The sequence below is a fragment of the Lolium rigidum genome, chromosome 2, assembly GCF_022539505.1.
Source record: "Lolium rigidum isolate FL_2022 chromosome 2, APGP_CSIRO_Lrig_0.1, whole genome shotgun sequence".
NCBI classification, from domain to species: Eukaryota; Viridiplantae; Streptophyta; class Magnoliopsida; order Poales; family Poaceae; genus Lolium; species Lolium rigidum.
In genome coordinates this window covers 89,475,173-89,547,261 of record NC_061509.1, presented here as the reverse complement: position 1 = coordinate 89,547,261, position 72,089 = coordinate 89,475,173, and the positions used below count along the sequence as shown (strand labels likewise).

The 72,089-nt window shown below is 44.8% G+C and overlaps 2 protein-coding genes across 2 annotated transcripts; both read right to left on the bottom strand.

The window, feature by feature from the left end:
• Positions 1-24,042: 24,042 nt before the first annotated feature.
• On the bottom strand, positions 24,043-46,441 carry LOC124689952 (probable L-type lectin-domain containing receptor kinase S.5). Its single transcript, XM_047223402.1, has 3 exons — positions 46,436-46,441; positions 45,077-46,296; positions 24,043-24,054 (listed from the first exon to the last, which is right to left on the bottom strand). Exons 2-3 carry the CDS (start codon positions 45,830-45,832, stop codon positions 24,043-24,045), a joined length of 768 nt encoding a protein of 255 aa, XP_047079358.1. The 5' UTR covers positions 45,833-46,296; positions 46,436-46,441.
• A 10,362-nt stretch (positions 46,442-56,803) lies between these two features.
• On the bottom strand, positions 56,804-61,254 carry LOC124692067 (protein NDL1-like). Its single transcript, XM_047225363.1, has 11 exons — positions 61,119-61,254; positions 58,816-58,915; positions 58,618-58,715; positions 58,412-58,500; positions 58,248-58,308; positions 58,081-58,167; positions 57,918-57,995; positions 57,777-57,833; positions 57,628-57,683; positions 57,404-57,539; positions 56,804-57,319 (listed from the first exon to the last, which is right to left on the bottom strand). Exons 1-11 carry the CDS (start codon positions 61,179-61,181, stop codon positions 57,098-57,100), a joined length of 1,047 nt encoding a protein of 348 aa, XP_047081319.1. The 5' UTR covers positions 61,182-61,254; the 3' UTR covers positions 56,804-57,097.
• Positions 61,255-72,089: the final 10,835 nt, after the last annotated feature.

Sequence of the window (72,089 nt, the reverse complement as noted above, 5' to 3'; positions counted from 1 at the left end):
TGGCAAGAAACAAGACTATTGAACTTAGCATCCAGAATAACACCAAAGTGATGTGTGCATGTAGAGTTTTAAATCGTTGTGTAACAGTAGTGAATCTCTAGTGTTATGCAGATGAATGAATCTATGAATCTATTTTTATCCAGATAATTAGCTATTTATCAGTACTGTAATCTCATTGTCATTTTCTATTATTTTACTTGTTCAAACATGTTATCAATACAATCATCCCATTAGATATGACACACAACAGGCATATATAAACCTAGTTCACAACCACCGCCTCCACACATGAAAAGTGCCGCGGATAAGATATTCGAACCATAAACAATAACACTACGTTGGCGTAGATAACTTGACTGCAATGGTGCACACCAGCAAACAGTTTTGTTGTGCATTAGCATGAAAAGCAACATTCTTCCACTTAACCATCAAATACTAAAAAAAAGCCCAACGTACTTTCTCACGCCCGCGGCAACCAAACACATTGACCTCCCACTTTTCATTGGTTATGATATTGAGAAGAAGCACATCTCCGTCAGATATCTTGTATTCTTCAGCAAAACGCTCCCAGCCAGCCCCACTGCAAACTATGTCATCACCTTCCCTGTCTATATCAATTCCCCACAACCCGCCGTCCTGGCTACCAATCTTCACCCTGCGTGGGAAGGAGCCAGTCAGGTAGCGACGGACGCACTCTGGAATCCTCATTGCATCCCGCGCGTCACCCTTAACAGTGTGAAGGAACCTGTTGAACAGGCGCTCGCCAATAAGAAGGCCAACCTTGGGTGGCCTACCCAAAGTTCTCGGCTTCTCTTCCACATCGAACCTGTCAGCGCCTCCTATATGTTTGGATTTGCGTTGACCTGGTGGAATCTTACTCATGCCGCGCTCTACTTGGCTACAGCTCGCATTTTTTTGCCCCTGCATAGGCAGGATCGATATCACGCCAATTAGCATCGAATGATTTGCGAGCCAAAATAAATTAAAACACAACAGCTTCTTTGTTATGTAAGTCCTTTTACAATTTAAGTTTATTTTTCATAGTCGTACTTCAACTCACCCACCGCCTGTTAGTACTTCGATAAAGAATTTTTTTGTTAATATAAACTAGTATTTGATACGAGTTCACCAGAACTACTCTAACCATACAGCTTAACTGCTATGTAGATTATAGTTCATTACCCTACTTAAATTGCATTTTATCAACCCTAAAATAAATAATGGAATCATACAGTACCCCCCCCCAACTCTATATGTCATGCAATAAGAATTCATGGTCAAAATAAATACTATATAATTACTTGTTATACTAATCACACTAGCATAAGTTTATTTTAAAATTAACTCCGGTAACATATTTTTCTGATTCAGAGTTAAACATCATTTTTTAAAAGCTGACATATCGAGTAATTTCGTGGATCAATTAGAATAATTAGATCCAGATCCTACAAGGACAGGCTTTGAAAATATAAAAATGGGGACGGGGGAAGAATGATACTGCAGACCGCACCTCTTTCCTAACTCCCCTCATGCTCATTGAGATCTCCAGCAGGGGCTCCTTGCCTCGCCGACGCTTAGTGGCCTGAGATCCTCCGTCCATCTGGCTGCTGGATCTGTTCTTTGCTCGCTCCGTTGGTACCCCTTTTTCCTGTAGGAATCGGTAAGAGCAAATCGATGAACTAGATCGGGATCCTACCATGACAGGATCTGAAAATATAAAAGGTGTGATACTGCAGAGCGGACCTCTTTGCCAGCCTTGCTCATGCTTCTTGAGATATCCCCAAGGCACTCCTTCCCGCGGCCCGGATTCGTCGAAGGAGATGCCCCCTCCACCCGGCTGCTGGATTTGTTTGTGTTGGCTCCCTATTAGTAGGAATGGGTAAGTGTCCAAGCGTTTTATGCGGTAGGGACTGGTTTGTTGATGCATAAAATTATTATTTGTAGAAATACCAAACGTTTATTTTTTTTCCACAGCCGTTTGCATGCGCATGCAAGTAGAAGGTGTTGCATATAACTTTTCTTGGATTCAAACTTTTACTCCAAAGTAAAATTATACTAAATTATAACAAAATTTTATATCTAAAATTTTAAAATAGTGGAATATACCGGTATAACTAACCGATTTAAAAGGTCAACAATTTTGTATTTTTTGTGTCTTCCTGGCCTAGACCAAGATATGGACATAGTCAAAGGCACAAAGAAAGGTCAAGCGACGAAGTCCATCGCCAAGAGATTCAGAAATAAAAAATATATCAACACAATATTAGAGATATGGAACTAGCAATCGATTTTTTTTGGCGATAGACGTCACTTCTTACGACACCGACAAGTAAGCAGCAAAAAACAAATTCCAATACAACTTCAAACACCAATGCCTCACTAGCGTTTACTATTCCACCTTTTTTTGTTACTTTGTATCCGCAATAGAGTGAGCAACCTATTACATGACCCCCTCTCCAGTCCTAATTTGCAATTCGCCGGTGCAAATTCAGAAGTCGGGTGTTAGCGGGGGGCTGACCTTCCATGGTGTAACCCTTGTTCCGCACTCCAATATCATTCCACTGATCATCCTGCTGATTTTTTAAATGCGTATTTTTGGGGCTGGATTTCTTTGATTTGTATTTTATGGCTGTCATAGGGTTACTCGTACGCCCCAGGTGCCATCCTTTCGGTGGTCACTTTATTTTTAAATTGTTTGGGAGATCTTTCCGAAATCGTCAAATACTTGGAAAAAAACTATGATGGATCTTTTATTTTTCGTAGCGCGCAAACTTGAGCTGGAAGAAACAGTTCAATTTTTCCACATACGTTTCGTTGGATCAACTATATTAGGTTGCGAGCAAATTTGAGTAGATAGTTTTACAGTAAATACCCTTCTTATAATTGTGCGCACCGGGCGCCGCCCTACCGGCGGTCACTTTCAACTAATAATGTTGTAGAGGTTAGTTCCCGAACCAATGATACCTCAATGAAACACTTCATCTTTGTACATAAATTTGATTGGATTGGTTACACTCGGCAGCGCGCATTTTTTAGTAGCTAGTTTTGATAGTAAATTCCTAGTTTTTTGTCCTAGTTCAATTCATAAAAACGAATAACACCAATGCGAAAATTGTGGTCTTCACACAAGAGGTTAAAAATAGCTAATGCAAGTAGAAATAATAAGTGAAGATATGTAAAAAAATTTGCACTAATCTGAAAACCAACAAAATACCATATTTTTTGCGTGATAAAATTTATCTGCATCAACGCTAGGAATTGTAAATCTATAGGAAAATTGCTTGCAATGTTCGAAACAGATCGATTGTAGTACGAAATGTAATACTAACATTCCTACCACAAGTTTGCCAAACCCAACCTGCCCCGATCTGCAACTACAACACGTAAAAAACTACGTGACAGGTCTAACAGCTTGGGTGGACTGTACATACTATGACGAGTGCAAATAAAAATACACTTCTATATACAGTCCAAAACATTCCTGTATGCGAGTAGAAATCCACTGTGTAATACACATTCCTTAGCAACTCCACGTTATAACAAGACCTATATTTATAGTACTGATCCACCGGACAGCAAACACAACAATCATACTCCTTAAAACATAGACAACCACATACTCATAGCATGGCAAACATGATAGATAGAGGAGCTGTAGTAGACCACTTCGACAGTGGATTCGCTTTACGAGTTCTTGGAATTGAGCCAACTGAATCTCTTTTTAACATCGCCGACACCCTGTTCTCTGGAATAGACCCAAGCCGCACTATGTTCTATCTCCAACGGGGTCCATGCGGTGCAGTTTTGCGGTGGTAGAAGACGATGAACTAATGAAGAAGCTGGATCGGAGGAGGATCATGGTTAGGCATGGGAATCGCAATGTCAAGCTAGGGTTAGTAAGGGTACCTATTAGAGAAATAGGATGTAGAACAGGTCCATGCATTTTTAGACGTCTTAACTAGATTTATGTATTATTAGTTCTACGCCATCCATGTCAATTTATTATCTGTTGCTTATCATCCACTCCCTCTTACTTCATATCTATTGTGACTTTTTAATCAAAGACACTATAATTTTCACTTTTTTCAGTACATCTAGATTCGCAACAACAGAACGGATCATATTTTTTTAACCTCGTCCACTTTACAAATAACTATTATCTTTATCATCACGACAAATTAAAATGTTTTTTTTTGTGTGTTCATTTTCTAGTATATATAGATCATTTTTCTGCATTTTTTAAATTGTTGTTTTTCTCTAAAACTATTAGTGATCTTTATCTTTCCACCAAAAAGTTGTTTGGTGTGTATTAAATCATCCTTCACACTATAACTTGTTCAACACAACAGGTTACAATAACAACCTTTATATAACGAACATTACACAAATTGAACCACCATCTAGGAAAACAACACAACTAATATAAACTCACTAACTAGCCCTACAATACATACTACTGAAAATAATAACTAATAGACCAATACTTTTTCATCAAGATGCCATCATTTGTCCTCGATAACTGCCCACCAGAAATCTAGATCGTTCCGTTCGTAGAGCCAACACGAAACACCGCAAGTTCTGGAAATACGAGTGTTGCATTGTCGTCGACAAACACAACAACAACAGCACCAAGCACGATAGTGTTCATCGCGCATAGCCAGCATATAATTGCACACCAGTAGGGCAGTGCCCTGTGAACACTTATGGCAATGTAGATTATAGAAGCAGCAACAATGAGACAGAACCTCCGGAAGACCAACCATTTCTGATAGGGGCTAACTCCATGCTTCGTAAGTTTGTCCAGAAGAACAACAAGGTTGGATGCACATATCAGCGACCAAACACATAGAAGCAGTTCTACCGGGTCATCCCGATTGTCGTACATCCGAATCATGTGCGAGCTCAACATCAGGTAGGTTACGATGAAACGAAAAGGATCTGAAAACATAAATAAAGTATTATTGCAGTAATTGGACATGTAATTATCAATAAAATAAAGCTTAAAACCAATACTAAATCTCACCCATGTGTCCAAAAAGGAATCCGACTGGAGCGTACAATATCCACTAAAAAAATGTTGAAATGTTTCTTGTGCACTTATCTTTAGGTGTCACATTTTAGCTCTTATATAGGTAGCGGTCGTGCTTTGCCCGCAGATTCAATAATGTAAACCGAAGTGCCATACACTCTAAATTACACTTTTTAATACAGTACACAGTACACACATGGTTAACCAATACAATGCAACGGAAAAGGTCATGCAGTCTAAATTGCACTTCTTCTTACGGTATGTTATACCAACCTAAATACATCAACCAACTCATATAGCCAAGCAACATCAGCCATTCAATGCAGGTACAGTCACTGTAGTAATGGAACGAGCAAAAGGAGATGGGGAAGCTAGGGCGCGCAACCAAGTGATAGGAAAGCTTCCAATAACAACGTTGACAAAGTTTGATTCCGACCGGGTATGTGGAATAAATATATCAATGATTCCCTTTTTAATACCATATACATGGTGCAAGTTCCCCCCGATGCTCGTTATTACCAAAGTTAAGCTGACAACAAACCACTACAAAATTCAGGGGGGACAATACAAGCCAGATGGAGCGAGAAGAATCCAAATTAACCAGCCAAGCAAATCATGGAACTATAAGCACAGAAAAAACGCTGATGCCTCTCAATATCAAACAGATAAATGACGCATGTTTATTAGGGAACCGAAGAGGCTTCGTCGTAAACAACACTTACATGCCATCGAGTAAGTTCATCGAATTATTACACAACTTTTTAAATCTTCTAAAGCAAATCCATATCTATTTTTTCTAGGGCAACCAACAACAATTTTTTTTGTCTAGTATCATTTTAGTGAACGTATAGTCTTAAACTTATACATCTAAAAAAAAATATGCAGGTGAAGGTTATAGGGAAAGTTAGAATAAGGACTATAGAAGAATTTAGAGCAACATTCGATATCGAAGATTGCACCGGTGTAATAAAGGGGTCAATTTGGTTGGCAAGCGGATCAAGGAATTTCTCATCATCATTGTGAGTTGAAAACATCAACCAATAAAACAATACATTTTTTGAATTACTTGTTCTTAACGTTTTTACCTCGATTGGATGAATTTTTTTGGTACTAACCACTTTTAAAATCAACCAATGAACCACAGCGATGGAGCTTATGCCACTGCAGTTGGTCGTGTTATAATTGATGGAAAGACGCCAGAAATAAATTGCTACATATGCAGGCCGGTTACAAACTTCAACGATATAACACACCATCACCTAAGTGTAATCGCAGTGCACATCGACCTACTTGCAAAGCAGGTAATGACTTAATTTGGCAAGGATTTTGGTCTATTACCACCGTTCTTTAACTTTTATGTATTCTTATTATTTGTAAACTTCTATGTTCCATTAAAGACAACTATTGATCGTTGTATTTTTGTACATTGCACAGGAAAAAAATCTATCGCAAAATTCGGCGGAGTCGTGGAACGAATGCACCAGGTCAAACACAGAGTCGGATGACAAAGAGGTGTCATGCAAAACTCCGAACTCCTTATCAAATATGAACACAGTGCATAAGGCATTTGGGATAGAAGGAAATACAGTAAATATACAGGTCGAGGAACATACAACTCCACTTGCTATTTTTATAGTAATAAGTTTATAGACGCCATATCATTTTCTATACAAGATATATCATATTAATCTTTTGGGAGACAAACAACTCCACTTGCTACCTTTTTAGTAATAAGTTTATACAACTCATTTTATTTTTCAGCCAACTCAAGAAGAACCCAATGAATCTATTGAAAAATCGGCAACATCGCAGTGCATAATGGACATCTTGCGGAAAGAACTCCCTAGGTAGTATATTATTTGTTATATCAAATGAAATTTTTCAATTTTTGTAAAATATTATGAAATCTTCAATTCTATATTCACTTGCTATCCATTTCCATATTCTTGATCAAAGCTATAGTGTACTATATTCCTTTTTAAATATAACGATCGAGTAATTGCAAACATGTTTTCATCCTTGCTTATACAGTAAAGGACCCGAAGGAGTCCACATTGACCTTATTTGTCAAGGAACAGGCATCACAAAGGATGACTTACGGTGTGTATAATATTTAAAAGATTTAATGTTGTCATTTTTTTTATTTCTTACTGTTATATAATTGTTACTAACAATATGAAATTGCAGGCCATTCATCGAAGCTCTTATTAAGGCTGGTGAACTGTACACAACTCGTTGATGTTAACCATTTCATGGAGACATGATTTAATTTATGTAAACTTTGTAATAATCGAAAAAAATTGTTCTCCTGAATTCATACCGATAAGAGCCCCGTTTTTATTTGGTTAAATGTCAAGTTTTTTGGCTCCACGGGCAGCATATGCGTTGGCTAGAACAAAACACCCCGAATCATTAAATACCGGTGGATGGGACAAAAGAGATATATACATTTATTAACAAGTATAGAAACGTCTGCCATCAAACATCACCGAAGAGAAAAAATAGTTAATAAGACACCTTGGCTGACATAATAGCTAACCATTCCAACATCAAATAATCAATTACACGACAAGGCTGCCAGGATTGACATGTACCCTCTTACCCCCCTCTACCCGACCGGACATCTCATTTAATCCATGTTGGAGACAGCGAATTCAATGCAGCCGCCCTGCCCACCAGCATGGTAAGTCCATGTTTTTATTTGTCGAAGATAAATAATAAAGTTACTATGCTCCACTTTTATACAATCGGTACAGATTTTAAATTCTTCCCCTTTCCGGTTTCTCTATAGCTTCTTATTAATTTTTTAAAAGAAACAACACAACACACTGTTTTAACAAACGACGCCACATGATAAAAAAAATTAGATTTTTTCCACTGTCTGACCCTTTTTGCAATACAACTTGTAATTTTCAGGCTGGTTAATATAAAGTGATGGATCTGGATAATTAAGATTTTATATTTCAAATATAACCGATCGGGGGAAGTGAAACTGATAATTCTACGGGGACTGCTGAGCGTCCCCCGGGGGTTTTTTTTTGCTAATCCCCCCGGGTGGATAGCCTTTGGATTAGCTCGTTTGGACGGTTCAGATCGTGACACGTGTCACAGCATACATCAGTCCCACTTTTGCTACCATAATGTACCAGAGTAGCAAAAAACTGTTCGTTTGTAGCAAAAATCAACCAAATTGTGGCAAAACAAGGTTCACCCAAAATACACACATATCTCGCCGGAGACCTCGCCGGAGACGATGTAGCGAAAATGTTGTACTATTGTAGCAAAAAAATTCTGGTATTGTAGCAACACAGACCTCACCGGAAAGCTCAAAAATAAAACTCGCCGGAGATGTAACCCCGGAACTCGCCAGAGGCGTCGCCGGGAACCTCACCTGGAGACATGGTAGCAAAAAAAATATGCTAAAGTAGCGAAAAAACACAAAAAAAAGTAGGAGCTTAATGTTGCTAGTGTAGCAAAACCCTTCACCGGAGACCTCGCCGGAGAAATTCGCGGAGTAGTTCGTCAGAAACATCAGAGCAACAATATTATACCAAATGTAGTGGCGCGGCCGGCCGTGTGTAGCAGTGCCGGCGAACTTGCGTAGCAGCGCGACGGCCGTGTGTAGCAGCGCTGGCGGCATTTTGTAGCGTAGTGGCCGGCCATGTGTAGCAGCGGCCGACGAAATCGTATAGCGGCGGCCGGCCGTGTGTAGCAGCGTCGGGACCTTTTGTAGCGGCACGGCCAGCCGTGTGTAGCAGCGCCGACGATCTTTTGTAGCATACTAGCGCCACCATCCTCCATCGTAGCACCAGATGCGACACCACTCGAAATTTTTGGTTTGCAGGCCGCGTCCCCCTTGGTGAATGGCGAGGAATCGGGGCAGCTGCAGTCGAGGACACTGTGGAGGAGAGGGGACGGACTGACCGCAGCGCGCCGGCGAGGAATACGGTGGTGCCGGCTAGTAGTGGGTGATAGAGAGTGGCGCGCGGCTGGATGCTCCCGTAGCGCAACGGCGGCGAAAGCTAGGGCGCTCTTTAGCATGGCAGCGGGTCGATGGAGAGCAGCGGCGGAGCGGTCGAACTCGCCCATGGCTGCACAACGAGCGACAGCGGCCACACCTCCATGGATCCATGAGCCAAGTAATACCAAAGAAAAAATCATAGATTAACATTTATAGATTAATGATTGAGTACAAGTCACAAAAAAAAGGAATTATAATTTCATTCATATTTGCTTTTTTATTTTGTTCCATTCAAATTATAACTCATCTAAAAATTAGCTTAATTACCCGGTTCTACCATTCAGAGCTTAATAGTAAACAAACCTCGATTTTAGTGAAAGTATCCAATTGTTCTTGTTGGCTCGCTATGATTGAAAATAAAACTGTATACAGTATGTTTTACTGAAAGAGCAAGCATAGATACAGCAATGCACAAACCCAACACATCACCCCGTACCACCTATAGATCGTACGGGACTGTGAGGAGCTGGAGCATCTGCCGGTAGATACGAAACACAACTGTAAAACCTTTGTCATTTTAGATAGTACATGTCTCAGTTCTACAATCCAAGTACACATTCAAAGCGGCGCGGCTGTTGGGGTTGAGCCTAACACTCACCCCCTCTGAAACGCTCGTCTACACATGATACTGTTTTCAAAAATCAGCTATAATCTGGGCTGTTAATTAAGCAATGGAACTGTAATACAAAATTCAGTTTCATGCTTCAGTCTGTTTCTTCTCCGAAGCATAAGATCAGCAGAGAACAATGCCAGCTGATTTGTTGATATCGATAAGACCAAACTGAAACCGTTAGAAGACAAACTGAATATTCCCCTTTTCTATCACAATCCGAATCAAAGGTGGGTCACCACTTCTTCTAATGGCTAACAATGAACTGATGTAGGATATACAGTTTACCAAAGTAAGGGGATAGAAACACATTTGTGGGACCCCCGTATCTCAAACTAAGCTTCCCCATCCACCGTTTAGCCGTAGCTCGGCCTACAAAATAACATGTGCCAGCAGCAGCACATAACAGGCAGGTCGCTCCTCTCCTCGTCCAAAATAACAAGCTCAGCCTACTCTCTGCCATGGAGGACATCCAGGCGACCACCATGAATGCGACGGTATCTGTTCTTAACTCTACCACACGAGTATCTTCTCTCTATCCAACCACACCAATCCATCTGCATTGCTTTGAAGGGTTCAATCATCTTCTCACCTACACACTGCCTGTCTGCTTGCAGTTGGAGGAGCTGCCATTAATGGCGGACGGTACGGAGGCCGAGCTGCAGCTCTTTGACACAGACTTTGCCGCAACTCCACAGGGAGGCGACGACTTGCGGACGGTATGTACTTAACTGGACAGTTGGTTACCTAAGCAAACATCTCATCATCTCTCCACACTTGTTCATATATCCAGTTGCATAGGAAATCTTCATATTGAAACTGTAGAGGTGCCAATCCATTTTGATAGTATGTACTTTCTCAACACTTCGGCAACATTTGCTTTCAAAAACACACACGATGCAGTAAACTAGCTGGCTTAAAAAAATGTATTATGTCAGAACTAATAATGCTAGCTCCCTTTTTAAAACAATGTAATTTTCTAATTACCGTTTTTTCGATTTGCATTTCTTAACAGGCCATCTTCATGGACATTAGTTCATCCTCCCGGAATAGGTTTCATCCACAACCCACCTTCGACGTGACACCAGAGGTCAATGCGAGGGATGGAATTGCCTTGCCTGAACAAGTAAAGCAAATTTGAATTAATTTTTAGTGCTCAATAATGATTTTTTTTTTGCTTCATTAGATAAAAAAATTGACATAATGACTTGTTCTGAAGTTCGTCATCGACGGCGATATTTTCACAGATTTTAATTCTATGACTGGAGGTCAAGCACAACCACCTTTTTACGGCGGCGGCCAAAATGCAATGGATGAAGAAAACGTAGAACATTACGATCCGTCGACGATGTTTCGGGTGACAATAGGTTTTACACTTGATGCATCATATTTTTTTGTAAAATTGTATGCAATTTGAGATAATTCGAAATTTAAACATTTTTCCAAGTAGTAAATTTGATTTTTAGTAATCTAAATTTGCTGCCACTAAGGTTTTTATTTACGAACACATGTAAATTAATTTCTAGATTCAAAACTATCAAATAACTAGTATATTAAAAGGAGGCCAGTGAACAACATAGTACTTTCCCTAACTAATTAGTCTTGCCTAAATAGAATAGTTGTAAAAATAAATTTTAAATAATTCTAGATATTTTTATTTTTTATTTACTTAATTAATTTCTAGTAATGGTTATAGTATGATTTGCAACACAGCGTGATTTTTTAATGTACAAACTCAAGTACACTTTTAAATCCACTCGTCACTACACTTATACTGCAAAGGTACTAAAGACACCCTGGCAGCCTCTGCATAAAAATAGAAACCATCCACCCCGAAGCAAGCCAAACAGAGCACCACCCCGAACTATCAGATCCAGTAATGGTAGGAGGAAATCCAAGATCCAAAGCGCATGGCCGTGCTGCTGTTAGGTGGAGACCTCGATCAATTCCTTGGAGGATAGTTATTCAGGTATGCGCCCAGAAAAAGTACACGGGAAGATGTAGATGCGGCAATACCGTGGAGATCTTTTTTCCTCTGCGGCGGATGGGGTGATCCACAGCATATTGTTTCTGCAATTAGTATGCTTTAGGTTAGCTGTAAAACTTGATAAGTTTCTGAAATTCCATAGCTTGCGGAATGGGGAAAAAACACACGTCCGGCCCTGATTTTTTATGAGCCAACTATCTAATCAATAAAAACAATTTAGCAATTTTTAGGAAATTATGTATGCAAAACATAACACTTTTAATGTTTGTGTTTACAGCAGCACCTGATTTCTCCTGGACCGATGTTAGCTCCGTTACCTCAAAGCTGTCCTTCTCAGCCTAACTTCAGCAATATTCCTCCTCAGGTAAATATATTGGCTCAGCCTACCTGACTGAAAACATTAGAGGATTCTTGGCCATGAAGCTCTTTAGCTTGATTAATTTTAAATTTTGCTTTATATTCATAACATGAATTTTTTTATGAGCCAACTATCTAATCAATAGAAAAAATTTAATATTTTTTAGGAATTTATTTATGCAAGACATACTACTTTTAATTTTTGTGTTTACACCAACACTTGATTTCTCCTGGACAGATGCTAGCTCCATTACCTCAAAGCTGCCCTGCTCAGCCTAACTTCAACAATATTCCTCCTCAGGTAAAAATGATAAGATACTGTACCCAAACACCAATAAGTAATTAACTGTTTTCCTCTTGTATTCAAATGAATGCAAGCAATGCATTGTCTCTTTTATTTTAACTTTTCAATTCTCTGTTTTCCCAGGACATAAACCAGAGCATTGTGCAACAATTGTCGAGATATTGTTGATTCAGCAAAAGGGATGATGAGAAACATGTTTGAGGGGTTTGAAAGTGTGTGCACAAGCTTGAAGCAATCATCGAATCCATGACGCAGCTGACCCGTGTCATTATTGAAAGGGAGGAGGCATCTAAGAAAAGACACGAAGATAGAAAGAGGACCGAGTTAGGCAAGTTAAACTTTATTCCTATTGAAAATTATTAATAGACAATTATTTTTTGTTGCGGTTTCTTGTACCTTTTCCACTTAAAATTTGTTCTACGACTTGTATTGGTAATTAAAAGGATACAAGTTATTCCCATAATATACGACCTTTTCCAATTAATCTCCAATGCTTGAACAGAACTAGGGATTGGGATGAGACATGGAGTTGATATGTATGCAGATGAACCAGCTCAGTCGCAGACAGAAATCTTGTTCGATAAGCAAAAGAGGACAGTAAAGGAAATGGGTGTATGGTTGCAGAATAAAGCTACAGAAGATGAACTAAATGCGTAAGTTATACTAAAAGATACTAAACTACTATCTTCCACAACTTAACAATTTATACGTACTACTAGCATATATCGCTACGTATCCGCATACTGACTTTATTAACCTCTACACTAGACCATGGATACAATTCAACGACAACCCAAGGATGGCTGTAGATGGGAATTATATCAACAAGTTCATCGATAATGAAGTTGATGTGGATGAGTCAATGGGATTTGCCATCGCAAGGCTGCTGAACAAAGGTCTAGGAAAGCAAGAAGCAGACTCTGGAGTAACATGCCATTTTCTGCTTCATGATTGGGCAGTAAGTTAACAATCTAATCTGAATTTAAAGAAATTTTGCACTAAGTTCCATAAATAAAATTCATAGATAGGGGTCTGCTGTAATTTTTATCTCTATTTTATGTTTACCAATCTAACAAGCAAGATTTTAACACTTGCGGGATAAGGCTCTAGAGGAAAATTCATCAGCGAGCAGACTGCATTCCTCTCTTCGACAGGCATGGTGTGAAGAAAAGCAAGCTAACTAAGTGCAACAAGGTAGGTGGTTCGACATATAATCAGAACAACACATCACTTTTCCTGCATGGCTAACTATTATTAACTTGTTTTTGTCAGATTGTCCCATTTGTGTTTCGTGGGGGGGTCTGGTTGTCGGTCTCAATTGACATTCCTGGCAGAACTACTACACTGATACACCCAACAGCTAAACAAACCCCATTTAATGAACTAGAGGAACAATTCAGACCATTTTGCCATAGGCTGACGGAGTTTGCTCTAAGCAACATTTCCTCGCTTACAACGAAGCACATCAAACATGAAGACTGGAGTTACAATGTTGCGCTCAGGCCAGAACACACATTCCTTCCGTAAGTCACTACAGCTATACATTTGTTTACATATTCACCAAAAAGTGCAGTCCCAGCTCATAAGCATCTAATAACTTTTTACTTTCTTTGTTTCGCGCAGAAACAATGCTGGAGCGATTACCTTCTACTACAGCATTCCCAGGGAAAACCAATTCATGGTAATGCTAGCTATCTTGAACAAAAATAATACAATTAGTTTCATTCTAGTTGACCTAAATAGAAAATATTTCCTACTGATACACTGTATCGTTCTCGTCAGGTTGTTTCTGATGCACCAGTGACAAACGTCAAGATGAATTTTGTGCACGAACTTATCAAGATGTGCAGCAAAACGACGAACAAAACTGTAAAGAGGTGTTCAATCAGGAACGCTACAAACCCGAAAAGGTTGAATGTGGCCGAGCAAGGAGATGGCAGATTAATGAAAAGACCTCGCAAGAAGAAGGTGAAGCCTGCAACAAGTGAATGCAGCGAGACTGGGTCGTGCACCAAGAGTTAATTTTGCCTATCAGAGTGTTTGTAAGCAGAAATGCTGCTTATAGTATGCACCTTATCTTATTCTAGCAACAAACTCCATGTGTAGGAGTTTATAATTATGACGTTTGTGCCTTGTTTGTTATCAACTTAATGTATGCAGCTGTTAGTTTTGGTATGACTACACTGTTTTATTGTTCTACCTGACTAAAACATTATAGGATACTTGGTCATGAATTGTTTTAGCTTGATTAACTAAAAATTTGCTGTACATTCATAACATTAAATTTATTTGGTCAACCTCACTAAAACATTTTAGAGGATTATTGGGGATGGTGTTAATATAAACATTTTAGCTGTTAGCTTGAGTAATTTAAATTTTACTGCATATTCACAAAATAAAATTTAAGTGTTCAACCTAGATATGCTACTTTACATCCTTGCATCAACATACAAACACATATGATGTGTACAACAAATAATTTAATTTTTAATTCTACCTTTTAACAAGGCTTGAACATTGGCGAGGAAATAGGTAGACATGGTATTGAAGAATTAATATAAAAATCCACACATGATTTAACATGGAACCTTACAGTACATATTGCTTATTAGCCCTAAACAACTATTTTGATTTTCAAATCCTACTGGCAATCCAAACACATACAACTGCAATACATATCACTGCCCAACGGATCAGCACCAGCTCTGAAATGACATGTCCACTAGAAGTTGGATCTAAACAGCCACCCTGTACAGCTTTTTTGCCTTTTGGTTTGAAAGAGTTTGTAGCTGAAAGCTCGTCTTCCCATTCCCAGAATTTGCATTTCTGCAGTTACAACAAAAATAAAGGTATGTCAGGATGAGCCATATTATACAGGTAACTAAAAATTGAAGATTTTCACAGATACTAACCTTGTCCATTCCACATTTGATGAAGATCCTTCCTGGATTGGCTTCAGTTCCTGACTTCCAAAGGTCAGCTTGTTGGTTGCAGTAACAAAGGTACCTCGAATTCCCAAGGTACCCACCACTGCTCTCATAAGCCATTTTCGAAACCGAAGACATCACTGGTGTACTAAATTTTTTCAGGGAGAGCAAAAGAACTAATGAGACACAGTGGACCTGAGCTACAGAATTGGGAAGGCTGAGGAAGAGTTGGTGTATCAGCACATTGAGAAGGTAAGCTTTTTATAGGCCAACTAGCCGTTTGAACACATATGAGCTGTTTTCCACACCATGCACTACACTGTACTGTAAAAACGAGAATATAGCCGTTGCGGATCTAGCAAAGGAACGGTAATGAGATATCATGATAATCCATAAACAGATGTGTTTGCATTAGCAAAATTGATAAACAGACATACCATTAGCCAGTACAATTATCTTTATCACCTCTTTTTACTGTAACAAATATACAGACAAAACAACATGCTCAATAAAAAATTAAATTGTGCCAGCTAGACCTTTTTATTTATGGGACAGTTTTCGTTAACAAATTTAAATACAGACATTTCCTACACATGCATTTCAATGATTTTTTAAATGGATATGTCGTGTGGAAGGAATAATCTCCCATGTGATACCATAATACGTGATCAATCAAATCAAAAAAATTGCAGATGAATACATATCCGAAAAAATAACAGGAAAGCTTCACTTTAACTCGGAAAGCGTTAAATTCTGGTCTCTTAACTCATAGGGAATTCATTAATAATTTGATGGGGAAGGACACAAATGCTTGTTAAATTAAAATTCATACAACTATGAGATAATTCGGATTACAAGGTCTCAGGCTTCTACTTTGCGACATATGTAGATTTTCGCCCGCAAGTAGACCTGTTGTGCCCCGTCTCACCACAACTCTTGCACCTGCGCTGTGTTGCAGTCCCTGCAATATGTTCCATCCTAGCTGGGCAAGAAGATGTGTTGTGTTGAGTAGAACCACACGATCCGCAATGTTCAACAGTGTAAGCGCCAGTCTTTAGGAACCTTGTTGATCTACGAGGTACCTCCTCGTCAACAGCTTGTCCATTACCACAAGAAGGGGCAGTTCTCTTCCTAGAGCCAGGTGATTCTATTGGTGACTTAAATCTCAGCTCCTTCGGTCTACCACGAGATCTTACCCGTGGAGGAGCTGCACAAGACGCGTCGAACACCAGGTTTGCTGAATTATCACCTGGTAAACATGTTGCCTCCACACCATTTCTCCCAGGATCATCAACTGTCATTGCAGAAATAGCAGCCTTAGCCTGACTAACATAATCAACTGCTACCTCGAACGCTTGCCTCGATGTTGAGCCCAATCCAACCAGCTCCATCGCGCATGCGTGCAATAAACCATGCATGGAAGCAGCATCATCCCCCTAGATACAGCCTTCTTTGTAACCGGGGATGAAGCACTCAACTCCTTCCCTTGCGGATATTGTCCATCTCTTCCTAACAAGCCCTTCCGGTATACAAACGGCTCCTCGTATGCACAAGGACCTGCACGCATATCAGGGGCATTTTTTAAAATTCCTTGTTTTCGTGAACACACCATATGTGCACAGTTAAAGAAATATACCCAACAAACAAATAAAAATTATTGATTTAATATAATAAAAATACCTTAAGCACATGACGACATGGTATCCCTGAGTGCTCAAATGTTTTGCAGACACACACAAAATCTGTTCTATCTGGATTGACTGTAACAACAAACTCTTTTCTTGAATAATCAAACTCAGCCCTAGCATTTGCATACTTAAGTATGTACCTCGCACCATCTTCATATTCAGTGCAGTTATAAGATCCAGACCTGAATAATTCTCTGTAAAAACGTTCAAACATATTCCTAGTGTATATTCTGCTACCGTGCTTCTCTATAGGAACACCGGCACGCAATAGGAAGTTCACCTACAGTGAGAACGATGAATGGAAATTCCATCAAATGAACAGTGACAGAGAATTTAAATCAAAGATTTATTTTATTTTGTTTTAGTATACCTGCTTCGTGGCATGCTCCTCCCTTCCTTGGTCCGCTACACGGTCTGTAACTAACCTGTCAAATTGGGTCACAAAGAGGTGCATCGGTGCAGATCGCGGTATGTATGTCTTTAGCACATGGTTTGCACTTTCACTTCGCTGTGTGCTTGTCATACCAGCACAGAAAGTATCCTTGAAGTATGGTTTAGCCCACATTTCACGATTCTCATATGCTCTAGCCAAGAACTCATTTTCATCTAACGCATGCCCGAGTAATAATTTCTGCCCATCGTGTCTCAAACTCCTCCACCTCAACTATCTGGTCAAGCAGCTCATGTAGTTCTCTTTTAAATGCCGAGTTCTTGCTGTAGATTGGTCCTAGCGACTCCTTTGCTTTACGAAGAACGTGCCACTTGCACCAACGATGTCTGGTATCAGGCCATTCTGTCTCAAGCGCCACACGCATCTGGTGACACTGATCTGCGCTTTTCCAAAAAAAAGGCACGTCACACAAATAACTTAACAATCTGTAAATAAAATATGTATTACTTGTACAATAAAATATACCAGTGAGAATTGTTTGTGGTGCATCTTTCCCCATCAAGGAGACAAAGTTGCGGAATGTCCACTTGAAAGCTTCTATAGTCTCCTCTGTTAGCAGCACACCACCGAAAATTATGCTCTGAAAATGATTGTTGACACCGACGAACAATCCAAAAGGAAGGTTATACAGATTCGTCCTGTAGGTGGTGTCGAAGGTAACCACGTCGCCAAAACATGCATAGTCAACCTTGCTGGAACCGTGCGCAAATAGCAAGGACCTTACTCTTTTCTGATCATCTAGGTCCATGCATATAGAGAAACCAGGATCCCTTGCCTTAATCCTAGCAAAGTTTTCTAGTGTTTTTGACATGTCTCCCTCTATAGACTCCTGAGCTAGCTTAGCACATAATGTACGGACAGATTGCCGGCTGAATGGGACATATGAATCAGACTGGTGAACTGTCCCAACTATTGAGCAAACTCTGGACAGTTGGACGTTGTTTGCTCTTAAGTGCCGTACCAGTTCACGAGTATTTCCATCGATACGGCTGTGTGAAGGCCACCTACGCTTTTCCCCGCACGAAACAGACAATGGGTGTGCATGCTGACATACAAATCTCTTCACATACCAGGACTCGTCATCTGACCGTAGCAATGATAGTACACAAGGACATTCGCATCTAGAAGAACGACTATTTTCTGACTTCTCCTTCCCCTGCAAAATCCCATTCAAACTGTTTTACTTTCACCATAATAAGTCTAAACCATGATATTAAATCTTCTGGATTACATAGAGGAACATTAACAACATACCGCACATGAACAAAGTATGTCCTGTCTAGTCTTCAGCCTGGATGTATTTATCCTGCTCTCGCCATACCGGATGCCAAAACCAATTTCCCATGAGTACATGTTGAAATACTCGAAAGCTTCCTCTAAAGTTTGAAACACTTGTCCAACTTTTGGCTCAAATATGCATTTTTCTCCCCGCCGGATGCTTCTCTTAGAGCCCTCTCCACGGCTCCGTAGTTCCGGGATGCGGGAAGGCGGGCTCCGAGAGGGCATGCTTGCATCGAAAATAGTTCCCATTAACTTAATTCTCGCGCAGGATTTAAAGATAGAAGCATGTAATATGAGGATACAAAATGATTTAGACAAATAAGGTACTTACCTGTTAGACTGCTCGCCCAAATCCATCTAGACAGAGGTTCAGTTAACACTTTCAAATCTTGACTGTATATATCCTTTCTCTGATTCTGATTTCTTTTCTGCAGTTATTTAGTTTTTGTGTTGAACAAGCATTGGGCGCCGAATCTAAGATTAGCAATGCAAACTACGCAAACAAGCAGTGGGTGCTGTGCTATCGTCTCTAACAAAACAGCTGATGCTGGGTGTATTTGGCACTGTAGAAACAAATGCACAACTCATGTGTATTCTGAAATGTATCTATTGTTGTACTACGGTTATTTTTGCATTCGAACCGTCGATCATATTCTACATTGTAGAAATACAACTTTACACTTCGCCAGCGTGGTAACGGTTGTAACGGCCAAAAATTGGACGTTAGCTCACTCCACTACCTGACATAGAAATCATGATCCCATTGATTTGCATGCACACTATATCCAACGGCTGTTTGTGGGTGCACAGCTAGCCGCCATGGTAGCAAATCCGCGTTGGCAAAATAGTGTGCTACCATGGTGGCTAGCTGTGCACACCATGGCAGCCGTCGGATATACCCCATATACCACCAGATGTACACTTGAGAGCATAGATTGCTAACGGTAGTACCTGACGGCGTCTCCACCATAGCTGTCCGGGAGCACAGTTTTTAACCTGTGAATCCACACCCACTACCACCAATACAGTTTACAATACACATACTGTTCGGCTACTTTGGCAAAAATACGCTATGCAAACTGTAGAACACTTCGAAATACAAATCATCATGCATGGCTACCTTTTTCTCTTATCTGTAGCCAGCATACACATGTACTCCTGTGCAACATTCTTGAACACAATTCCACCACCTATGTCATCATCTGCCAAGCCTACAGACCATAAGCGCTCTGAACCCAATCCAAACGACGCCACACCCACCGAAAACCTAGTTCCTGGTACCGAGATCGACCCTGCGGCCCAAGCCGCTATCTCCGGCATGTACACTTCCACTTCCAGCATAGAGGATCAACCACCCTCCCACATCTCCAACGGCGACACACAGATCGTCACCGTGTACACTGGTCTGCCCGACACCATGGCATGCCAGGACGATGAGGACTACAAGCTTCCCGAGGAGGAAACATTCCAAGCAGAACCACCACACAAGGTACGGACCCCTCCCACAAGCAAGTCAAATCTCGTGCCAGACAAAGTCTACCTGACGACAAGACCGAAGACCCGTCGCCGCAAGGCTGGCCGGACTCCGACGATGACGACCGTGATATCGGCCGACATGGTGTTCAGGTGCCCCTGCAGGTTGTTGATCCTACAACCAACAAATCATACGAGCATCCCATCCACTCCGAGTACTTCGTTTTCACGTTGAAAGCGAGGCCGACGTAATGGATTTTGGAGTGGAAGCAGATTACTGTTATGAGCAATGCCCAGACCATACAGACATGACCGCAGAAGCAGAAAGTGAAGAGCAGCACATCCCCTCAGTGGAGGAACAGGACGCTGCAATTGTGCTAGATCATGACCTTGAGCTAGCCCTGCGAGACTCCATCCGAACTCAAGGTGAGGAAGAAGCTCAAAGGCAATTGTCTGGAGGAAAACACGAGGCTTAACGAAACCTTGACCGGTGGCTCGCTGCTGTTAGCAATGTCGACGACCCGAGTGCTTAACAAGCCAACCACCAAGGGAGAGCAGCACCATCCTTAGCACAAACGGAGACCGTGCCGCCAAGACAGTCGACGAAGAAGCATGAGCCACCCCTGAATCGAGACAGTACTCCATAGTCCCATATGCATGCTTGTTTCCCCGCCAAACACTTTAGTTCAATCAAAACTGTTTTTCCTTTCCTTGTACTAGACCTACTGCTTGTATTGTCAAACATTATCATAAATCCTTTCGCCCTAATTTAGGATGTATTCAATTATTGCAACAAAGCCTCAACCACTATTTATGCTTTTACTTTAAGCTTGTAAGAATGGGAAACATCAAATTTGAAAAACATCAAACGCAGTAGAAGCTTCATTTTCCCGATCCGAGTTACTGCTAAATTGAAAACAAGATTACAATATTTGCAGAATTTTTCACGTCCTCGTAAAAAATTTGGGAGCAAACAATCTATTATAATGTACTCATGTACATTCTGGTTGCGAAAAAGATACTACTTGAGAACTGAATTACAAACCTTATTTCCTACATTTTGCTATCCAACTATATTTTTCCAGATTTCTAATTTATGATATTTACACCATACAAAGATTTTTTATATCCATATAACATTATACTTGTGCATGATCACTGAAAACATGATATCCTCTCGTTTTCATCCAAAACAATCCAAGCTAAATTGAACAAAACTACAAAACAATTCCATTTTGTTCAGACAAAATACCATTACCTTATAAACTGTTCATTCCCATACCAATCAATGTGAAGTACATTTGTAGACATATCTGTAAATTTATCAATATATTATAAAAATCTAGCGAGTTTAGGCAGAAAACCAAATAAATTACCTTCTGCCCAATATAAATATGTACTAATAAATTAGATCTCCCTCTACCAATCCTTCTCTACGATACTACCAGTGGATCAACTCCCTTGCTGAGTTATTTTGTCTTGCACATAGTCGTCGCTGGTGACTGTATATGATAGTGTAGAAACAAAAGTACAACTCAAGTGTATTGTGAAATGTATTTATGTTTGTACTACAGTTAGATTTACACTTCAACCGTTCCTCACATTTTACAGTGTAGAATACAAAACTACACAGCTGCCAGCATGCTAACGGTTGTAACGGCCAAGACATGAACGTTACCTCACTCCACTTCTACACATGGTAATCTTGATCCCATTGATTTGCATGCACACTATATCCAATGGCTAATGGTGGGTGCATAGCTAGCCACCATGGTAGCAAATCCGCATTGTATGCAAAATAGTGTGCTACCATGGTGGCTAGCTGTGCACACCATGGCAGCCGTCGGATATACCCCATATACCACCAGATGTACACTTGAGAGCATAGATTGCTAACGGTAGTACCTGACGGCGTCTCCACCATAGCTGTCCGGGAGCACAGTTTTTAACCTGTGAATCCACACCCACTACCACCAATACAGTTTACAATACACATACTGTTCGGCTACTTTGGCAAAAATACGCTATGCAAACTGTAGAACACTTCGAAATACAAATCATCATGCATGGCTACCTTTTTCTCTTATCTGTAGCCAGCATACACATGTACTCCTGTGCAACATTCTTGAACACAATTCCACCACCTATGTCATCATCTGCCAAGCCTACAGACCATAAGCGCTCTGAACCCAATCCAAACGACGCCACACCCACCGAAAACCTAGTTCCTGGTACCGAGATCGACCCTGCGGCCCAAGCCGCTATCTCCGGCATGTACACTTCCACTTCCAGCATAGAGGATCAACCACCCTCCCACATCTCCAACGGCGACACACAGATCGTCACCGTGTACACTGGTCTGCCCGACACCATGGCATGCCAGGACGATGAGGACTACAAGCTTCCCGAGGAGGAAACATTCCAAGCAGAACCACCACACAAGGTACGGACCCCTCCCACAAGCAAGTCAAATCTCGTGCCAGACAAAGTCTACCTGAAGCAGCAAACTGAAGACCTGTCGCCGCAAGGCTGGCCGGACTCCGACGATGACGACTGTGATATCGGCTGACATGGTGTTCAGGTGCCCCTGCAGGTTGTTGATCCTACAACCAACAAATCATACAGCATCCCATCCACTCCAGTACTTCGTTTTCACGTTGAAAGCGAGACTGACGTAATGGATTTTGGAGTGGAAGCAGATTACTGTTATGAGCAATGCCCAGACCATACAGACATGACCGCAGAAGCAGAAAGTGAAGAGCAGCACATCCCCTCAGTGGAGGAACAGGACGCTGCAATTGTGCTAGATCATGACCTTGAGCTAGCCCTGCGAGACTCCATCCGAACTCAAGGTGAGGAAGAAGCTCAAAGGCAATTGCTGGAGGAAAACACGAGGCTTAACAGAAACCTTGACCAGTGGCTCGCTGCTGTTAGCAATGTCGACGACCCAGTGCTTAACAAGCCAACCACCAAGGGAGAGCAGCACCATCCTTAGCACAAACGGAGACCGTGCCGCCAAGACAGTCGACGAAGAAGCATGAGCCACCCCTGAATCGAGACAGTACTCCATAGTCCCATATGCATGCTTGTTTCCCGCCAAACACTTTAGTTCAATCAAAACTGTTTTTCCTTTCCTTGTACTAGACCTACTGCTTGTATTGTCAAACATTATCATAAATCCTTTCGCCCTAATTTAGGATGTATTCAATTATTGCAACAAAGCCTCAACCACTATTTATGCTTTTACTTTAAGCTTGTAAGAATGGGAAACATCAAATTTGAAAAACATCAAACGCAGTAGAAGCTTCATTTTCCCGATCCAGTTCTGCTAAATTGAAAACAAGATTACAATATTTGCAGAATTTTTCTGTCCTCGTAAAAAATTTGGGAGCAAACAATCTATTATAATGTACTCATGTACATTCTGGTTGCAGAAAAAGATACTACTTGAGAACTGAATTACAAACCTTATTTCCTACATTTTGCTATCCAACTATATTTTTCCAGATTTCTAATTTATGATATTTACACCATACAAAGATTTTTTATATCCATATAACATTATACTTGTGCATGATCACTGAAAACATGATATCCTCTGTTTTCATCCAAAACAATCCAAGCTAAATTGAACAAAACTACAAAACAATTCCATTTTGTTCAGACAAAATACCATTACCTTATAAACTGTTCATTCCCATACCAATCAATGTGAAGTACATTTGTAGACATATCTGTAAATTTATCAATATATTATAAAAATCTAGCGAGTTTAGGCAGAAAACCAAATAAATTACCTTCTGCCCAATATAAATATGTACTAATAAATTAGATCTCCCTCTACCAATCCTTCTCTACGATACTACCGAGTGGATCAACTCCCTTGCTGAGTTATTTTGTCTTGCACATAGTCGTCAGCTGGTGATCTGTATATGATAGTGTAGAAACAAACGTACAACTCAAGTGTATTGTGAAATGTATTTATGTTTGTACTACAGTTGGATTTACACTTCAACCGTTCCTCACATTTTACGAGTGTAGAATACAAAACTACACAGCTGCCAAGCATGCTAACGGTTGTAACGGCCAAAATATGGACGTTAGCTCACTCCACTACTATACATAGGAATCCTGATCCCATTGATTTGCATGCACACTATATCCAATGCCTAATGGTGGGTGCACAGCTAGCCATCATGGTAGCAAATCCACGTCGATATATATATATGTATATATATATATATATATATATATATATATATATATTTATATATATATTTATATATATATATATATATAGTGCAGGCAATGAACGAGATGGGGTAGAAATTAATAAATCACTTACGTAACGTAGCAACCGATGATAGATTTGTCGAGGTCGCGCAGATTGAACAGACTGGAACAATTCACTCGGAGGAATTTGTACCCGGTAACGTTTGAAGTGATGCTCATATTTAACTTCCGCATAGATATAGTCTTTGGCGTCTTTATGTTTTATGTAACCCTTGTACCAATTTAGCAGCACCTTTCATTTGTCGAGGTAGATCCTCTTCCTCGCGCAGGCTCGATGAGAGGGCCATTCTTCACATATGTAAATACTACGTCCTTCATTGGCGCCTCATCAAGGCCTAACGAGTGCACGAAGAGTGATACCTAAGTCGGCCGCTTGTTCTCTCGGCACTTTCTACGATCAATCCATGTGTCTGCCGCAGCTGCTATGATATCGGGGGCATCCCGTAAGGGTATATTGCCCCTATGTGTGGTTTTGGTAATCAATGACAACCCCTATGGACTAATGTTTTCATTGAGTTTATATGAAGGAATATTCCATAGGTACTACTTGCTCTCCATGTGTTGGATTCAAGTATGGATGCCATGAAGATAAAGATATACCTTGTGTATTGGCATCAAGATCATCGGTTTGAAGATACATATGTGATATGATCAAGAAGAATAAATGAAGATGGAGTTCTTATGTGGAACTCAATATTAGCCATGCTCTATCTTAAGTGAGTATGAGAAGATACAAGGTTGAGTTGGGCAAGTTCAAGATGAGCATCTTGTGTGGATCACATGCTTGAAGCTTGCCGTCCACTTGGTGATAGTGAAGATGTGCATCAATGAACCTTTCCCATCATAGTGTATGGGGGAGCATTTGTGAGTATTCACGATGCGACAATGATCAAGTGATGGGATGCGCAAGGCAAAGGTATGACCTTGATAGGTTTTCCTTTTACCGGTCTCGAGGTGGTTGATGGGAGACCGGATTATAGGATAGATAGCCGCACTATCAAGAGGGGCTTTCGGTTGGTTAACTTGATCACATCGTCTTAGGGAGCTCAATCCTTGCATGCGTTGCATATTCTTATTGCTTCTTGGTATTTCTCGGTATGAGGTTCTTGAGCTTGTTGCTAGCTTTACAACAAGCCCAAGTTCATCGAAAACGGAGTTCACATGCATCTTCTATTGCGTTTTCGAGGTTGGGTGATTTTACCGGTTATTCATGATATAAGGTTCTACCTTTTATATTCATGATAAAATCCCCTCCTACAGATTCTTGGGTTTTCACTTTCTATAAGATAGCATTCGTTGTTATCTTCCAAACAAAATTGGTTTCATGCGATTCGGAGTTCGGGAGCATTTGTTATTAAAGAAAAGGGAAAAAGAGAAAAGGATAAAAAGAAAAGAAAAGGAAAAAGGCGTGGCAGCCGGCCGGCCGCCCGGTCAGCCGGACCGTGCGCCGGCCCACCCGGTCACCGACCGGCCTGGTGGCTGGTGCCATCCGGGCTGCTTCCCGGGGGGTTTCGGCCCACGTCCGGCGGCTGGCCCGGTCACCGACCGGCCCGCCCGGTGCCAGCTCCGGCCGGACCGGCCTCTACGCCGGCTGGGCCTTAGCGCCCCACGCGGCCCACCTTCCCCCACTGCCTTGATCCGCGCCGCCCGTGCGCAGCCGGGCCGTCGGCTCTGCCGGCCCACCCGCGCGCCCTGGCCTGCCTGGCCTCCTGGCCGGTGCCGGGCCTCACTGCCCCGCCGGCCCAGCCACGGCCTGGTTGCCCCCGCGCGGCCTGAAGGGAAACGGCCGCCCAGCGCGCCTTCTGCAGCGCCCGGTCGGTGGGCCGGTCCGACCGGGCAGGCCTCCGGCCTCTCCGGCCCAGGCTCCGGTCGGCCGGCCTGCTGACCGGCTGGGCTCGTTTTTTAGCCGTTTTTCATCTGGTTTTTTCCCCAACGGTTATTTTTCTCCCTAACTATAAATAGCCCTTCTTCCACCTTGAGCAACCAGTTCTTCCCATTCTCTCTCCTCCATTGCTACCATTTGAAGAACTTGCTCTTCCCCTTGAATCCTCCAACCATTCTTGCTCATATTTGAGGATTTGAGAGAGGGGATCTAGATCTACACTTCCACCAAACCGTTTCTTCTCTAAGTGAGGGAATCTCTTGGGATCTAGATCTTGGAGTCTTTGGTTGACTTTCCCCTTGTTCTTCCTCTCCAATCTCATCCTAGCATTCGTTGCTTTGGTGGGATTTGAGTGTGAAGGACTTGAACACCTCCGGTGTTCTTGCTTTGCATCATTGCATAGTGTTGAGCTCTCCACCACGATTTGTTCGAGTGAGAGACCGTGAGCTTGTTACTCTTGGAGGGTGACCTCCTAGTTGGCTTGGTGATTGGTGCTCCGGTGATCTCTTCAAGAAGATTGTGAAGAGGCCCGGGCTTCTCCTTCGTGGAGCTTGTGAAGTGGTTGTGGAGCTTGCCATCTCCGGAGCGGAGGAAAAGCTAACCATAAGGAAAGGGCCATTATCCTTCGTGGGTGTGGTTCGGAGAATAGGGTGAGCCTTCGTGGCGCGGGGAATCCTTCGTGGGACCTCCACTCCTCCAAACGTGACGTACCTTGTTGCAAAGCAAGGGAACACGGGAATACATCCTCGTCTCCGCGTGCCTCGGTTATTTCTATACCCGAGCTCTCTTTCCTTGTGATAGCCATCGTGCTTGAAGTACATATATCTTGCTATCACTTGTGCTACATATATCTTGTGCCTATCTTGCTTAGCTCTAGTTGCTATTGTTACACTTAGTTGAGCTTAGCATATTTAGGGTTTGTGCTTGTAAACTAAACGATAGTTTAATTCCGCATTCTTACAAGACAAATCCGCAAGAGTTTGTAATTGCCTATTCACCCCCCCTCTAGGCGACATCTCGATCTTTCAATTGGTATCGAGCAAGGTCTCTCCTTGTTTAAGGCTTCACCGCCTTGAGAGTAAAGATGTCGGCTAGTAACTAGTGCACAATGACACAATTTTCTTTGTTGGCACAAATTATCATTTGTGGCGAAATTGCTTGCTTTGCAAACTTCGGACCTTGTGTCCAAACATTGAGCAATTTCTAGATGTAGGTTTTTCTCCTCCGATGGACCCTCAAAATCTATCTTTAGAGGATGAGAAAAACTTACATCTTGAAGCTCAAGTATCTAATGAGCTTGTATTCTCTTTGAGACCCGATTTTCATAGGTTCTTGATATATATAAAGCGAAAATCGTCTCATGAGATGTGGATCAAGCTTAAGGAAATGTTTGGTGGATCCACTTCTCAATTGGTCGGTGGTGACTCCGAGGAGCTCTCTTCCCCTTCACATCATGAAGAGCTCCAAGTTGCTTCCACCTCCGGCCGTGATGATATATCATCTTCTTCCACTTCACCAACGTGTTGCAAGACACAAGGTAATGATATGGTGAGTGGTGAGGGAAATTGCAATGTTGATATTGTGCTCATTAGTGATGACTCTTCATCTCTATCTCATTGCAATGGTTCCTCATTGGACTTAAACACATCTTGCATTGAAAATAATCTACATGCTTGTGTTGATAGTTCTTGCATATCATGTGTAAATTGCTTACATAGATCTCATGAGGATATGCTTGCCTTGTCTTGCTCCCATAATCAAAATGCTTCTATTTCCTCTAGTTGCTTGTTGACTAACAATGTAGAGGAAACCGAACACTATATGGATCAAGACATGATTTCAAATGAGGATTCAAGAATACCTTCATCTTCATCCTCCGGTATGCACATGTGCCTTATGGCAAATGGATCAAAGGTATCTCCTACTTTGACTCCTAACACATCCTCTAATGATGAGAGTGATGATGATGATAATGATGAAGAATATAATACCTTGGTGCATGATATGGCAATGGTATATGCTTCTCTTCGTGGTAATAAAGAAGCTCGTGCTTATCTCGAACACTCTATGGATACCTTGAATAAATATAGGGAAACCATAGTGGAGTTGGAGTCCCATATTGAAAATGGGGAAATGAGATTCACTCTCCTCAAGCATGAGCTAAAAGATGAGAAGCATACTAATTTCATGCTTACACAAAAAATTGAATCCTATATGCATGAAAATGAGAAAACTATTGTTGATGCTTGTGCTACTAACTCTACTTCTTGTGAAGCATCTATCTTAAAGGAGAATGTTGAGTTAAGGGCTCAACTTGAGTTGCTAACTAGCAATTGTAGGGAATTGGAAGAAAACAATAAAACGCTCTCACACTCTCTTGAGGATCTTCTAACTTCCTACGATGAGCTAAAGTTAGCTCATGAGGCTAGTATCACTAAGGTAACATCTTGTGAGCCTCATGTGGACATTAGCACAATCTCTACCCAAAATGTTATATTGCCATGTGCTAGTCCTTGTAATCCATCTAGTCAAACTAGTGATACACCTTGTGTTGGATTACTTGATTTGCCTTGTTGCTCTAACAATGAAGCTTCTACTTCCTCTAGTACTTGTATTTCTACTAACCATGTAGAGGAAATAAAAGAGCTCGAGGCTCAAGTCCTTTCTTTGAAGAAAGACTTGGAAAAGCGTCATGAAGGGAAATCCGCACTTGACAAGATGCTAAGTGTGCAACAATCCCCCAATGACAAGAGTGGACTTGGATTCAACTCCAATAACAAGAACAAGTCCAAGAGCAAGAGCAACAAGAAGAAGGGCCAAGACAAAGTCAAGGATCCGGCCAAGTTGGTTTGCTTCAAGTGCAAGGTTGAAGGGCATCATGTTAGATCATGCCCATTGAAGAAGAAGAAGCACTTGAGTGAGAAACAACGAGGGAAACGGCCACAAGGTCAAGGTCAAGCTCATGCTCGACCTCAAGTTGAAGATAGGCCACTTCCCAAGAAGAATCAAGATAATGTTCCCCAAGAGAAGAAATCAATAAAGAAGAGAAAGGGGAACACTTGCTACTTATGCCGTGAGAAGGGGCACTTTGCTTCTTCTTGCTTAAGTGGTACCTTATCTAACCCTATAATTGTTGATGATGATTATTCTCTAGGGAAGGATAAGGATGGCAATGTGTTTGCCAAGTTTGTTGGAACTCAAAGTGGTTTCAAGAAAAGAACCATTTGGGTTGCCAAGCCTATTGTGACTAATCTCTTAGGACCCAACTTGGTTGGGGACCAACAATCTCAAACTTGATCAATAGGTACAAATGGAGGGCATTGGAGACTTGGCTACTTCATGAAGAATTAAGGGATCTTCATATATTATATTTTTACCAAGCCAAGTCGTATGGATTATCATCTATATCTTATATCCAATGTTCCTCTTTGCGGTAACTTATATTTCAACTCTTCATGTTTATTGTAAGTTACTTGCCCCTTTGCATGTTTGGTTTTTGTACCAAATATGTGTATGTATGTGTTGTGTCTTACTTGCCTATCTTGTGTATTCAAGTATGTTTGTTTGACTCATCATATACTTGTGTATTGTTTTGAGCCTAATACATCTTGATGATATTTTATTTGGCTCTCTTTGAAGTGATTAATGGAACATCCCATTTTGGGGGAGTGATATGCTTTGTGCATCTCTCTTTCTTTAAAATATGTGTACATGGATACCACCACTTAGTATTGATATTGCAAGATTATCTAGTCACTATGTGGTGTGCCATACTCATGAGAAATTCAAATTCTAAATATCCATTAATCATCTCTAGTTGAATTTTAGTTGCCTCTTGTTTTAGAAGAAATGTTTTATCACATTATGGGGGAGTAATATGTTTTGTACATATCACAAGCCTAGAAAATGTGAACATATGAGGTTATGCCACTTAGAGTTGATGCTCGTAATTATCTTGTTCCTAGGTGGCATGTTTGCTCAAACAAGCTCCACTTCCTAATAAAAAGCTTCTATTACTCATCTTGTGGGCTTCTTGTTTGAATAAGAAATTCTTGGTACGGTTTTTCCTCAAATACATATCTCTATATCTTATTTGGGACACCGTTTGCTTCAAGTTATTCTAATCATTGCCGTGCATGATTGTGTGACTAGTTGAAGCTATCAAGAGTCTTCATCCGTGCATAGTGCTTAATTCTATATACTTATCCTATGCCTTTTATTTGTGAAGTTGATCCTTTCTAACATTATCAATTCACCACCGAAAATTATGTCCAATATACTCATTGTCTTTGACAATTGATAACCTTGTATGTGGTTGAATTTTTGGATCATCTTCACCTTGGATTGTTGCTTATTGCCTTATTTTACTTCCAACAAATCTTTGTTGCTCCCATGTGACTTCCTTGTCCCTTTGAAAAATCTTTTGATAAATTCTCTTGATTCACATCAAGTGTTTGTTTTGGAAGGCAAACCTTTTCCTTTCGGTACATTGTGCCATTGTGAAAAGTGTATAGGGTTTGGTTTATTTTGTTTGAACCTTGCTCTTTTGGGGAGTTTTGCTATCTCATTCCTTCTTCTATTCTCTATATGTTGAATGAGATAAGATCTTTGAAGCGTGTTTGCTTTATTTCATCATTTATGCTCAATGGTCTCTTCTTAGTTTATTTGTTGAACTTTGTTGAACAAATCGTTTGTGATTTGCTTCTTAGATATAATTTGGACAACAAATTTGTTTTGTGACACCTCTATGCCTTATTTAATTCCTTTGGTGTTTTGTCCAAAGTATATCTTTCTTGGATCTTTAAAAGTTTTGGTGCATGCTTATATGTAATTTGTTTATACTTGTAGCATGCTTGCTTTCTTTCGATCCATTATGTAGGATATACTCCATCAAATCCTAAATGGCTAAGATGTGCATGAAATTCAAACTTCATCTAAATATGCACATGTTTATATGGAGTGTGTCTTATATATTGTGGTTAGTCTAACCATGTTGGACCCAATAAGTTTGGAGACCAAGATGTACTTGAATAATGTTTTAGGTACATTGGAGATGCAATGGAGGCTTGTCTCATCTATAAGGAAGGTGTTATCACCATATGAGAATTGGAGTCAAGCTAGGATGATCAATGAACTCTTATCTACTACATCAAGTCATTGCTATCTCGGTAACAAGTATCTTATTCATGCACTCTCATATAGCATCCAACCTCTTGTAGGTTGCATCTTGGCATGAAATTCCTTATTTTGAAAATATTGAGGTTCTTGAAAAATCCTTTTAAAGAAAACTTCTTATTGTACACTTGAGTAATTTGAGAAGATGCATATGATAGGTTATATATATATATATCATATTTTATGATTCACCTATCACAAATATGCCCTCTAGCAATTTATTGCATATCAATTCCCCAAAGAGCTCTTGTGTGCAATATTGATGAATTTGTGAAATAAATCCATTTTTGTGATACTTGTTGCTTTTCTCAAAACACTCCAACTAGCTCTACTTCCCTTATTGTTAGTTGTAATGTTTTTGAGGTTTAACTTGGTTGAAGTTCATTCATATACCATAAGTGAAAATTGGAGCCATAGGCTATATATGCTTCTTAAGCAAACATCCTTGGTATATTTTATGACTTCATCTTGGATATCTTGTCTTATCTATTTTGTTAACCTCTTGTGTGTGCATGTTTCTTTATGGATCACTTTGTCCACTTTAGAAACTCATATACATAAGAGCGTTAATCCATCATCTTGATATCCTTGCTCTTTGCCGACCATCTTTTACCCCTTTTGTTTTTAGTGGGTTGGTAAAGAAAATTTATGAGTGCTTGGTTTATTTATTTTTCTTCATGCACTCATATCTCGTAATTGTTGGACTAAAGTTGTTCTTGATAAGCATACTCTCTTTATCTTAGTTGTGTTCTAAATGATATATAGGGAGTGAGGATTCCATGTTTGTGCATATTGTATTCAAATGCAAACATTATAAATTGTGCACGAACCTTGGGGAGCTTTCTTATTTCTAGAAGCACTATATCTCTCTTATCATGATATCTTTGTTTGTCCAATTGGATCTTTGATTGCTTGCTTTATTTATTGAAGCTCACTTCACCATGTTATCTTTATGCAATCTTTGATCCTCAATATAGTTTGATTTCCTTCAAGTATTCATCATTGGATATGTGCACTTGATTCCACTCAAATTATGAGAAGTGCACACTTTGGGGAGGAACTCACATTATATTGGCCTTCTAAATTTTTCACCCATTTTGACAATCGATGCCAATGGGGGAGAAGTTTAGAGGGTTTAAGGGAATGGTTTTATACTTAAGCTTGGTTTGTGCTTAAGTGTTTTTCCTCTCATGCATTCCATATTTATATGTCTTGCATGGTTGTATATATATAGTGGAAACTATCCCAAAGGTTAATCTTGACAATGTATGCAATGAATTCATGTTCATCACACGTGCATACATTGTGGGGGAGTTTTCTCTATATATATTGGTTCTACTCACATTCATTGCATTTGTTGTAGTTGTGTGAGTAGAGCCGGTTTTGATATGGACTAGTAGCTTTGTGTTACTTGACCATATCAAATACAACCTCTTGTATACAACTTATTCTCGGATAAGTTGCGTACTTGTCACTAATATTCATTATATAAACCCTCTTATTGTGGTTGTCATCAATTACCAAAATGGGGGAGATTGTAAGGGTATATTGCCCCTATGTGTGGTTTTGGTAATCAATGACAACCCCTATGGACTAATGTTTTCATTGAGTTTATATGAAGGAATATTCCATAGGTACTACTTGCTCTCCATGTGTTGGATTCAAGTATGGATGCCATGAAGATAAAGATATACCTTGTGTATTGGCATCAAGATCATCGGTTTGAAGATACATATGTGATATGATCAAGAAGAATAAATGAAGATGGAGTTCTTATGTGGAACTCAATATTAGCCATGCTCTATCTTAAGTGAGTATGAGAAGATACAAGGTTGAGTTGGGCAAGTTCAAGATGAGCATCTTGTGTGGATCACATGCTTGAAGCTTGCCGTCCACTTGGTGATAGTGAAGATGTGCATCAATGAACCTTTCCCATCATAGTGTATGGGGGAGCATTTGTGAGTATTCACGATGCGACAATGATCAAGTGATGGGATGCGCAAGGCAAAGGTATGACCTTGATAGGTTTTCCTTTTACCGGTCTCGAGGTGGTTGATGGGAGACCGGATTATAGGATAGATAGCCGCACTATCAAGAGGGGCTTTCGGTTGGTTAACTTGATCACATCGTCTTAGGGAGCTCAATCCTTGCATGCGTTGCATATTCTTATTGCTTCTTGGTATTTCTCGGTATGAGGTTCTTGAGCTTGTTGCTAGCTTTACAACAAGCCCAAGTTCATCGAAAACGGAGTTCACATGCATCTTCTATTGCGTTTTCGAGGTTGGGTGATTTTACCGGTTATTCATGATATAAGGTTCTACCTTTTATATTCATGATAAAATCCCCTCCTACAGATTCTTGGGTTTTCACTTTCTATAAGATAGCATTCGTTGTTATCTTCCAAACAAAATTGGTTTCATGCGATTCGGAGTTCGGGAGCATTTGTTATTAAAGAAAAGGGAAAAAGAGAAAAGGATAAAAAGAAAAGAAAAGGAAAAAGGCGTGGCAGCCGGCCGGCCGCCCGGTCAGCCGGACCGTGCGCCGGCCCACCCGGTCACCGACCGGCCTGGTGGCTGGTGCCATCCGGGCTGCTTCCCGGGGGGTTTCGGCCCACGTCCGGCGGCTGGCCCGGTCACCGACCGGCCCGCACGGTGCCAGCTCCGGCCGGACCGGCCTCTACGCCGGCTGGGCCTTAGCGCCCCACGCGGCCCACCTTCCCCCACTGCCTTGATCCGCGCTGCCCGTGCGCAGCCGGGCCGTCGGCTCTGCCGGCCCACCCGCGCGCCCTGGCCTCGCCCGGCCTCCTCGGCCGGTGCCGGGCCTCACCGCCCCGCCGGCCCAGCCACGGCCTGGTTGCCCCCGCGCGGCCCGAAGGGAAACGGCCGCCCGGCCGCGCCTTCTGCAGCGCCCGGTCGGTGGGCCGGTCCGACCGGGCAGGCCTCCGGCCTCTCCGGCCCAGGCTCCGGTCGGCCGGCCTGCTGGCCGGCTGGGCTCGTTTTTTAGCTCGTTTTTAGCCGTTTTTCATCTGGTTTTTTCCCCAACGGTTATTTTTCTCCCTAGACTATAAATAGCCCTTCTTCCACCTTGAGCAACTAGTTCTTCCCATTCTCTCTCCTCCATTGCTACCATTTGAAGAACTTGCTCTTCCCCTTGAATCCTCCAACCATTCTTGCTCATATTTGAGGATTTGAGAGAGGAGATCTAGATCTACACTTCCACCAAACCGTTTCTTCTCTAAGTGAGGGAATCTCTTGGGATCTAGATCTTGGAGTCTTTGGTTGACTTTCCCCCTTGTTCTTCCTCTCCAATCTCATCCTAGCATTCGTTGCTTTGGTGGGATTTGAGTGTGAAGGACTTGAACACCTCCGGTGTTCTTGCTTTGCATCATTGCATAGTGTTGAGCTCTCCACCACGATTTGTTCGAGTGAGAGACCGTGAGCTTGTTACTCTTGGAGGGTGACCTCCTAGTTGGCTTGGTGATTGGTGCTCCGGTGATCTCTTCAAGAAGATTGTGAAGAGGCCCGGGCTTCTCCTTCGTGGAGCTTGTGAAGTGGTTGTGGAGCTTGCCATCTCCGGAGCGGAGGAAAAGCTAACCATAAGGAAAGGGCCATTATCCTTCGTGGGTGTGGTTCGGAGAATAGGGTGAGCCTTCGTGGCGCGGGGAATCCTTCGTGGGACCTCCACTCCTCCAAACGTGACGTACCTTGTTGCAAAGCAAGGGAACACGGGAATACATCCTCGTCTCCGCGTGCCTCGGTTATTTCTATACCCGAGCTCTCTTTCCTTGTGATAGCCATCGTGCTTGAAGTACATATATCTTGCTATCACTTGTGCTACATATATCTTGTGCCTATCTTGCTTAGCTCTAGTTGCTATTGTTACACTTAGTTGAGCTTAGCATATTTAGGGTTTGTGCTTGTAAACTAAACGATAGTTTAATTCCGCATTCTTACAAGACAAATCCGCAAGAGTTTGTAATTGCCTATTCACCCCCCCTCTAGGCGACATCTCGATCTTTCACATCCGGACCGGCGGCTTGCACTATGAGCGGGGCGATCGATTGTTTACTTTGTTCCCCGAGCTGGGCAACTTCTTTCCCCCTTTCTAATTTTGTCTCGGCCTCGTCCTCCAAGGCTTTCTTCTCCGCGGACTCTTGGTTCCTCTTGAACGCGAGTGCTTGCCTACGAAGTTCACGTAAATAGTCGTCGAGCAGATTCTTCGCGGCTTGGGACGGTGTGTTCAAAAATGACTTAGCCCACCGCTTTTCCTTGTCGAATATACCGGCTTGGGCTCGCCCTCTATTTTCTTCTTGACGCTCGCCTTCCATTTCTCTAAATCAGCAGCCGCGCCCGCCTCGACTTCCTCGGCACTACTTTCCCAAGGCCTCGTGGGGAGAGGCTTCGGTGATACCTCCGGTACCTTTGTTTTCTTAGGTACGTAAGGGTCCGGGTTAATAACCCAGGACTCGCTTCGCTTCTTCGCCGGAGGTGGATTGGGGGGCGGTACCGGTGTCTGATCACCCGCCGGACGAGGACTGGGGGGCGGCGTCGGCTGACGTGAATGAGGTGTATTAGGTGAAGCACCACCGCCACCGTCACCGTCACCGCCACCGCCACCGCCACCGTCACCGCCACCGCCACCACCACCACCGTACGGGGCTGGACTTGTTGGCGCCTCGCCTGGAAACTTGATAAATTTCTTCTGCCATAGAATGAACTGGCGCTTGACATCTCCAAGTCTTTTCACCCCTTCGGGTGTAGCAATGTCAATGTCCAGGTCCTCAAACCCTTGGACTATCTCCTCCACCGTGACACGAGCATAGCCATCTTGAATGGGGTTGTTGTGGTGGAGTGCTCCGGTGGTAAAGCACCGCCGATGGCTACCTTCATGGACATGTTCCCGATAGGATAATACAGATGACATGCTTTCATCTCCTTTATATCGTCCACGGGGTAGCGAGGAGGCTCCGGTGCAGTAATTTCGACCACCATAGGCTCCGGTGCAGTAATTTCTATCGTCGGTGCACCAGCCGGTGAGGCCTCCGTGGAAGCCACGCTGCTTCTTCTCCGCTGCTGGCTTCCGAGATCCATTGGATGATCTTCATGCTGCGCCCGAGCTGCCTCTCTTTCGGCTACTAGTACACTCACGGTTTTCTTCATCACATCCATTTCCGTTACCAACCGCGCCACAACATCTTTTTCCCGATCCATCTTTCTCTTACGGCTTCGTAACCGTACGGGTCATCGTTCCGGGGGAACCCTATTTTCCACGGAATGGGCCCCATGCCTCGTACACGTCCTCCGTGTTCGGGATTCCCGAGGGCTTTTGTCGTGGCGTCGTTCTCTCTCGTTGAACTTGATCCTCCCCTCTTGAGCATCCCTCATTGCCTCAATAAGGTTTTGGGTGGGTGTAATTATTTTGCCCCGGTAAACACACTCCCTCGTCTCCGGGTTCAGCCGATCCCCCATGCCCGTACCACCAGCTTTTGGCCCTTGGGTCCCATCCCTCCGTACTCGGACGGATTCCTCGCGCCCTCAGCTCGTTCTCCATCTTCTCCCACCTAGGCTGCCAAAAGCGATACCCTCCCGGCCCCATTTTATGATTGTACTCCTTCTTGGCCGCATTTTCCTTATTTTTTTTCGATAGTTCAAGGAACTGCTCCGATTTCTTTTGCTTCACAAATTCTGGCCAATCATGTTGCAGTTTCTCATATTGTCCTTTGAAATCCGGAGTCTTGCCCCGGTTGACAAAGTCATGGGCTAGATTTTGCTTGTATTTCCGAATGCGTTGGCCATCCTAGAAAGAGCGAATCTGTTTAACTAGCTTGCGCCTCTTCTTGTTTTCCGCAATCTTGTTACCCTCCTCATCGTATTTGCGGTATTCCGGAGGTAGAACGAAATGTTCCATAAGCTTGTTGAAGCAATCTTTTTTTCTCTCTTATCGACAAAAGTGAAACCAACACGTGCCTTCTTTGGCTCATTCCACTCCTGGCGGGTGATCGAGACGTTGTCTCTAACAACGGCTCCGCATTGGCCGACAAACTTGGTGGCGTTCTTGCTGGGCTCCAGCCGGCTCGCCGGTTGCTTCGTCGACCACATCGATGGTGCATGTTTCTCCCGCTTTCATCGTCTTGGTTGCGCCACGCTTTGACGACGTACTCGATTTTTTCGACGATCCGGCCGAGGGCTAAAATAAGAAAGAGAGTCGCGCGCGTTAGTACACACACATTTATTCAAATCGGTTAGTTCTATCACCGTACGCTCAATATGTATATATATATACCTCGGCGCCGGAGGTGGTTGCTACTTCCAATTGAAGATCGTCGTTTATCGACGTTTCTTCGGCATCATCTTGTCGACGGCGCCCTTCATCTTCACCCTCAAGGTTCGGATAAGAAGAGATATCATCTTCTTCTTCTCCGGTCGGCACAAATGGAATATCGCCATTTATGATGCCGAACATATGGTCTTCAGCCGTCCGGATCATAGTTGTCCGGAATCGGGTCAGCTCTATCGTCCGCCATATGTCAGTCCCGAAAACATGTAGTCAAAACAAATTAATTGTGTATATGCCAGCATTATCACATCTCTTCTACATATAAAGAGAGAGGGCGACGAGGGAGGCGAGAGGGGGACGCAGTGATCGCGTGACCGAGAGAACGGTGGTGGTGGCGAAAGGGGGACGCAGTGACCGCGTGACCGAGAGACCGGTGGCGGTGGCGAAAGGGGGACGCAGTGACCGCGTGACCGAGAGACCGGTGTGGCGGTGACCGAGAGGGCCGTGGCGGTGCCGAGGACACATAACCCTCGCCGCCCCTCTCGATCCCAAATAAAATTTTGTTAAGTTAAAATTTTACTTAACAAAATTTAGACTAAATGATCAAAATTTTAACTTAACAAAATTTAGACTTAATGATCAAAATTTTAACTTAAGAATTTTTTTACTATTATTTGATCATATAAAATTTGATCATTAAGTTTTCTTAAGTTACAGAATTTTGATCATTAAGTTATCTTAAGTTAAAATTTTGGTCATTAGAATTTTTGTTAAATTTTGTTACATATTACATATTTGTTAAATTTTGTTAAGTCAAACTTTTGTTAGTGTACAAATTTTTAGTTAAGTTAAAAAAACAAATTTTAGTAAAAAATTTAGCGATCAAAATTCTGTAACTTAAGAAAACTTAATTAGTCAAATTTTAATTAGTTTACAATTTTAATTAACAACACGTTAATTCGTTTAAGTCGAATTTTAGTTTTTTTACACAATCTTTTTTAAGTCAAATTTTAGTTTTTTTACACAATCTTTTTTAAGTCAAATTGTAGTTCTTTTTAGGTCAAATTTTAGTTTTTTAATTTTACACAAACTTTTAACTCAAATTTTAGTTATTTTTTGTTTTAAAATTAACAAGAACAAAAACTTAAAAAAAAAAAATGCCGGGGCGCTCTTCCTCTCCCTCTCTCTGTCTCTCACCGCGCGCGCGGGGGCGGCCGCCGGCCTCGATCTCTCCTCTCTCTCTCTCAGGCGAGCAGAGCGGCGCCGGCGAGCAGCGGCGCGCGCGGCCACGGCGCCGCGCTCTCCCTCTCCTCTCTCTCACTGCGAGCGGCGGCGGCGCCGGCGACGACGAGGGGCGCGCGTAGGAGATCGACGGGCGCGCGCGCGCGGCGCGGTGTGGGCGGGGCGGCGACGTACGAGACGGCGGCGGCGACGGCGAGTGCGGCGATGGAGACGGCGACGGCGCGGCAGCCTGTCGACGGCGACGGCGAGTGAGCGAGAGCGCGGCAGCCTGACGGAGCGAGCGAGAGGAAGAAGATCGAGAACTGATGCGCCCGCGGGGCGGCGCGGGAATATATAGGGATGGGGCTTTAGTCGCGGTTGGGGTGGCCCTTTAGTCGCGGTTGGCGACCCCAACCGCGACTAAAGGGATTTTCGCCCGGTTTTTAATTTCCCGCGCGCAAGGACCTTTAGTCGCGGTTGGCCAGGCCAACCGCGACTAAAGCTCTTTTTTGAAAATACTTTTCTTTTTTTGAAAATCATATAATACATATAATATATCAAAAAATTCAGAAAAATAAAACTAATTCAATTCAAAATTTTAAAAATACAAATAATATATCAAAAAAATCAGAAAAAAAACTAATGCAATTCAAAATCTTAAAAATACAAATAATATATCAAAAAATTTCAGAAAAATAAAACTAATTCAATTCAAAATCTTAAAAATACAAATAATATATCAATAAATTCAGAAAAATAAAACTAATTCAATTCAAAATCTTAAAAATACAAATAATATATCAAAAAATTCATAAAAATATAACTAATTCAAATCAAAATCTTAAAAATACATATAATATATCAAAAAATTCAGAAAAATAAAACTAATTCAATTCAAAATCTTAAAAATACATATAATATATCAAAAAATTCAGAAAAATAAAACTAATTCAATTCAAAATCTTAAAAATACAAATTATCAAAAATTCATAAAAATAAAATTAATTCAATTCAAAAGTTCGTTGGCCCCCTCTTCCCGCCTCTTTCCGCCGACCCCCCCTCTTCCCTCCTCGTCTTCCCGCCATTTCTTCCCTGTCTTCCCGCCTCTTTCTTCCCGCCAATTGTTTCCCGCCAATTTCTTCCGGCCTCTTTCTTCCCGCCAATTTTTTCCCGCCAATTTCTTCCCGCCACTTTCTCCCCGCCTCTTTCTTCCCGCCTCATGTCTTCCCGCTCCCATTTTTCCCGCCATTTGTCACTACATATAGGTAGCCCGGCTTGGCCAGCATCACATCTCTACAATCTCTCATCACTCTCTCATGGCTTCCACCGCACCCACTCTAACCTACCACGCAGGTGGAGGAGCTTTGCGCCTCGAACTACCCTTGCCCTCCGGCTACCGCGTCCCTCGCCGGGCCGGAGCCTGAGCGCCGGCGGCGTGCCGGTCCCTCCCGTCCCTCGTGGTACCGCGCGCCGGCGGCCATCACGAACCACTACTACCTCGACCTCACGCCGGAGCAGCGGATGAATCCCCGCCGGCATCCCGATAACCAAGCATACTTGGGACGCCTTCTTCATCAATCGGCGTGAGAGGGCGCTCGCCGGGTATGAGGAGGACGGTCCGCCTCCGGAAACTTCCACGAGGCCGGCCGTCGGCTATGGTGGTACGGCCGGACTCCGCAGAGCGTCATGGACTACATCACGGCCGGCGATATCCCCCGCCCGCGCTACCCTCGGTTCGAGCCACGAGCGCCGCCCGACGACAGCCGACGACAAGCAGGCGACGACGACGCCGGCAACTTAGAAGGCGACGACTACCAGTACAACGGCGGCGGCTATGAAGACTACGAGTATGCATATTATACGCCTAGGCAGGAGTATGACTAAATCACTCCAAATTTCATGTATGCGGGAGTATGACTTAGTCACTCCAAATTTCCTATATGCGGGAGTATGACTTAGTCACTCCAAATTTTATGTATGCGGAGTATGACTTAGTCACTCCAAATTTCATGTATCATCGGTGCTATCTCGAGTCAATTGAATCATTCGAAAATGGACACCAAACACATGATTCATTCAACAAAGTTTGGTACAATAAATTATTACACATCATTTCTTCCCTTGTGTCTCTCGCTTGCTTACGATTGTGCCGTATCCATGGAGCATCCTCATCATTTAACTTAATGCTTGGGTCGGTGTTCACTTTGAAGGGCGGAATTTCAGCAAACATATTATAATCTTCTCGACATGTCTCGTCTTGTCCTCCACTCCCACGATGTTTCTTTTCCCTGAAAGAACAATGTGGCGCTTTGGATCATCGCATGATGTACCGATCGTTTTCTTATCTTTCCGTTTCCTCGGTTTGCTACTCATGTCCTTCACATAGAAAACCTGAGCGACATCTTTCGCTAGGACGAATGGTTTGTCAAGATAACCAAGATTGTTGAAATCCACCATTGTCATTCCGTATTGCTGGTCCACCTTTACCCCACCTCCCGTTAGCTTGAACCATTTGCACCGGAACAAAGGGACCCTAAAGGAGGGTCCATAGTCAAGTTCCCATATCTCCTCTATGTAACCATAATATGTGACCTTTTGCCCATTCTCGGTTGCTCGCATCAAAGCGGACACCACTGTTTTGGTTGGTGCTCTTTTTATCTTGGGCGATCGTGTAAAATGTATTCCCATTTATCTCGTACCCTTGGAAAGTCGTTATAGTCGAAGATGGTGTCTTGGCCAACATGTACAGCTGATCTACAACCTTATTGTCACTCATTAAATGTTTTCTCAACCAACCGCCGAAAGTCTCCATGTGGGCCTTCCTAATCCAGGATTCAGGCTTCCCGGGGTTGTCCGAGCGTAAAATATTCTTGTGTTTCTCAAAGTACGGAGCCACCAAGCTGGAATTGGTCGAACCGTGTGGTGTGCTTCGGTCGGAGAATGGCCGTCCATACATATCATTGATTTCCTTCCGATCGTGCCTTTTCCACTTAGTCTCCCCTCGTGCCGCGATTGAGGAAGACCAATCGGCTTAAGGTCGGGAACAAAGTCAACACAAAACTCAATTACCTCCTCATTTCCATAGCCCTTGGCGATGCTTCCTTCCGGCCTAGCACGGTTACGAACATATTTCTTTAATACTCCCATGAACCTCTCGAAGGGGAACATATTGTGTAGAAATACAGGACCGAGAATGGAAATCTCATCGACTAGGTGAACCAGGAGGTGCGTCATAATATTGAAGAAGGATGGCGGGAACACCAACTCGAAACCGACAAGACATTGGATCACATCGTTCCGTAACCGTGGTAGAACTTCTGGATTGATTACCTTCCGAGAGATTGCATTGAGGAATGCACATAGCTTCACAATGGCTACTCGAACATTTTCCGGCAGAGCCCCCTCAAAGCAATCGGAAGCAATTGCGTCATAATCACGTGGCGGTCGTGAGACTTCAGGTTTTGGAACTTTTTCTCCGCCATGTTTATTATTCCCTTTATATTGGACGAGAATCCCGACGGGACCTTCATACTCGCTCGGGCATTCAAAAAAGATGACCTTCTCTTCTTTGGTCGTAGCGTAGGCGGCACGACCTTGAAACCGTTCCGGATGCCGGTCATCAGGGTCTTTCAAACTTTGCTGGTCCTGCCGTGCTTCCTTTGTATCATTTTACTTCCCATACACGCCCAAGAAGCTTAGGATGTTCACGCAAATATTCTTCGTAACGTGCATCACGTCGATTGCAGATCGGACTTCTAGGACTTTCCAATATTCTAGCTCCCAGAATATAGATTTCTTCTTCCACATGGCTACGTGCCCGTCAGCTCCCTTCGGAACCGATTGTCCGCCAGGACCCTTTCCAAAGATGACTTTCAAACCCTTGACCATATCAAATACCTCAGCACCGAGTGTGTTCCGCGAGCTTCGGCCGGTGATCTGCCTTGCCGTTGTAATGCTTGCCTTTCTTTCTTACTCGGATGACCTTTCGGAAGAAATCGACGATGCCCAAGGTACACGTTCTTCTTACAATTTGGCAAATGTACACTTTCAGTCTCATGTAAGCGAGTGCGTGCATGCATTGTATCCCTTATTTGACAGTCCCGAAAGGTTACTAAGAGCAGGCCAATCGTTGATGGTTACGAAAAGCAACGCTCGTAGGTCAAATTCCTCTTCTTTGTGCTCATCCCACACACGGACACCAGGTCTGCCCCACAGCTGTAAAAGTTCATCAACTCCCCACAGCTGTAAAAGTTCATCAACTAATGGCCTTAGGTACACATCGATGTCGTTGCCGGGTTGCTTCGGACCTTGGATGAGCACTGGCATCATAATGAACTTCCGCTTCATGCACAACCAAGGAGGAAGGTTGTAGATGCATAGAGTCACGGGCCAGGTACTATGGCTGGAGCTCTGCTCGCCAAAAGGATTCATGCCATCCGTACTTAGACCAAATCTTATGTTCCTTGCGTCAGCCTGCAAAATCTTTGAACTCTCTCGTCGATCTTTCTCCATTGCGTTCCATCTGCGGGGTGTCTCAACTCCCCGTCCGACTTACGGTCCTCTTTGTGCCATCGCAACAACTTGGCATGCTCTTTGTTCCCGAACGGACGTTTCAACCGTGGTATTATAGGAGCATACCACATCACCTTGGCGGGAACCCTCTTCCCGGGTTTCCGGCCCTCAACATCGTCACCGGGGTCATCGCCTCGATCTTATAACGCAATGCAGTGCATACCGGGCATTCATTCAAATTCTCGTATTCACCGCGGTAGAGGATGCGAGTCGTTGATGCATGCATGTATCTTCGTAACCTCTAAACCTAGAGGGCGGACAACCTTCTTTGCTTCGTACGCTAGTGGCGGGCAACTCGTTATTCTTTGGAAACATATTCTTCAACATTTTCAGCAAGTTTTCAAATGCCGAGTCAGCTACACCTGCTCGTGCCTTCCATCTCGGAAAATCCAGTGTGCAGCCCAGCTTTTTCAGACCATCATCGCATCCGGGGTACAGCGCCTTTCCTGTGATCCTCTAACATGCGATCCAAATTCTCCCTCTCTTTTTCAGTTTCGCAGCGTCTCCGTGCATCAGCAATGGTCCGACCAAGATCATCAACAGGATCATCACGTGCCTCTTCTTCACCTTCCCCTTCACCTTCCCCTTCACCTTCAGCATCCTCCATGAAAGTATCACCGAAATGAGCAAGATAGCTTTCATCATTGAAATCATCCCCTTCTTCATCTTCTTCCATTATAACCCCTCTTTCTCCATGCTTGGTCCAACAATTATAGCTTGGCATGAAACCGTGCCGAAGCAGGTGCATGTGAACATCTCTTGAGGAAGAGTAACCATTCCGATTCTTACATTTAACACATGGACAGATAACAAAACCCCCCGCTTGTTCGCATTGGCCACTACGAGGAAATCTTTCAAACCCGCACTGAACTCGCCGGAGAGTCGGTTACCGTACATCCATTGTCGATTCATCTGCATTATTATAATATAAAATATATAATTAACCATCATGCATTTGTTAAACTAACTAGCTACAAACAATATAAATTAAACAATGAACTACACACACATGCACATTTTATCAACGACACATCAAAGGTTCAAGTTGCTAACCGCGATCGAGGAGGAAAAAATAAATGAGAAAGCTCAAGTGTGGCTCCAACACTTCATATCATGTTTGTTTCATGCTCTTGGGGCATTTCATCAAACACCTTATGTGCATAAGAGGAACCAAAAGCAAACCTAACACCCACTTGTGAAGCTTGTGAAGAGAATGGCACCAAATGGCTAAGTGTTGGCTGCTGGGTGGGTATATATAGGGGAGGGGCTTTAGTCGCGGTTGGCCTGGCCAACCGCGACTAAAGGCCTTCGGGCACCTTTAGTCGCGGTTGGCCTGGCCAACCGGGACTAAATCCCCCCACGTGCACCGGCTGGCCACCGAGCGCCCTGGGCCCAGGCCTTTGGTCGCGGTTCGCCACACGAACCGCGACTAAAGACCCCATTAGTCGCGGTTCCTTTACCTTCGCGACTTATGGGGCTCACCCGAAGCCTGTTTTTCCACCAGTGCCTCCCGTGAAGAGCAGACCAACCTGAGCGAGCTCGATCTCCTGCTGCGTGCCGGACAGAGGCCAAACAAACGCAGGCCTCTCAAGTGGGGGAATCGGGGCTGGTGCTCCGCCGATTAGCACCTGCACTGCCTTCTTCATGGATGGTCTATGCCTTGGGTTTGGATGGCAGCAAGCCAAGGCCAGCCTCACCGCAGCATCCACCTGTTCATCATCGTACGCTCCCCCAAGCGCTGCATCAGCCGTCTCCGGGACTTTTCCAAGGCTGTAATGCCTCCAGAACCAATCCACGATGTACATTTCCTGTCTGTCATACAGCATAGACCTGCTTGGGCTCTTCCCGCTGATAACCTCCATGACAAACACACCGAAGGCGTAGACGTCGGTGTCGAGGCTGGCACGGCCGGTGAAGAAGCTCTCGTGCGCCATGTACCCACGAGTGCCGGCGACTGCCTGGGTGGAGTGGTGCGTCACTCCTTCGAGCTGGATGGCACGGGCGAGGCCGAAGTCACCCAGCCGCGCATTGTACTCCGCGTCGAGCATCACGTTCCCAGCCTTCACGTCCCTGTGAAGGATCCTCCTGCTGCTCCCATGGTGCAGGTAGTCGAGCGCAGATGCCACGCCACAGATTATCCTGAATCGGCGGTCCCATGTGAGCTCTGGGGTTCCCGGCGACAACGTGGTCGCTCTGCCATTGGCAAACAAGAGCTTGTCGAGGCTGCCCAGGGGAAAGTAGTCGTAGACTAGGAGTAGCTCGCCCCCCTCGTGACACCAGCCCATCAGCTTGACTAGGTTGCGGTGGGAGAGCTTGCTTATTGTGTTCACCTCCGCGACAAACTCTTTCTCTCCTCGTCGTGACTTGTCGTTGGCTGAGACCCGCTTCACGGCCACCTCCCTGCTGATCCTGTTCAGATAACCATGATAAACGGTGCCGCCGCCCCCTCTACCAAGCTTACGACGAGGACTGAAGTTAGCCGTTGCGTGCTTCAGCTCCTTGAGCTTAAATCTGACCGGACCATGTGCGTCGATCCTTTTCTCGAGGGCCTGGTAGGCTAGCCTTCTCTGCCGCGTCACCCTTCTCCACACAAACAACACCAGAATCGAACATGTAGTAAACGAAATCAAGGTAACCAGACATACAAACACGTTCCTGGCCTCATGTCTTGTTTCAACTACGACCTCCTCTACTGTGGTAAAGTTCCACGACTTTATCTGGCTCAGTTGGGTGTAATCACCAGTGGAGCCTGCGAATCCCAGATGTATTTCATCTACTAAGTGTTGGGATAGATCAACTTGCCAGATTGCTCGCCAATTGTGTCCCCCATGGCCGATTACAGATACTAATATAAAAGCAGGTGTTGTGCTATTGTAGGTGATACTGACCAAGACATCAAAACCGCTTGTCAGGATAATGGAAAGATTGCTGAGAGGATACTGGTTAGCTGATTTGATACTGTTCAAGTCGAGGCCGACATGGTTGCCGTCAAGGTCATCCTCGTAGCTTTTCCTTGTGTCGAATTCCACAGCAACTATTTTATTCATCGGTGCGCCATCGGTCTTGTTGTTGCAAATGCCGAGCCACTGGCCGCTGCTATTCCTGGGCAACGATGGATTATTTGTCAATATGAAAGCCATACCTTCTCCAGTCTCATCCTGTGGAAGGATGTTCAGTGTGAACTGCGTCCTAAAAGATGTGGGCACCCCCTGCTTGTGTTTCCTTTGTGTATACTACCCTTCCCGATCGCTGGTTCAAGTCTCCGGTGTTTGGCACGACGACTTGCAGGGAACCATTTGCAATTGCTGAGCCTGGGCTAAAGCTGAAATCATCCTTGTTGGTCATGTCGAAGCTGGGGTAATTGAACTGCAAGCAACTGCAGGTTCTACCTCCGAGGACAAGAGCTACAGAAGCTATGAACGAAAAGCTCAAGATCATGCTATTGGGCCTTGTCATGGCTAAATGGAACCTCGATTCCTCAATCTCCCCAAGAAAATACATAAACACAAGATGTGAATTCCTGCCGTCCACGTATTTCAGGATAACACCTTTCAGTACCGAAGGGAGGAAGACTTGGAACAGTCATGGTCAATGGAAAAAATCTCCATGTGCAGGACACCTGTCAGTTCATCTTGTACTCACTGCTAGCCAAATACTTGTGTGTTGGTACGTGTAAAAAAATCTAGAGATGTTGATTATGGAAATCTAGTTCTAGATTGACCTTTGGGAGTGCCAAGTGCACTATTTGAGTGCCTCCTGACCAATGTCTGATCTTTCTTTCTAGCTATTGTGCCCCTTCTAATTCCTCCTTTTTATCGTGTCTTATTTTCAACCTAAATTTTAAGGGCGAACCCTAAGGCGGAGATGCCTTTCGTCCCGTGCGTCCGGTTTTTGTCCACGCGGATAGAGGCACGGCCTATTACGGCAACCCACTTCAAGATTCGCTTGTTTGTTGGTCGTTTCGACCCATTTCCGCGCCAAATTTGGGCTGAATTTGGGTCCAAACGGATAGGCCTCCAAAAGCTCGCCTATTCTCCCTTGGCCCGTAAGTCGACAACCCTCTTCGAAACTCACATTTTATTCGAACGAAATTTAGTACAAGGATTTGAACTACAACTAAAGAAGACTTAAATTAAAATTGATCTACCCATAAGCGTTCTCGTCGAAGTCAAAGGTTGATGATGTCGGCCACCATATCTTTGTACATTACATCCGATCATACATAACAATTAGAAAAAGAGGAACTTCACAATTCAGAGCGTGTTTAGATCCTCGCAATGTCATTTCTTGCAACCACAGTTGCAAAAATAGGTTGTTTGGTTCCCAACCATTTTCCACGCTCTTGCTTAGCACGAAGTTTAAAGCACCCTCGAGCATGTCCCCGGAGGAACGCTGGATTGACGATGGTGGGCGCAAAAAGAGGGGAAGCCTTCGCAGGGAAAATGATGGAGTTGGTGGGAGCCAGAAAATCAGCTCCACATTTACGCGCGAAAAGTAGCATCACCGTCTTCTTAGTTGGTTACCATCACTGCACAACAAATTCCAACCCCACTTTTCCTCTCGGGCCGGTGACATAGGCATCTCGAATGGGCCTGCCGAATAAGGTACCCGAGGTTATCTAGAGGCCCACGACTCGAAGCTTTCAAGACCCAGAAGCCCGGCGAACATCGATAAGGAATATAGAGTTATATTAGGAATCACGAATCATGTAATCATACGGGAAAGACTCGTATGGCTTCCCAGAGCTTATAATTTGTACGGCACGAAATCCCTCGGCTTTTCCTCCTATATAAAGGGGAGCCGAGGGGAGGAGAAAGGATCGAATCTATTGTCAACATAAACCCTAGTTTCTTAGTCGAGCACCTTTTCGGCTGAACCTTCGAGATCTACTTGCCCTCTACTTTATACGAAATCCTAAGTCTACAATCTCTAGGCATTGACAAGCTGGTACCTTATCAATTGGCGAGCTACGCCTAGTCTACGCTATCTCCCGGAGGTGGTTTAGATGCCAATATGAAGGGATGTGTCGCCATGTATCCTGCTTCCGTCATTTTTGGGATGATGTGCCCTCTCGTGTCTATCGACATAAAGGACATGTCGAGGTTTTGGATCAGGTTTTCCCGTTCGTGCTCGGGCACGTTTGCCAATCGCGATATGTTTCTTGCGCGGGCGTCTCTGTGACCACAAGGTTCCTGATTGTCGACTCAGGTTGGCCATGCGCGCACTTGATGCAGAAGCTGCAGCTCTTCTTTCGTCGAGTAACTTTCTTTGTTTTTCTAGCTCTTGTCCAGCACGAGCGAGTTTATATTGATATGCTTGCAACGCTTCCGGTGTAGCTGTGGTAGTCATCGGCTCTGTACCGTCCATGGCTCTCTGAGCTCTATCCCAAGCTGCTTGGCGGCAGCTGTATTTTCTCTCGCGGCGTAGACCCGATGTATTTGTTTCCTGTTCCACGCGTGAGATCTGCGGGATCGATGTATGGATTGCCCAAATCATTGAAAGCCTCCGACGCTTCGTCCTCTTGGCGGCTTGTTTCCCCGATTGCGCGACTTGATGATATATTGTAGTTTTGTTTTTATCATCTTCAGGATCGGTGACACCGTCGTATAGATCGGCAAAGACCTCCCTAATACTCCCTCTGTCCCAAAATGTAAGGCGTCTAAGGATTAGTCAAAAGTCAAATCTTACTAACTTTGACCAAACATTTAGGAAAATTTATTTACGTCTACAATATCAAATGAACATATTAAGAAAATATACTTTATGGTGAATCTATTGATATTGATTCGGTATTGTAAATGTTCATATTTTTGTGTATAAACTTGGTCAAACTTTAAAAACGTTGACTTTTGACTAATCCTTAGGCGTCTTACATTTTGGGACGGAGGGAGTAGAAGTAGATCTGTCGATGAAGTCGAAGTTGTCGATGCTTTCCGAGTCGCTACCCAGATCGGAATCCGTGAACGACCCGAAAGTCATGTCGTCGAACAGATCGGCGAGTCCCCCGCCAACGGCGGGCTTCGTGAAGCTTAGTGGCGAAACCTCCTCGTCGCCTGACTCGATTGATGATGCTGATGATCCCGAGAAATCAGAATCGGCCGCTAACGATCCCGAAAAAATCGGTGTCACGGGACGATGCGATCCTTCTTTCCCGACGAGGAAGCGGAAACTCCCGAACATCATCTCCGTCGACTCCTCCAGATCGGCATATGCATGCAAACGGGCGGGAGGATGAGGAACAAAATCGTCGAGATTAGGTTGGATCCGTTTACCTCTGTCCATCGCATTGCTTGTCGTTGATGATGTTGATGATGCCATCGAGATCACCTTCTTGCAGCCTCCAATTCCCACAGACGGCGCCAATTGACAAGGTATCAGCTTGTCAATGCCTACGGATTGTAGACTTAGGGTTTCGTAGAAAATAGAGGGCAAGTAGATCTCGAAGGTTCAGCCGAAAAGGTGCTCGACTAAGAAACTAGGGTTTATGTTGATAATAGATTCGATCCTTTCTCCTCCCCTCGACTCCCCTTTATATAGGAAGAAAAGCCGAGGGATTTCGTGTCGTACAAGTTACAAGCTCTGGGAAGCCATCCGAGTCTTTCCCGTATGATTACATGATCCGTGATTCCTAATATAACTCTATATTCCTTATCGATGTTCATCGGGCTTCTGGGCCTTGAAAGCTTCGAGTCGTGGGCCTCCAGATAACCTTGGGTACATTATTCGGTAGGCCCTTTCGGGATGCCTATGTCAGCCGGAGCCGGAGATCTGCTAAGCCAAGGAAGGTGGTGTCTTGGATCTAAATCGCCGTTGTCACCATCACTTTTCACGGTCCCGCTGCAGTTGGTCTCGCAGATCTGTGTCACCAGCGAGCCCTCTTCGTCTCCAGCATCCCCTTTTCTTCGTCGTCTCCGGCTCTGGCAGCATGATGCCGCCTTCAACCAAGGGTGTAAGCACCAATAACCAACTCCCGCTCCCATACCTTTATTTCTATAACTCCTTTGTTTCAACTTGTGGTCGATTAAGTTGTTACTTACGCAAAATCGAAATATTTATGGCAAGCATTTGAAGCTTTTCGTTCACGCGGTTGTCCTCATATCTGTGGTTCAGGCCTAGCCGCTTTTGATCCATCATAGAGCGATTCGCCGCAACTCTAGACCCTCCATCACATATGGTCGCACTTAGCCGCCACCCGCCGCCGGGAGGCCTCGTGTCCGACCGGCAGGGGTACCCCGCCTGGTAGAGGAGGTGTCCCTCCCACGCGTGGAGCGACCGGCGGGGAAAGCCATTGTTGGCCGCGCCGTCTTGCTCGTTGAACGACATGGATCTCGTCGCGGGAAGAGTGGCGGCTAGGGTTTCGTCTGGCTGGGGTTTCGTCGTGGTGCTACGCGTCGCAGCGAGCGGGGATTATTTAGGCGGGGCTGGACCCGGCGATTTAATGCCGCGTGGATGCTACGCGTCCGCGGCGAGCTGATCGGCGGCAGCCTTTGCTGCGCGCGGAAGACGATGCGTGTGCCGCTGACCGGTCGGGTCCACCTCTGCGGCGAAACCGAAGCGAAAGCGCGGGAGAGATTTCTCGGCGTTTCGCGCGCTATCGCTTCGTCCGGACTCCCCGAGCGCACCCCGGTAGGCCGAGGTTGGCGTGGGCTCGCCGATGAATGAAGGTCCAAATTCGCGGGAAAACGAGAAACCGGGGGCGCGGCTGGACCATTTTTCACCGTCCGGATGGAAAAATAGCCAGCCGGGGGCCTATTCAGGAAGACGAGTGGAGATGCTCTAAGTGCCGCTGCATGGTAAGCACCACCGCTTGCTGCCGCACGCCTGAGTCCGCCGCCGCGCGTTTCGAGTGCCGCTCTGGGGTGGAAGGGGGTCCGCGGTGGAGAGCAGAGTGCAGGGGGATGTCGTCAGAATCGGCTTGGAAAGGAAACGAGGCGGAGGTGGCGGACGCCATGGACGGCGGCGCAGGAGGAGACGGTGATTGCGATTGGTGAATCTGAGCCTGAGGTGCGGTTTCTCTTCGAAAACTGAAGATGCACGCGGGGGCCGTGGGACGCTAATCGCGCGCGTGCCGGCTTCGATCCGACGGAGACGCGAGGGTGCGCTCTGAACGTCTAAATTTTTTTTGTTACACGGCTGAGTGAAGAGGTCAGCTTAATCTGCACAAGAGATGGACTTATGTGACGTCACATAGACTTAGTAGCAACGGAAGGGAACTAAGTGTATCTCCAACGCGGCGATCCATCCCGCGTCCGCGCATCCGGATGGATCCAGCTGGATAAAAACGCGGCCAACGCGACGACGCACCGTAAATGCGGATGGCCGCAGCGTCCGGAACGACGCAAACCCGCCCCAAATCTGGACTGGGTTTGTGTGGCCACGGATGGCACGCGGCGTCCTCGCGTGTTCGCCTGGTGCGCGTGGCTGGCCCAGCTGTCGGTGCCCCAATCTATATCTATACCTAATAATAAAGGAGCTAAGGTTTCTGCCAAAATTTTCGTCCAACTTAACTTTACTCCCATTTTTTCCATAGAATTACATCATATGCCACCGTTAAGTTGTCCATGTCGAACGTTTTCATCAGAAACGCCCGTGGCTGATGCTGATGGGCCGTTGCGCTACTGGGTCTGCTTTCACGGTTACGTCCCGACCTGATGCTACCAACCACTGGATAGATTATTAATCCCACCTCGCCTTCGTAAATTAAGTTCCACCAATTTATATAGTTTTCCAAGTTGCTAATTTTCGAGCTGAGACGGGAGTCAAGAAGCCAAAGAGCAGTACGAGTTCGGATGGCCGGGATGACCGAGAAGAAATTTGGAGGCAAGGAACACGAGCGGCCGTGCGGGACGGCGGAGCCGGAGAGGCGCTGGATGAGAGGAAATTTGGAGGCAAGGAACACGAGCGGCCGTGCGGGACGGCGGAGCCGGAGAGGCGCTGGACGAGAGGAAATTTGGCAGCGCCACCGTGTTGGTGAGAAACGAGAGGAAATTTGCAGGCAAAGAACCCGAGCGGGCCATGTGGAACGACGGAGCCGGAGCTGCCGGCGGTGCTGAACGAGAGGAAATTTGGCAGCCCTCGGCAGCCAGCGGTGGGATAAGCTTGCCTGGGACGCAGCCAGCTGCCCGGCCAGGGAAATCTCTCCTGGGACAGAAAGGGGTGGAGTTGACCCAGAGAGGAGGGGGGAGACGGGATCTCCTGGGACAGACGGAGGCCGACGGCCAGGCTGCTTCTTCTAGGATCTGTTTCCGTTGTGCTAGGTACCCGTTTTCCTTTTGGTCAGACTAGATTCGGTTCATGACCCCCAAAAAAGATTTGATCCATATTTGTTTAGTACTCTATTGCTAAGTAAACTCTGGCAGAGGATTATTTTATGCTGTAACATCCTTTTGGGTAAAATAAAAATTGAATTTTGCTGTACGACTGATGGAAGAAAATGCAGACCAGATTTAAAAATAAAGTTTCTGTGGTTCGGTCCATCATATTGGTTTCGTCCATATTTCCTTCGATCGTCGTCCGTTCATCGATCATACCATGTGCCAACCTAATCAATACGTGCTCGGTTCGGATTCTTTTCATGATCTGTCATGATCTTGTTGGGCAAGAGTTGATCTTGTTGGGCAAGAGTCCCACGCAAACTTCTTATCCGGATTAGGCCAAGTCGTCCTTTTCCCTTCATGAGTCTTTAAATACGGGAACAATCTATTGCCGATCATCGAATCTGAGCGTTCCAACAAGCCACGAAGGACAGAAGCAAAATCGACGCGGTGAGGTCATCACTGAGATGAGCGCTTTGATATTAAGCATGAGGCGGTGCGGTCACATACTATCCACCTCGTGACCGAGTACGAAATCCACAATCTTTGATCAATGTTATCCTCCTCCAGCGATGGGTGGTAGTCGCCAGAGCTCAGTGTCATTGGGTTTCACCGGAGTAGAGGACATAAGGACGCTACTCGGCTATATCTTGTCGTGGGCATTGCTCCGGTGCTGGAGGTTCGCATTGTCACAAATATGTCCTCCAAGAGGTTTCTTTGAGTGGAGAAGCTTCCTCTGGCGGATTTTTGAATGATCTTGGGGCGGCCATCCTCGCCTCATCTACTCCGATGTACATGTGCAGCAGTGGGACACGATAGATAGTTTGATGTAGCTCTATGACTGGCATGCAGATAAGTCACAAGCAAAAATAATGATATCGATGACATCATTTTAGATGAAGCTTCGCCAATTCAATGTTTGGAGGCAGGCGTCGATGCCGGTGAAGGGATGAACAAACTTGGGGAGGCCACCAACTTGAAAGTCACATTGCGAATGGAAGAACATGCCCTTCAACTAAATCAAGGACGATTTGTTCAAGGACATCGAGGTGTATTACGCGCTAATCATCGCTGAAGACAAGGGCTCTGTAAAGACCAACTATATATCTACGATGTCGCGTACACTGCGAAGGTAACCTAATAGTGTGCTCTTGAGGGCCGAAAGATAACAACCAAGGATGAACTATCATTCGTGACGGTAGAATGAGAACTCTGGTGTATTCGAAATGAATTCCTAACTTATATTCCCCGTTGCAACGCACGGGCATTTGTGCTAGTTCTATTAAATGTGGACTGGGGAGGGGACTGTCCTTATCCAATCCCCACTCTCCACTCCGGCCACACGCACGCGCGAGCTAGAGCTTCCGCGCCGCCATGGCCCCGAAACGGGAGTTCCTCCCGTCCGCGAACGACCACGAGGTCGGCAGCAGCCGGCGAACCGCGCCGGCGGCGTTCGCCATGGGGCCTCTGGCTCCTCCCAGCCACGACCGGATCTACGTCACCGTAGCGGTGGCGCAGATGTTCTGGGACGCCGGCGTCCCAATGCCGTGGGGGGGGGGGGGGACGTGCACCTCCCCCACGGCTGGCACCTGAGCCCAGATCAGGTTCCGGTGCCGCCCATCCCGGGCTCCGGCCGCGCCCGCCTCGCGGAGATCCGGAGGCGCCGCGCGTAGCTGCCGGCGGACCTCCAGGAGCACCCCGCGTACGGCGACGCAAGTCCCAACTGGGACTTGTGGTTCGAGGTGGAGCACGATGCGCGGCGGCGCACGTGCTTCACGTCCGCGATGGCGCGGCCTCGCGCGCAGCCGAGCACGCCTGCAAGGCGGGCTGGCCGCCGCCCCGGTGGCCTCTACATCGACGAGCCCCAGCCCCAGCCCCAGCCGCAGGCCGAGCCCCCCGAGGAGGACGACCCCGACCTACAGGCGGCGCTCGCGGCGTCCCGCGAGCAGCGCGACCTCGACGAGCTGGCCAAATGGCCGCACCTCGCCGAGACGCTGCGCGCCTCCGCACTGGAGGAGAAGGCCAGGAAGGCCAGGAGGACGCCCAGGCGGAGGCGTGGGCCTTCCTCGAGATGGCTCGCCAGGAGGAGGAAGCCACGCGCCAGGCGGCGCTCCGGGAGGAGGAGAAGCGCCGGGCCGCGCTCCGGCAGGAGGCGGAGCTGCAGGCGGCCGTGGAGGAGCAGCTCTGGAAGGAGTCCGCGCGGAGGGCACGGCTGCGCAGGCCGGCGAGCCCTCCGGACCCGCACTCCGCCTGGGAAAGGGTGCAGTGGTCGCCCTGGCCGGAGTCCCCGGCGCCCTCCGGCGTGTCCAGCCGGAACAGCGCGTCGCCGTCGGGGGGCGTCGTCCTCATCGACGGCGACGACGACGAGTACTACGGCTCTGGCTAGGGTTTGCTTTTTTTTTAAGTTTAAAGCCCATATAGAGCTTTCTTTTGTGTAAAAATTGCCCAAAATAGGGCTAAGTTTAATGAACCCCTAGTTTAAATTTACTTTTTTGTTTATTTTCATTTTTCATATTTATTTTATTTTACTTTATTTACTTTGCGATGCGTCCGCGCATTGGGCGCAGCGTGCGGCCCAAACGGACACGCGAACGCCGGCCGCTGCCCGAGTGTCCGCTCGGCCACCCAAACGGTCCAAAACGGACGGCCTAGCGCGTCCGTTTGGGTCGCTCAGTTGGAGATTCCCTAACGACAGAAGCAATTAAGTAACCGACAGTGGTTACAACAGCGCAAGTCATCTGACGGATGTGGTCAACCCGTTCGGCGACTTCCCTTCCGCAACCAACAATATCAGAGAGAAGTGGTAGCGGTGGCGCTCCGTCGGCACGGTTTGGAGGTTGAAGATGAAGGGCTTGTTAAGGATCTCATTTTAATTTTTGTTTTTCTTGACCTGCTTTGTATTGTTCAATGTTTCTTTTAATGCCAGTATCCTATTCGCCAAAAAAACGGCACAAGTCATGCAAGGACATTGGAGGAGATTACCGGTGTGAGCATGTACATTATTAGACAGCTTGTGTCTATAATACTATGTCATATATAAATGATGATATAGACACTATATATAATAATTTGTCTGAAAATTCTCTATTTTTAGCCACGCGACATGTGAGTTTACGTTACAGACACCCTTCTTACAACAACAAAAATATTGTCTGCAAGCTGTCTGTAATTCTAGAATTTTACAGACAATCTTCCTCTCTTTCCTCATTCTCTTTCCTCAACATCACCCCTTAGAACAATCTGATGCCACCAGGGCTCTGAACCCACATTGTGATCATGGTAATAATAAATACTCCCTCTGTTTATAAAAAGATATCTCAAGTTTGTCAAAATGTAGATTATCTAGACCTATTTGATGTCTCAATTTTATCAAATATTAGATGTATCTAGATCTATTTTAGTATCTAGATACATCCAAATTTATCCAAAGTTGAGACATCTTTTTATGGATGGAGCGACTAATATATTTCCCCACAAAAATAATTTACTTGACAACAGCCATAGTGGAAAAAAGTTTTATGTCCTATATAAAGTTCCAACGGGGAGCAGTCTCAGGTTGCAGAAATCCAGATCATTTGGGGAGCTACAGAAACTGCACACGTACAGGTGTAACAGGTTTCAATAAAGAAATAGAAGTTGTATGCATTTCTTCAATGTAGAGGGTGGAGATCATTGCCCCCTTAGAAAAAATAACTGGTGTAACACGTCACATTTTAGCATATGCCTTCTTCCTAACCTGGCAGCTTAACGAGGCACCCTCCATTGGAAAAACAAAAAAACAACAATGAAGCACTAAGGAACAGGCGCTTTCAGAATAATAGCAGACAGCCTATACAAATGATGGGAACTTAGGAGTTCACGACTCCAGCTCACAAGAACATTCTTCCCTGCAATACAGGCAAAGGAGAAAGGAGAGACAGCAATGTGCAGATCTACTACAAGTATCTAATGATTGGGAACAGGTCACCTTCCCATTCCCCTATTATTTCCCTTTTGTGCTGATAAACAATGATGTATAACAATTTACAGGCTACAAATCAATGGAATAGAACCACCCCACCCAACCTACCAATATCAACTACCATCTCCTATCTACATGACAGTGTATAACACGCTTATCTCGCTTTACTTCCAAAAAATCAACAGACACACACACCAGTTTGGTACACTGATATCCACGGGTTAGCCTAAACTCTCACCATGTCAGACCTAAGCGCCACCTTTGTCCACTTTGCGCTACACTTCGAGCCTCGCTCGCGTCTTGATCGGCTTTAGCTTCACCCCCATGCTCTCGGGTGAAAGGAGTTCCGGTGATATGCAAAATGGGCTGAGGGTGCTGCGCGGGCTGCTGTCGAGCTGGCTTGGCCTGTAGAGGCCGTACCCCATGAAGAAGTACTCCAGCGGTATAAGCATCGCGTGAGGTTGCTCCTCCGTTACGAGCGACCCGCATCCTTGAACCTGCAACAGATGTCGACATAGATAGTTTAAAGAGCTGACATTGTAATGTTAATACCTTGAACTGAGGTAAGGGTAAAAGTTTACCTCAACTAAAGCACAATATCTCCTGTCAAGCTTTGATGTCATGTGCACGGCTTCTGCATGGAACTCAGAATTCTCGCCGACGAAAATAAGGGTTCTACACTGAAGCTGCTGCAGCTCTTCTGTCAAGTCATATCTCCTGGAAATCATTGCCATGTTTGTCTCAGTTCACTACAAACTAAGTAGACACTGCAATTACAGAAATAAAGCATAGAATGTGCACTTACCCATTCATTGTCTGCACAAATCGCCACACGTTCATGTTATGCCGCTGATCTAGAAACTACAACATATAAAGAACAAAAGTCAACACTTGAAAGCTCGAAAGGAAAGCAGAGTAACTGATAGAAGAAGAAAAACATCATGCAGTACTTACACTTCTACATGCCTGCACTATGTCTGATTCGGGCAATTCAGAGCATCCCCGTACTTCCTAAAAATTTAAGGATACTCATTAAGCATCCCCATTCAAAAAAAGGAAATGTCATGTGTAGTAAATTAAATCAGCCTTAGATACCTTGCTGAAGTACCGCTGCAGTAAGCTCTCTTTGACCAACCCACACATCCCATAGTAGTACAACAAATTTGACTCCATCTACATAGGTGAATTTATCAGTACAACCCTATTTTTTTAAGGAAATGTCAAATATGACCTGGTAGGTCATTTACAGCAAAATTACCTTACTATAGAACCACTCAGCCCAAGTGGGAGCTTTACATAAAGGTGAAACAAGTATAAGACCTAGTACACGCTCTCTGTACTTTGCCTGCAAAAAGAGTGCATGGGTCGATAAAAGTTTTCCCGGATAAGCAGTATATAGAACACACGTTTTGAAGAAACACCTACTGCAAAGAGGGTCAGAATATAAGCACCCGCAGTGGCACCTAAGCACATCACAGAACCTAATCTGGAAAGTGCAAAATTGACAAGAGAACAGAAGTTAATCCACAATGTACGGCGAGACTCATTGGCCTTGATAAAGTATCCGAGAGAATTTGATAGAACATTACCCAAAGAAATCAAGAACATCAGCAACCTGATCTGCCAAGTAATCAACAGATGGTATAGGTGTATTCGATGAAATTGGAGCAGCTCCTAACTACATGATTTTCACAATAGGACATCAGAAAGCCGGTTAGGATAAAACAAAACTACCGATTATGTAATGCATCATGTTATAACCAAATGTCAGGCTTAGTGCCTGCAAACCACTGACCTCATGTCCTGGGGGACTGATATGGTAAATGCAAAAATTGTGAAGAAGCAGTGAAGCAGCTTCAGGGCAGAAGAGTAATCCTTGGAAGCAAGACATATCTGACCAGAAATAGCATGGAGTTAAGCGTCTGCATTTCAGATTGCTGGAACAATTTACTACAGGAAGCTCGTGCACTTTAAACTAGTGTGATGTACTCACGATTTAAAGCAACATCTGGATAAGTAATAAGGGCGGGCTTGTCATGATCACCATACACTGCAACAGATACAGATCCATGATTTGTTTGTATATGATGTTCCTGAAGAAAAAAGGGGGAAGGGGACAGTGTTAAGACACAAATACACCAAAATACAGGGAAAATTTAATCTGAGAAAATAATATTCAGAAGGAAAAGTATTTCTATACAGTACAGTAAACACAATAAAATAAAATAATTAAGCATTCCACAGAGGCAGACGGCAGCCACGCATCTGCTGAATATACATGAGCCTAAATAACGCAAAGCTTATGCTGACCAACCACAAGTTCGGTATGACGAGATGACCTATGATAACCATCAGCTAAACTTATTGACAAATCAGCTAAGAATAAAATAGTGCAGTTAATGTAAAACACCCATCATGAAGACCCTATCAGAACTAAAATACAAAATAGATGTGCCAATCATCGGGACAATATAGATAAGCATGGAATTCAGATGGTACTTCAGGGCCATTCGCTACAGAAACCAACAACATGTCTAAATCCTGAGCTGAATGAATATCCTGATAGGATGAGAGCACTGACCACCATGCATAAGTCTCCTAAGCTTATACAGAAAATATATATCGGTAAATGAAATTAAACACAGACTTGACAACTAAGCCGTCATGCACAATCTGTGTCCATACAACAAGCAAGCTGTTGTGCACCCAAAAACACGCACACAAAGGGAAGTGGTCCTATGAACTTGGTCAAGACATAATTAAGTAAATATTATTACTGCAAGATTTCTTTGAGGAGAGGAAAAGGTGTCAGGTCCTCCCCTGCAGCTTGAAGTAAGGAATTTCTCCAAAATGACGCAAAGGTGATGACTTGATGATTGAAGGATCTTTGTTTTCTCCATATTTTACTAAAAGCTAACGAGATGCTAACAAAAGAAAAGGTAGAAAACAGTTTCATCATGATGAGTGGTGCTAAAGCAATGATCCCTAACCATTTCTTGTAGGATACAGCAAAATACTAGTGCAGAGCAAAAGCCAAACCATATAGACAATATCTTCACCAATACAGCAGCAAATAGCCAAAACTATACTTGTCAAGAAATCAACAAGCACAAATTAAAGTTCCTTTCTGTCACGGGAAAATGATTATTGCCCAAGTGTTGTACAGAGCACTGATTTGACAGCCACGACCACACAGGTATCGTATTAAAAATCGCAGAAATTGACGCGACAGCGACTTGTAAACTGCACTCGATATTTTAACAAAATTACTCAAACAAGTAGTCCACGGTCAAACTAGAACATGGTTCAAACTAGACTCCTCAGACTGATAGTTTGCCTTCAGAGAATCAAACCAGCAACAAAACAAAGAGACAGCTTGTTTACATGAAGTGGAAAGATGTTGCGATCTTCGAATTAGTTCTCTCCCACATACGCAGAATAAGGAATTTGCACAGCGCAATACTCAGCAGGAAATTTATATTCACAAGGACCAAGGACGCCCAATCAGGTGAATAAAGTACTTCGTGACTAAAGAAGCTGCTACCCAAACAAGCGCTAGGAAGAAAAGCGGCGGTTAGGACACCTAAGCACCAGGCAAGAGCGTCAAGTCCGAATATTTTTCTTTGCTGAAATTGCGCGAACACGCAAACGCAGGCGATTCTGATGAGTTATTATAAATCACTTGAAATATTATTTACTTGACTAGCGAGCAAGGACCATGTGAGTGTGGCCAGGCCATACGCGTAGGGAAATTCGAGATGGGGCATACGTAGGCAGACGACGAGAAGGGCGGCGCCAGGAGACGAGCCCGCGAAAGATTCACCATCTCCTAGCCAAAAACGGCAGCCGCTTCAGCAGACGACGAAATGCACCATGCAGAATCGCGTGGTGACGAAACGATCAAGAACAGCACGCCATACATACGTTTGGAAGGAAAGCGGCTGGCTTTATTTATCAGGTGGGGAATCCCGGAGCAGGGAGACACCGAGACGGACTTCCGATTGGAGCCGCCAATTCGAGTAGAACACTCCCTGCTCCTGTGGCGGCGCGGGATGGACTCGGCAGTAGTCCGAGTGGAATCGGAAACCGGACGGAGATGAACAGCAGCAGAAGAAATCAGCTGAGCAACAGCGGCGCCGCAAAATGGAACAAATTTCCCCCAAAGAAATCGCTCGGAAGCCTCCCAATCCGTCGCCGGACGGAACCCAATCCAAGCACCCAAATCGCGGCGAGGGGAACGGGCAGCACGGGTTCCCAAGAAACGGGGGGATAGAGTCATAGAGAGGGCGGACTGACCTTGCCGCCGAAGGAGATGCGCTCGACGTCGACCGACACGACGGAGCCGCCGGAGTCCCCCATCCCCGCCGCCGGGCCTGCTCCCTCCTCCGTCTCTCTCTCTCTCTCCTCCACCTATAAATGCCCCTCTTGCCTCTCTCTCACTCTGTCTTGGCGTGAAGGAGCAGCACGCACACACGCTCCTCTCTCTCTGCTGGCGTCCCCTCCTCTTCAAGGTTGAGGACAGGCGTTCCTATATTTGCTCAGCCGATCCTGTACTTTCCTGTTATTGCAACCCAGCCCCCAGCTTATACATTACTCAGAGGTTAAAAGAGTCCAGCTATTTTTATTTTTTTTGAGGGGGAAAAGTCCAGCTAGTAAGTTCTAGTCTGCTGACACCTGTGGTTGACTACAGGTCCCTGAGCTCATCTGGGCCTGCTAGCTGGTCCATACTAGTAATAAACTAATAATCTTGTATTAAGTACATGTCAATACAGGTCTTCAAATTTTGAACGTGCAATTGCCGCAAATCCATACAGGTGGCCCAATGGCACAAGAAAACAATTTTGTAAGCCAAGACCTTTTTGTAAATCGCAACACATTAATCTCGATCGATTCTAGGTGGTGATTTATTGGAAAATGTAATTCAATTCCTTTTTTAAAAAAATGTAATCCAATTCCAACTAACATTTTGAGCCTTGAACAATTTTAAGGCTACAAATAGGATATCTAATTTAGTGGTGTAGCTTGTATGCAACTAACAGGACATTAAATGGTAAATCAACTAGTTTTACTACTCCTTATATTTGTAACTATATAGGTGCACAAATATAGGATGAGATAGTTTGCCACATAATATGTTTTCTTCTTTTAAACTATAAATAGGATGTTACACAGTTATAAGGACGTAAATACGATATTTGATTTCGTAGTGTCGTAACTTGTAAGCAAATAACAAGACATTAAATGGAAAATCAAGCGATTTTATTATAGATGTACAAATATAGGATGAGATAGCTTGTCACATACTCCTTTTCTTCTTGTGAAATTACAAGCGAGATGCATAACACAGTGTGTTCGCTAATCGCACGCCCCAAAAAGATATATTGACATAATTTGTAAATTTTACCGAAGTACTACCGAATATCCTGGCACGTGTTTAAATGGGCATTAGTATTTGACCCATGTTAGGCAGAGTCTGGGTGGTTCTCTGGTTAAGCTCCGGCCAAAAATAAGTTTCGTCCCTCGTATGTAGAGATCCAGATTTTATAGTGCCATTGTAGGCAAATGTAAATAAAATAGGTTACGTGACACAAATAATATTTTTATTTAGATCGTAACGTATTATTCAAATGGTTTTAAGTGGTGATGATTAATTGGGTGATTATTTTTGAACAGAGCAAAAAAATGTGTTGCATCTTCACCTAGGGATTTTACTTATGAGATAGTAATTTGAGGATACAAAATGTGCAAACTCATGCTAGGCCTGAAATGACATTATTTTTATGCAAGGTAAAAATAGGTGTCTTAATTTTATCTAGGTATGGATGTATGTACATACATCTTAGTTATAGATACATGTGTATCTAGAAAATGTCAAGACCCCTATTTTTAGATAGAGAAGTACTATTTCAACATGACTGAATCTACAAAGAAAAAAGGAAAACACCATTTGAACAAGGAACATTCCGGTTAAACACAGTGAGCATAGACTGTCAGGACATGCACGTGGGCTCACCGGTTGCAAGGACACAAATACTTTTGATCAGAACACTATCCTGACACTAAGATTAAGATTAGTGGATAGAACGGCCATGAACAGAGATATGCAATTTCATAAGAAAACATGGATCTAAACGGAAATGCACTATATCCACAACTCCCCCACCGACGGCTGCGCCTGCTGTTTCACCCGGCAGAACGAGCCAGCCTATGACTTCCGGGTCCGGTCACTTTCGGGCCCCACGTGTCATACAGAAGAGCGCACGCAGCAACGTTGTGATTTCCGCGTCGGGCACACCAGCCGACCGTTGGCTGACGTGCCATCTTCTGCCAACGTGGCGAGTTCCCATTGGTCGAACCACGGTGTACGGCCCCACGCCCAGGCGTCGGTAGGGAACAGCAGGAAAGACACGTCGTCACCTGGCCCACATGTCCGTGTGATATACCTCAGCCGACGTGCGCACGCGTGGCAGGCCTCTTGACGTTCGCAGGGACCCCACAAAGCAGTGTGTTTATTCAGTGAAGTGTGGCTCCGTGGTATAATAATAATACAATTTTTACAAGAACAAGTATGAGATTTCGGCCATCCATAGAGAGGTACACTTTTTTTTTCTTATTGTGCCCGTGTATATGTTCTTCAAAATAATACTATCGGCGTTTCATAATTTTTTTATCATTCTTTCAGTTTAGTTTGGGAGAAAACGACGACAAAAGTTATTAAAAAGTGAGCACTTTTTCACTATTTTCACAAGACATCAAGCACATATCAACATAAAGTAATTGGCACCATATCAAGATTTACACAGCCAACCAAAGTACAACTTAAAACGTAGGTTCAACCCTAGTAATAACAAGAAAATGTCTCGCTAAAAGAATGCACAACAATATATCACGTATGTGACATAAAATATATGTTACCTCGAACATTGAGACGAGATTTATAATCAAACTCTAAAATTCTGTTTTTTTTTCTAAAATGGCATGTACATCACCCTTCTCCCCCTTCTCCTGCCTATAAATAAATAAAAAAGATAGTGTCTTACACCCCTATTTATTTATTTATAATGTGGGAGGTCACCATCATAAGAGCATCTCTAGATACATATCCCAATACCGCAAAAAGTTGTTGTGGTTTATTGCAACCACTTTTATGACCTGAGACTACATGTTACTACTCTATGTTACCATATTTATAGTGGTTAGTAACATCAAACTAGTATCATATATGTATGAATTAATTAGCTTGTAGACTCATTGTATCTTGAAAAGTGTGATGTTAAAGTAACTAATTGTGTTACTCAATCCTCTTCTCTCATCATTAACTCACTGCCACATAAACAAATTTGCTTAGTTTGACATTTAGTTACTAGTGAAGTTACTTGCACTATGAGTAGTCTGATATTACAAAAACTAGTTGTGTTACTCAATCCTATTCTCTCCTCGTTAACTTACTACCACATAAACAAATTTGCTGAGTTGGACACTTAGTTACTAGTGAAGTTACTTGCACTATGAGTAGTCTGATGTTACAACAACTAGTTGTGTTAATCAATCATATTCTCTCCTCGTTAACTTACTACCACATAAATAAATTTGCTGAGTTGGACACTTAATTACTAGTGAAGTTACTTGCACTATGAGTAGTTGAGAATTGCTCGTGCAGAATAGGTACATTAAATTCATACTGCATAATTTAAAAAGTAAACTATTACATTATAAAGGCACATCCTAGATTGGATGCTACTCTGCTAGTATTTTCTCCGTGTGTTCATAACCTCCGTCCAGGACTAAGTGTACTTTTGGTTTTATCCTAAGTTAAATTTTACTATGTTTAGCTAATTTCATAAAAGAAAAGTCAACATTCATAACACTAAATTGATATTTGTATGTCCATCTTAAAATTTAATTTTATAATATACTAATTTCATGTCCGAAGCATTGCTATATTTTTCTACGAACTTAGCACAAAAGTAAACGTAGAAGGAGGGAATGGTGTTCTGGACATGAGCAGCATATCCAAAATTATTAAGAAATTACTTTTCAAGACAAGTCTACACAGACGACCAAAATGTTAAGAACTTGTATCCAACGTCATGTTTTCGTGGCCTGTATGGTGTATTGTAAGACGCAATTTATATCACAAAAAATAGCAACATTCATAACACTAAGTTTATATCTTAAGATATATTTTTAATATAATAATTTCGTGTTAGAGATATTGCTACTCCCTGCAATTCAAATTAATTGACTTAACTTTGTCTAAATACGGATGTACTTAGATGCATTTGTTGACTAGATACATCTATATCTAGATAAAATTGAGTCAATTAATATAAATCAGAGGGAAGAGGGAGTATATTTTTCTATAAACTTAGGACAGAAGCAAACGTTGGAGGGAGTAGAGTTCTGGATAGGAGCAGGATGTCCAATATTATTAGAAAGAAATTTCTTTTCAAGACAAGTCTACACAGACGACCAGAATGTTAAGAACTTGTATCCAACGTCATTTTTCGTGGCCCGTAGGGTGTATTGTACAATATTGAAGAGCGTCCTACACGCCTACAGTATGGAAGCACCGTACGTGTCATTTGTAGGTAGCAACAGATGACACCAACTGATCCCAATAGGTTTTGCTTTTGGACAGAAAGCATGGAGCTACGAATCATTGGGGTTGTACCAAGATGAGGTAGTAGGATCGATTGGTTGGCTCAGGAGAGGGCACAGCCTCTTTCTACTTTGGTCTCTATCACTCACACGACTTAGAGCATCTCCAGTCGCGTCCCCCAAACCGTCCCCCAAAGCGATTTGGGGCGCGCCGGACAAAAAAGCGTTCCAGCCGCGTCCCCCAAAGCCCTTTTTGTCCGGCGCGCCCCGATACGGTGTCCGGCGCCCGAGCCCGTCCCCGTCCCACGGGGACGCACCGGGGACGCCGGACACAACGAAAGCGAGGCCAACCGACGCGGGCCCGACCCGTCGGCCGGCACAGTGGAAAATTCGTCTCACACTCCCGCCAAATCCCGCCGCTCCCGCCAAATCGCGCCTATACCGCCGCGCACGAGCCTCCCAAAACATATCCTGCCGCCGATTCATTTCTCCTATCCCGCCGATTTCTTTCTCCCTCCCGCCGTGCACCCGCCGCCGCCGCTACCCTCTCCCCATTCCATGGCGCCGCCGACAGCCCCCAAAAAGATGGCGAAGAAAGCGGCCAAGAAGCCGCCGGGCAATGCGACGATAGGGGCGAAAGCGCCGTTCGCGAAGCCGCGGAAGGCGCCGGCTGCGAAGAAGAAGCCTCGAAGGCATGACCGAAGATGAATGGCAGCAAGATTGCCTGCGCCGGAAGCTATCGACGGTGGAGCCGGAAAGGACCGGAGGGCGGCGGAGCCGGAGAAGAAGGCTCGCGCGGCGCGCCGGCACCCGCCGCATAATCGCCGGGTGTATCGCCGCCACCAACGCGAGCCCATATAGTACGAACGTGCCGGTGTACGTTCCGGGAGTCTTCTCTCCGTCGCAAGCCGCCTTCTACAACGACGGCCCTCCGCCACTCCCGGTGCGTGACGCCTAACTTGTCGCCGCACTACCGGGATGCGCCGCCGCACGGCGGCTTCAACCCCAACAACCTCTACTCCCCGGCGTACGAGCAACGCGAGCCGAGACCCGGTCCGGACGGCGGCCCTTTCACCGGCCGGCAGGGTCCGCTCGAATACGACGGCGCCGGTCGCCGAGGAGGACGACGGGGTTGAGGAGGAGGACGACGAGGAAGAGGACGGGGTGGAGGACGACGAGGAGGACGACGTTGAGGACGAAGAGGGCGGCGACGAAGAGGGCGGCGAGGAAGAGGACGACGAGGGTGCCGGTGACGATGATCTCGTGGAGGTAGACGCGGACGGCGTGAGGACGAAGAAGAAGAAGAAGAAGGCGTCGGGCACACGAGGCCCGAAGTGGACGGTTCGGAAGATCTTTGTCTCTGCGAGTCGTGGGCGACGGTGAGCCATGACTCCATCATCGGCGCCAACCAAAAAGGCGGGAAGTATTGGGCGAGGATCAAGGCCGAGTTCGATGAGCGCAAGCCGATCAACAGCCGACTACCGGAAAGTGCCAATGAAGAGGAGCCGGAAGGCAATGTCGACGCGATGGGCCATCATCCGGGCGTCGGTGAACTCCTTCCATGGGTACCATCACGACTTAGAGACCGTAGGCGACAGCCGCGCCGACGTCGGCCAACCGGTACGACCGTTTCTTCCATAATCCGTAGCGCCCACATTGTGTTCGATGAAATGACTCTCGCTTTGGTTAGTTTGATCGGGCTATGGAATTGTACGCCAAGTACTCGGATGGTCACAGAGCCGTTCGCGCCGACGCATTGCTATGGCAAGCTCAAAGTGAATGAGAAATGGAAGTTGACGCGCTCGTCGTTGTCCAAGGGGAAGGACGCCATTGATCCGGACGCGTCGCCGGCAACGTCGGCAGGGCGTCCCATCGGCAACAAGGCTGCCAAGGCCGCCTTGGCCGACGCTGCGTCGTCCGAGAAGACGCAGGCGTCGATCACGAAATGCCTCGCCGACGTCTCCTCGACCTTTATCTCCCGCGACAAGAAGGCCGACCAAAGGTGGGCCGAGCTGCTCAAGAGGCAAGAGGAGAAGCTCGGAGCTCAAGAAACGCAGGGACGACATGTCCCCGCCGAGAACGTCGACAGAGGGAATGTCTCCCCGGACGCGAGCGGCGCACAACTTCTTCAAAGGCCGGATCCTCGACGACATCGAAGCCAAAATGGCGGCGGCGGACGCGGCGGCCCCGGCAGCGGCATCGGCATCGGCGGCAGCGGCAGCGCAGCAAGAGCAGGCCGACGCGTCTTCTATCGCTACACCCGCGTCGGCCTCCGCGTCGGCGACGGAGCGCACGCACCATGCACAGGAACAGGCAGATCGCGACGAGGTCGTCGTGCTCGACGGGCCTGCGTCGACTCGGGACACGACGCCGTCGACCAACCCCTTCTTCTAATTTGCATGCACCACCGGTCCGTAATATGATCGCGCGCCCAGTACTTTGATCGATCGCCGCTACTCGATCGCGACGAACCGGCGGGAACGATCTCTTTTGAATGCATCTATTTGAATTTCTGATTGGGGGCGGCGTTTGGGGGACGCGGCTGGGGAGCGACGTCCCCCAAACGCGGCACGAACAAAACACGTCCCCCAAACGCTCAATCCGGCGCGCTTTGGGGGACGGTTTGGGGGACGCGACTGGAGATGCTCTTAATTCATAAACATTAATCTTCTTTTAGGTGAGCCAATCTCTTTCGCTGTTACTGTCGCACTTTCTTTTAGAAAGGGAAAAGGAGGAACGGGAAACCTTATGTCTTTTTCTTCTCTTTATTTATTTAACTTTTTTTAAGGAGCTCTCTTTGTTAGTGATGAAAAAAATTGCTCTTTCGTACAACATCTCTTAAGGAAGCAAGCAAGAGAAATTATTTGTGCCCATATTCTGAGGTGGCCACTTAGGCCTCAATGAATTAAGATGAAAGAACTGCTGCTTGGTTGCCACCCTGTCTTAGATGGCAATCTGAAAATGAAAACATATCTCTCCTAATTTTCCACTGACGTGTCATTGCTTCTTCTATTCCTTTTCTCATGTAGAACACGTGGCCTGGAGGCCCATTATTTTTTCAAGGATCGTCAAGAAATGTAAGTCACTAGCCAGCTCAATATAAAGCCTGGATGTTAGGCTTGTCACTGGTACAATTCAGCATTACCTACCACAAGTTAAAACATCAATATCATGTCACCATCACTACAGTAGGAAGGTAAACAAATCGAAGTTTAGACAATATATGTCACACTAGGTTCCATTGAGTTATTTGAGTACCAATTTCTTGCTGAGCCTACTGATGTGGAACCAATTCAATTTTCTTCCCTTCATGAATGTGTTATATATATACAAATCATACTTGACGTTTCTGCTCAACTATCCCAGCAATGAATAAGATCCACGACACATCTCACCAATACAGGCTTCAATCTGCGCAATTCATGGAGTGAAATGGACTTGTCATCAGAAATTATCAGTTAACACTTGCCCTCCTCAAAATTAAGTATCATCATCTCAAGTCTCCCTCTACAGTACAGAAAATTTTCGTTAATCATATGGTTCCAAACCACCCTCTGCAAAGTTCCTGTATTTTTCATGTGAAAAAACACGTTTCAAAAAGGACTAAAAATCTACACAAGTGGTCTAAAGGAACATTCTAATTGGAGGCCCCATTTTTGGTAGAGTTGGTAGAGCATGGTATTTGTTCACTTATGAGAAAATGAGAGGTTCGTTAGAGAAGGCACGCTAAGCTACAAGGAAGTTTCAACCATGGAGGCGAAGACCTTGGAAACTTGCTCGCTAGGGGGCCAAAGGGACAGCTGGAGGAAGAAAAGGTGCAGTCGAGTCCAAATTATTACGTCGCGATGCTGATACACTTGCATTTAGGTATTTTCTATGACGTTTCTGTAGCATTATTGCATTCTTAGCAGGCCTCGGATTCGTCTTTTGAAAGAGAACAAAAATCGTTGAAAAATGAGCTGCCTTCACCAAACATGGCGGCAGCCAGGGCAGAGGAGACCCTACTAAGTACTGTTGATTTTCAGGGAAGGCCACATGTTTGTGAGATACAGAAATAGCCACGAGATTGCGTGCACAGCAGTACAAGCTACTGTTGGCCTCACCTCGTTGCATGCAAAAATTGCAGACAATCGGGGAAATGTCTTTGCTCTGAAGAAAATATAGGCCAACGTACGCGGGTACTGCCTAAAATATTGACCAGCTGGAGAGTTTTAGGTCAACTATTTGCTGTTGAATTCAGTTGAGCGTGCAAAATGGAAAGCTGCAGCCATCTCCAACGGTTTGGGTCCGGGGAGTAGGGTTCCACCACAAAGGCAGCATATCATCATTTTGTGCACAGCAAAAATTAGCTCAAGATTATTTATCAGGGTGCCCCCTCACAGTGGCACTGGCATATTCAAAGCGGATTTTCATAACCTTGTCACACATATTCTCAAAAGCTCATATGTGGCAGTTCATGATTCAGGGAGAGGAGTCTCGTAAAGTACGAGACTCAAACTTACCACACTGGGATACAATTCGGTTTGTAGGCCAAAGAAACTCGGTGGTTTAGGCATTCTTCACATTGAGAAATTTGCGAGAGCTCTCCGGTTAAGGTGGCCTTGATTCGAGTGGAGACATCCAACCAAGCTTTTGGGACCTCTTCTACGCCTCCACTACCTCCACTACCATTACCATTAGGAATGGGAAGATCACAAACTTTTGGGACTCCCCTTGGCTCAATGGATTGAAGCCCAAGAACATTGCCCCGCTCATTTATGAGGCATCCACAAGGAAGAAATGGAAGATCAATCAAGCTTTACTTGCCAACGCTTGGGTGGCAAAAATTAGGATGGACACAAATCTCACCGTCCAACACATACATGAGTACATCCACCTTTGGACGCTTCTCCAACGAATCCAACTCGTTCAGCATATTGACAATAGCATAATTTGGAACACCACTTCGAACGGAGAATACTCCTCTACCACGGCCTACAATGCGCAATTCTTTGGCGCCATGACTACCAACATGAACAAGATTGTTTGGAAGGCTTGGGTCCCTCCCAAAATTAAGTTCTTTGCTTGGTTGGCTCTCCAAAATAGGATTTGGACGGCGGACTGTCTCGAGAGGAGGGGTAGGACAAATTGCGGTTTGTGCCCACTATGCAAGCAAACTCAAGAAACGGTGGCTCACCTCTTCTCCCATTATCGCTACTCCAAATGTCTTTGGGGTTTAGTGAAGTGTTGGATTGGCATCCCCTCCATTTGCACCCATGAATGGATGGACGATCTCACCCTTTTGGATTGGTGGGCGAAGATGTTAAAGGACGCAATGGCAAACCGGAAGGCTATGGCATCCCTTACCATGCTCGTTACTTGGACTATTTGGAAGGAGCGAAATGCTAGAGTTTTCAACCACAAGTCCGCCCCCCTACCATCCTACTTGACATCATTAAAGCCTGAGGCTAAACTTTGGGTAGTCGCGGGAGCAAAGTGCTTGAGTTTTGTAATAACGGGAGAGTAATCCTTTTGCGTTTTTTTGGTCCGAAACTTTGTCTTGTCAAGACACTTTCTCCTTAATTAATAATAAATGGTGGCAAATCTTTTGCCCCCACTTTCAAAAAAAAATTAACTGAACACTTGAAAAATGAGCCTGAGTTCTGAAACTTAAACTGTAGCATTCTTTCTAAAAAAAAATCACTCAGCAAATGATCATATTATTTACCAAAAAAATTACATGGGAAATTTCAACTCAATATCTATGTGTGTGAAGCCTGCCTCTACGATACATATATGCCTCCAAATGCTAAGGCTGCACTTCGAAGTTGAAACACGATTGAACTAATCTCTGTACAATTAATGCATTCTTAGAAGACTCTAATAAGAGTACGAGCACAAGCAACCAGCAGCCCCGCCTGGCCGACTTCACGGAAGGCCACATGTTCCGGAGGGCATCTCCAGTGGCGCGACGCATTTTAGCGTTCGCGTGCATCCGTTTGCGTCGACCCTTTTGGTCGAAATCGATCGTGCGTCCGTTTGCGTCGGGGGTGGCTCCAGCGGCACGACGCATTTTTTAGGACGAATCCTTTTTTTTTTAAACATGAAACATAGTTTTACATACTTAAAAAATAAACCTAAAACGCCTACTGCTCCTCGCCGATGTGCTGCTCCTTGCCGTTGTGCTGCTCCTTGTCACTGTCGAGCACGATGAGCTCCGGTACGACCCAAGGCCAGTTGGCATCCGGGGGAGCGTACGCCGGGCGCGCCGCCGCCGGTGCTCGAGGTTGTGGCGGCGGTGGAGGGGCCCAGTACTGCGGCTGTGGCGGCGGTGGAGGCGCCCAGTACTGCGGCTGTGGCGGTGGTTGAGGCGCCCAGGCCTGCGGGTGTGGCGGCGGTGGCGTAGCGGGGCAGCGACGGCTGCACAGGCGCGTCGTGCTCGGAGACGAGGACGGCGACCTTCGCCATCTCGTCGTCCGTCATGTTGTCAGGGAAGTCGAAGTTCCGGCCCTCCGCCAAGGCCTGCTGCCATTCGTGGAAGACGGTCGTCGCTGTCGTCCTTCACCTCCTCGCTATGGTACGCGAGCGCCTCGACGTAGTCGTCGTCATCGTACACGGCGTAGGCTTCGTCGTCGTCATCGGCGTTGTTGTGTTGCGTCTGCTGACGTCGCGTCCGCGCCTGCTGAC

Coding starts and splice junctions, on each gene's coding strand:
- LOC124689952 (XM_047223402.1), bottom strand. CDS start 45,832: ATGGGCTGGTGTCACGAGGGGGGCGAGCTACTCCTAGTCTACGACTAC.
- LOC124692067 (XM_047225363.1), bottom strand. CDS start 61,181: ATGGGGGACTCCGGCGGCTCCGTCGTGTCGGTCGACGTCGAGCGCATC. Junction 57,996..58,080: donor CTGAGTGGTTCTATAGTAAG/GTAATTTTGCTG, acceptor TCACCTATGTAG/ATGGAGTCAAATTTGTTGTA. Junction 57,684..57,776: donor TAGTGCAGGCATGTAGAAGT/GTAAGTACTGCA, acceptor TATATGTTGTAG/TTTCTAGATCAGCGGCATAA.